This window comes from Oncorhynchus masou, chromosome 22 (assembly GCF_036934945.1).
Source record: "Oncorhynchus masou masou isolate Uvic2021 chromosome 22, UVic_Omas_1.1, whole genome shotgun sequence".
NCBI classification, from domain to species: Eukaryota; Metazoa; Chordata; class Actinopteri; order Salmoniformes; family Salmonidae; genus Oncorhynchus; species Oncorhynchus masou.
In genome coordinates, this window is record NC_088233.1 from 3,989,043 (window position 1) to 4,060,242 (window position 71,200).

The 71,200-nt window shown below is 42.1% G+C and overlaps 2 protein-coding genes and 6 non-coding genes across 9 annotated transcripts in view; 1 reads left to right on the top strand and 7 right to left on the bottom strand.

Moving 5' to 3' along the window:
* LOC135508901 (ras-related protein Rab-11A) overlaps positions 1-4,055 on the top strand; it is a 20,194-nt gene extending 16,139 nt beyond the window's left edge. Inside the window, exons 3-5 of the mRNA XM_064929121.1 lie at positions 771-964; positions 1,444-1,524; positions 3,708-4,055. Of these exons, the coding sequence (XP_064785193.1) occupies positions 771-964; positions 1,444-1,524; positions 3,708-3,844 (412 nt within the window). The 3' untranslated portion in view covers positions 3,845-4,055. The remainder of the gene's footprint in view (positions 1-770; positions 965-1,443; positions 1,525-3,707) is intronic.
* A 27,663-nt stretch (positions 4,056-31,718) lies between these two features.
* Positions 31,719-37,075, bottom strand: LOC135508895 (large ribosomal subunit protein uL4A). 2 transcript variants are annotated; one of them, XM_064929114.1, is made up of 10 exons: positions 36,966-37,075; positions 36,153-36,324; positions 35,834-35,940; positions 35,209-35,347; positions 34,736-34,860; positions 34,401-34,530; positions 33,857-34,013; positions 32,797-32,880; positions 32,347-32,467; positions 31,719-31,865 (listed from the first exon to the last, which is right to left on the bottom strand). In XM_064929114.1, the coding sequence occupies exons 1-10, from the start codon at positions 36,966-36,968 to the stop codon at positions 31,788-31,790; spliced, it is 1,116 nt and encodes a 371-aa protein (XP_064785186.1). In that variant the 5' UTR covers positions 36,969-37,075; the 3' UTR covers positions 31,719-31,787. The 2 variants fall into 2 exon arrangements, with proteins under 2 accessions (XP_064785186.1, XP_064785187.1); XM_064929115.1 differs by lacking the exon at positions 36,966-37,075 and adding an exon at positions 36,725-36,951.
* LOC135509810 (small nucleolar RNA SNORD18) lies at positions 32,649-32,716 on the bottom strand. Its single transcript, XR_010450979.1, has one exon. It is a non-coding gene; the product is annotated as a small nucleolar RNA SNORD18 (small nucleolar RNA).
* On the bottom strand, positions 32,998-33,065 carry LOC135509813 (small nucleolar RNA SNORD18). The gene has a single exon (XR_010450982.1). It is a non-coding gene; the product is annotated as a small nucleolar RNA SNORD18 (small nucleolar RNA).
* On the bottom strand, positions 34,603-34,670 carry LOC135509811 (small nucleolar RNA SNORD18). The gene has a single exon (XR_010450980.1). It is a non-coding gene; the product is annotated as a small nucleolar RNA SNORD18 (small nucleolar RNA).
* LOC135509815 (small nucleolar RNA SNORD16) lies at positions 35,508-35,606 on the bottom strand. The gene has a single exon (XR_010450984.1). It is a non-coding gene; the product is annotated as a small nucleolar RNA SNORD16 (small nucleolar RNA).
* LOC135509812 (small nucleolar RNA SNORD18) lies at positions 36,019-36,087 on the bottom strand. Its single transcript, XR_010450981.1, has one exon. It is a non-coding gene; the product is annotated as a small nucleolar RNA SNORD18 (small nucleolar RNA).
* Positions 36,461-36,557, bottom strand: LOC135509814 (small nucleolar RNA SNORD16). Its single transcript, XR_010450983.1, has one exon. It is a non-coding gene; the product is annotated as a small nucleolar RNA SNORD16 (small nucleolar RNA).
* Positions 37,076-71,200: the final 34,125 nt, after the last annotated feature.

Here is a 71,200-nt window from a genome sequence, read left to right on the forward strand (position 1 = left end):
ATTTAGTTGGGGAGTCAGTTCAACACATGGACCTAATGCATTTAGTTGGGGAGTCAGTTCAACACATAGACCTAATGCATTTAGTTGGGGAGTCAGTTCAACACATGGACCTAATGCATTTAGTTGGGGAGTCAGTTCAACACATAGACCTAATGCATTTAGTTGGGGAGTCAGTTCAACACATGGACCTAATGCATTTAGTTGGGGAGTCAGTTCAACACATGGACCAATGCATTTAGTTGGGGAGTCAGTTCAACACATGGACCTAATGCATTTAGTTGGGGAGTCAGTTTAACACAGATCTAATGCATTTAGTTGGGGAGTCAGTTCAACACATGGACCTAATGCATTTAGTTGGGGAGTCAGTTCAACACATGGACCTAATGCATTTAGTTGGGGAGTCAGTTCAACACATGGACCTAATGCATTTAGTTGGGGAGTCAGTTCAACACATGGACCTAATGCATTTAGTTGGGGAGTCAGTTCAACACATGGACCTAATGCATTTAGTTGGGGAGTCAGTTCAACACATGGACCTAATGCATTTAGTTGGGGAGTCAGTTCAACACATGGACCAATGCATTTAGTTGGGGAGTCAGTTCAACACATGGACCAATGCATTTAGTTGGGGAGTCAGTTCAACACATGGACCAATGTATTTAGGCAATTTGAAAGCCTGTTACAAGGTTTACTTTAAGTTTCTAACAACACTATATAGGCCATCTCTGCTTGTCACCTTTAATCCTAACTCTGCTTCCTCTGGTCCGCAGGTATTACCGTGGGGCAGTGGGGGCCTTGTTGGTCTATGACATCGCCAAGCACCTGACCTATGAAAACGTGGAGCGTTGGCTGAAGGAGCTGAGAGACCATGCAGACAGCAACATCGTCATTATGCTGGTCGGCAACAAGAGTGACCTGCGCCACCTCAGGGCCGTGCCCACAGACGAGGCACGGACATTCGCAGGTCAGTGTGTATTTTTTTACATTTCATTTTATTTCACCTTTATTTAACCTGGTAGGCCAGTTGAGAACCAGTTCTCATTTGCAACTGCGACCTGGCCAAGATAAAGCAAAGCAGTGCGACAAAAACAACAACACAGAGTTACACATGGAATAAACAAACATACAGTCAATAACAAGATAGAAAATTGTCTGTATACAGTGTGTGGCATGGGGCAGGTAATAAGAGTGATCTGCGCCAGCTAAGGGCCGTGCCCACCGACAATGCAGGTCAGTGCAGTACCAACTCACACAGGAAGAGGTCTAGGAGTAGTGGGGTGAACAGTTTCATTATTTTCCTTACCCATGAGTGGCTGTTGGTTTTCAGGGTTTTACTTATTCAAATAGGAAGACGTCTCTGTAATGTCATAGAGATTTGCATAATGGCAGAGACCTTAACACAGTGGTGATTAACATGGTTTACTGTTTCCCTCTGTTCCTCAGAGAAGAACGGGTTGTCTTTCCTGGAGACCTCAGCCCTGGACTCTACTAACGTGGAGACATCCTTCCAGACCATTCTGACTGGTGAGAGGCTGTCTCTCTATGCTCTCTACAGATCTGTATCTGAAGAGAACTTCATTTGTATGTATGATAAGCTGGAACGATTGATACGGTGTCATGTTATAGACTTGTGGTGGTAGAGATGTGTGTGTGACAGAGACGAGACCAGTCATTGTGTGTTGGAGTGATAAAATCCACTGGGCCGAGGGATCTGCCTGAAGACCTAATCACAGCTGAGACATGACTAGCCACGATGAGGACTAATGTGTGGTTTCTCCTGAAGTCCAGCTCTTCTAACAGGATATGACCACCACAATGCTTTGCAGCCGTGTCCTAATTCTGCTCTAGCCTGGTCCCAGATCTGTTTTATAATGCTGGGTGTAATCATTAGGCACCAAACTGAAGAAGACAACTGACAAATAGGAAGGGACGAGGCTACCTGAACTTGTCCAATAACAAATGCTTATTTTCCACTGTGTGCCCTAATGAATATAACCTCTGGACCTTTCCTGCTCTGCCCTGTCCTACCCTTTCCTGCTCTGCACTGTCTTACCCTGTCCTGCTCTGCCCTGTCTTACCCTTTCCTGCTCTGCCCTGTCCTACCCTTTCCTGCTCTGCCCTGTCTTACCCTTTCCTGCTCTGCCCTGTCTTACCCAGTCCTGCTCTGCCCTGTCTTACCCTTTCCTGCTCTGCCCTGTCTTACCCTTTCCTGCTCTGCCCTGTCTTACCCTGTCCTGCTCTGCCCTGTCTTACCCAGTCCTGCTCTGCCCTGTCTTACCCTTTCCTGCTCTGCCCTGTCTTACCCTTTCCTGCTCTGCCCTGTCCTACCCTTTCCTGCTCTGCCCTGTCTTACCCAGTCCTGCTCTGCCCTGTCTTACCCTTTCCTGCTCTGCCCTGTCTTACCCTTTCCTGCTCTGCCCTGTCTTACCCTTTCCTGCTCTGCCCTGTCTTACCCTTTCCTGCTCTGCCCTGTCTTACCCTGTCCTGCTCTGCCCTGTCCTACCCTTTCCTGCTCTGCCCTGTCCTACCCTGTCCTGCTCTGCCCTGTCCTACCCAGTCCTGCTCTGCCCTGTCTTACCCTTTCCTGCTCTGCCCTGTCTTACCCTGTCCTGCTCTGCCCTGTCTTACCCTGTCCTGCTCTGCCCTGTCTTACCCTTTCCTGCTCTGCCCTGTCTTACCCTTTCCTGCTCTGCCCTGTCTTACCCTTTCCTGCTCTGCCCTGTCTTACCCTTTCCTGCTCTGCCCTGTCTTACCCTGTCCTGCTCTGCCCTGTCTTACCCTTTCCTGCTCTGCCCTGTCTTACCCTTTCCTGCTCTGCCCTGTCTTACCCTTTCCTGCTCTGCCCTGTCTTACCCTTCCTGCTCTGCCCTGTCTTACCCTTTCCTGCTCTGCCCTGTCTTACCCTGTCCTGCTCTGCCCTGTCCTACCCTTTCCTGGTCTGCCCTCTCCTACCCAGTCCTGCTCTGCCCTGTCTTACCCTGTCCTGCTCTGCCCTGTCTTACCCTGTCCTGCTCTGCCCTGTCTTACCCTTTCCTGCCCAGTCCTGTTCTGCACTAACATGTCAAACCAATGTTTTATAGGGAGTGCTAGCTGGTGATTGTGTTAGATAGCTCCTGTTTAAGCTGTGAGTAAAGTACTTTAGCAACATGCTACTTAAAAACCATTCGAAACTGGGTGGTTCCAGGCCTGAATGCTGATTGGCTGACAGCCGTGGTATATCAGACCGTATACCACAGGTATGACAAAACATGTAATTTTACTGCTCCAGTTTAAAATAGGGCACCTCAGGGGTTTGTGGTATATGGCCAATATACTCTGTGATGTGTCTAAGAACAGGCCTTAGCCGTGGTATATTGGCCGTATACCACACCTCCTTGGTCCTTATTGATAAAGCCTAACACTCACCTACACCGAGGGTACTTAACACTAGCTGTGAACAGCTTTTGGAACTAGGCTTGTCCTCAACTATATATCCCCATCTCCTCACCACCTCCTCAAAAGGCAGAGGGGAGTAACCTTCTCCTCCAATGGGTTGTGAGAAAGCAGTGTGGAGATGGGACGGGAGGAATTGAGGAAAGATGAATTGAGACAGAGCCCTAGTGTTCTGTCTTTCTGTGTGAGTGATGTTAATGCCCTGTCTCTCTCTTCTCCCCCTTGCTCACTCTCCCCCACCTCTCCTCCCCTCCCTATCCCCCCCCCCACTGCAGAAATCTATCGCATCGTGTCTCAGAAACAGATGTCGGACCGACGAGACAACGACATGTCGCCTAGCAACAACGTGGTCAACATCCAGGTGCAGCCGACGGAGAACAAACCAAAGATGCAGTGTTGTCAGAGCATCTAACAGCCTCACCAGTAGCACCTGATCCCCTCCCCTAAAAGACTGCTTGGTCCTGTCTGACTGAGACACAGCTGCATGGCCAGGCTCTAGACTGAGACACAGCTGTGTTGCCAGGCTCTAGACTGAGACACAGCTGTGTTGCCAGGCTCTAGACTGAGACACAGCTGTGTTGCCAGGCTCTAGACTGAGACACAGCTGTGTTGCCAGGCTCTAGACTGAGACACAGGCTGACTGAGACACAGCTGCATGGCCAGGCTCTAGACTGAGACACAGCTGTGTTGCCAGGCTCTAGACTGAGACACAGCTGTGTTGCCAGGCTCTAGACTGAGACACAGCTGTGTGGCCAGGCTCTAGACTGAGACACAGCTGCATGGCCAGGCTCTAGACTGAGACACAGCTGTGTTGCCAGGAGACTGAGACACAGCTGTGTTGCCAGGCTCTAGACTGAGACACAGCTGTGTTGCCAGGCTCTAGACTGAGACACAGCTGTGTTGCCAGGCTCTAGACTGAGACACAGCTGTGTTGCCAGGCTCTAGACTGAGACACAGCTGTGTTGCCAGGCTCTAGACTGAGACACAGCTGTGTTGCCAGGCTCTAGACTGAGACACAGCTGTGTTGCCAGGCTCTAGACTGAGACACAGCTGCATGGCCAGGCTCTAGACTGAGACAGGCTCAGCTGAGACACAGCTGTGTTGCCAGGCTCTAGACTGAGACACAGCTGTGTTGCCAGGCTCTAGACTGAGACACAGCTGTGTTGCCAGGCTCTAGACTGAGACACAGCTGCATGGCCAGGCTCTAGACTGAGACACAGCTGTGTTGCCAGGCTCTAGACTGAGACACAGCTGTGTTGCCAGGCTCTAGACTGAGACACAGCTGCGTTGCCAGGCTCTAGACTGAGACATAGCTGCGTGCCCAGGCTCTAGACTGAGACACAGCTGCGTGGCCAGGCTCTAGACTGAGACACAGCTGCATGGCCAGGCTCTAGACTCTATGCTTCCATGTAGAGGGTGAGGCTGTGTCCAGATTCTCCACCCTTCCTCCCAAAGTGTGGCACACTCCATGTCATGGATTTAAAGGCATTAGATTGTAATCATTGGCTGAAGGGAGTTTATTTTCACCATTGTTAAATGTATGATGGGAAGTGTTCAAGTGAACACTTTGAGAAAAGGGTGGATAATTAGGGTGCAGCTGTGAGCCCGCTGGTTCCTTAAGGATCCCCAGTCAGGACTATACAGCTGTGTCTGAGCCCGCTGGTTCCTTAAGGATCCCCAGTCAGGACTATACAGCTGTGTCTGATCCCGTTGGTTCCTTAAGGATCCCCAGTCAGGACTATACAGCTGTCTGAGCCCGTTGGTTCCTTACGGATCCCCAGTCAGGACTATACAGCTGTGTCTGATCCCGTTGGTTCTATACAGCTGTGTCTGAGCCCGTTGGTTCCTTAAGGATCCCCAGTCAGGACTATACAGCTGTGTCTGATCCCGTTGGTTCCTTAAGGATCCCCAGTCAGGACTATACAGCTGTCTGAGCCCGTTGGTTCCTTACGGATCCCCAGTCAGGACTATACAGCTGTCTGAGCCCGTTGGTTCCTTACGGATCCCCAGTCAGGACTATACAGCTGTGTCTGATCCCATTGGTTCCTTAAGGATCCCCAGTCGGGACTATACAGCTGTGTCTAATCCCGTTGGTTCCTTACGGATCCCCAGTCAGGACTATACAGCTGTGTCTGATCCCGTTGGTTCCTTAAGGATCCCCAGTCAGGACTATACAGCTGTGTCTAATCCCGTTGGTTCCTTAAGGATCCCCAGTCAGGACTATACAGCTGTGTCTAATCCCGTTGGTTCCTTAAGGATCCCCAGTCAGGACTATACAGCTGTGTCTGATCCCGTTGGTTCCTTAAGGATCCCCAGTCAGGACTATACAGCTGTGTCTGATCCCGTTGGTTCCTTAAGGATCCCCAGTCAGGACTATACAGCTGTGTCTAATCCCGTTGGTTCCTTACGGATCCCCAGTCAGGACTATACAGCTGTGTCTGATCCCGTTGGTTCTATACAGCTGTGTCTGATCCCGTTGGTTCCTTAAGGATCCCCAGTCAGGACTATACAGCTGTGTCTAATCCCATTGGTTCCTTACGGATCCCCAGTCAGGACTATACAGCTGTCTGATCCCGTTGGTTCCTTCAGGATCCCCAGTCAGGACTATACAGCTGTATCTGATCCCGTTGGTTCTATACAGCTGTGTCTGATCCCGTTGGTTCCTTAAGGATCCCCAGTCAGGACTATACAGCTGTGTCTGATCCCGTTGGTTCTATACAGCTGTGTCTAAGGATCCCAGGACTATACAGCTGGTGATCCCGTTGGTTCCTTAAGGATCCCCAGTCAGGACTATACAGCTGTGTCTGATCCCGTTGGTTCTATACAGGACTATACAGCTGTGTCTGATCCCGTTGGTTCCTTAAGGATCCCCGGTCAGGACTATACAGCTGTGTCTGATCCTTAAGGATTATTTCTATACAGCTGTGTCTGATCCCGTTGGTTCCTTAAGGATCCCCAGTCAGGACTATACAGCTGTCTGATCCCGTTGGTTCCTTAAGGATCCCCAGTCAGGACTATACAGCTGTCTGAGCCCGTTGGTTCCTTAAGGATCCCCAGTCAGGACTATACAGCTGTGTCTGATCCCGTTGGTTCCTTAAGGATCCCCAGTCAGGACTATACAGCTGTGTCTGATCCCGTTGGTTCCTTCAGGATCCCCAGTCAGGACTATACAGCTGTGTCTGATCCCGTTGGTTCCTTAAGGATCCCCAGTCAGGACTATACAGCTGTGTCTGATCCCGTTGGTTCCTTAAGGATCCCCAGTCAGGACTATACAGCTGTGTCTGATCCCGTTGGTTCCTTACGGATCCCCAGTCAGGACTATACAGCTGTGTCTGATCCCGTTGGTTCCTTAAGGATCCCCAGTCAGGACTATACAGCTGTGTCTGATCCCGTTGGTTCCTTACGGATCCACAGCTTTTTATTTTTGCCGTCTTTTATATTATTATATAGCTGTTTTAATAACCAGACAGACGCTGGAAGGATCTGCACAGAAATGTATTCATATATGATGGACTAGTTTTATTGGTGATAACGCAGACCTGCCAACATGCATTGTACCTACCATAGGCTTCTATTTGGCACATTGTGGTTTTTGACTCAACCGGCTGAAGTTGGAGCTGAGCCAATCAGAGGACTTGGCTGAGGAGAAAACATCTCCAGCTCTCCTCCCCCCCTGTGTTCATAGTAGTGTTTTCCTCACTCCATCTTGATAGCAGCTCTTCACTCTGTCTGTTCATACCACTGATGTGTGAGGGGGGAAATGGAGAAACAACTGTTTGGCAAATACATTTTCCATAATTGTAAGTGTTAGTCAAGCACATAACCACTATTTAGCAGTTAGCTCCTTAGCTAAGGCGTCATTACGACTAAGGTAGTTAGCTACAGTGTTTAGTCAACTAAGCGAGAACAATTTCTCTGCAATGGTAGTAGGCACAAGCACATTGACGAGCAACATGTGCTGTGTTGCAGTAGTTCAATGTTACTGAGTGTTATGCTAGTTCAGTGCTGCGCTAGTTCAGTGCTGCGCTAGTTCAGTGCGCGTCACTGTGAGGATGGAAACAGACATGGCAGAGAGCTGTTCTGCTAATACTGTCCTTCATTGAAAGTTATGTTAAAGTGTTAAAGATTAGCAGGCCTATATTATTGAATCATTTGTGGATCTGTCCTCTTCAAATACCTGGTGGATGAGGTCAGGGCCGGTGGATGAGGTCAGGGATAGAGATCTGGAACCAGCTCCTATAGGCCTAGCTCAATTTTTGTCATATTCCATATATCCTACAGTCAACTAGACTACTACATTGCATCCATTAATTTAATTATTTAGAATTTTCTCCTCAAACAAATTTAAGAAGAAGCTAGTTTGCATTTTCACTAGACGATCCACCTTCATTACCCCTCAATTTAACCTAGAAAAAAAACACCTCAATTTAATTTAACATCAAACACAATACTTCTGTGTTTACTAGAATGTTTGATTTAACTTACAGCTCTAGCCTGAGGGGAAGGCCAACTGACCCAATCCGGGCCTTCCCCTACACAACCTCAGTCCTACATCCGCACCACCTTGGCAGAAGATCACAGGGAGAGCCCTGATTGAACATCTGACCGTATTTCTAGTTAGCTACTGAAGACCAGCAGTCTATAGACTACCATGCCTACTGAGGCAGTCTTCTACCAACATCATGTGGATAAAAAAGGTGCCTATGACCTGAGCAGTGTGGGTGTCGTTGCGCTGAATTGGTACTCGTAAAACTTATTCAAGGAAAATGTGAGGATTGTTTTTGTTCATTTGAAAATGAACCTGGTTAAAGGAGTGTGAAGGGAATAGGGGGCCATGTGGGACTCGGGCAGTGGGGAGCCTGGTGATGCTACTGTATAGATGATGGCTTCTCTCTTGTAGTAATGCTAATGATAGGCTAGGGATCAGTGGTAGTAATGCTGTAATGCTAATGATAGGCCAGGGATCAGTGGTAGTAATGCTATAATGCTAATGATAGTCCAGGGATCAGTGGTAGTAATGCTATAATGCTAATGATAGGCCAGGGATCAGTGGTAGTAATGCTATAATGCTAATGATAGGCCAGGGATCAGTGGTAGTAATGCTAATGGTGATAGGCTAGGGATCAGTGGTAGTAATGCTAATGATGATAGGCCAGGGATCAGTGGTAGTAATGCTAATGGTGATCGGCTAGGGATCAGTGGTAGTAATGCTGTAATGCTAATGATAGGCCAGGGACCAGTGGTAGTAATGCTAATGATAGGCCAGGGATCAGTGGTAGTAATGCTGTAATGCTAATGATAGGCCAGGGATCAGTGGTAGTAATGCTATAATGCTAATGATAGTCCAGGGATCAGTGGTAGTAATGCTATAATGCTAATGATAGGCCAGGGATCAGTGGTAGTAATGCTGTAATGCTAATGATAGGCCAGGGATCAGTGGTAGTAATGCTATAATGCTAATGATAGTCCAGGGATCAGTGGTAGTAATGCTATAATGCTAATGATAGGCCAGGGATCAGTGGTAGTAATGCTGTAATGCTAATGATAGGCTAGGGATCAGTGGTAGTAATGCTAATGGTGATAGGCTAGGGATCAGTGGTAGTAATGCTGTAATGCTAATGATAGGCCAGGGATCAGTGGTAGTAATGCTAATGATGATAGGCTAGGGATCAGTGGTAGTAATGCTAATGGTGATAGGCTAGGGATCAGTGGTAGTAATGCTGTAATGCTAATGATAGGCCAGGAATCAGTGGTAGTAATGCTGTAATGCTAATGATAGGCTAGGGATCAGTGGTAGTAATGCTGTAATGCTAATGATAGGCTAGGGATCAGTGGTAGTAATGCTGTAATGCTAATGATAGGCCAGGAATCAGTGGTAGTAATGCTAATGATAGGCCAGGGATCAGTGGTAGTAATGCTAATGATAGGCCAGGGATCAGTGGTAGTAATGCTAATGATAGGCCAGGGATCAGTGGTAGTAATGCTAATGATAGGCCAGGAATCAGTGGTAGTAATGCTAATGATAGGCCAGGGATCAGTGGTAGTAATGCTGTAATGCTAATGATAGGCCAGGGATCAGTGGTAGTAATGCTAATGATAGGCCAGGGATCAGTGGTAGTAATGCTAATGATAGGCCAGGAATCAGTGGTAGTAATGCTAATGATAGGCCAGGGATCAGTGGTAGTAATGCTAATGATAGGCCAGGGATCAGTGGTAGTAATGCTGTAATGCTAATGATAGGCCAGGGATCAGTGGTAGTAATGCTATAATGCTAATGATAGGCCAGGGATCAGTGGTAGTAATGCTGTAATGCTAATGATAGGCCAGGGATCAGTGGTAGTAATGCTAATGGTGATCGGCTAGGGATCAGTGGTAGTAATGCTGTAATGCTAATGATAGGCCAGGGATCAGTGGTAGTAATGCTAATGATGATAGGCTAGGGATCAGTGGTAGTAATGCTGTAATGCTAATGATAGGCCAGGGATCAGTGGTAGTAATGCTAATGGTGATAGGCTAGGTATCAGTGGTAGTAATGCTAATGATAGGCTAGGGATCAGTGGTAGTAATGCTATAATGCTAATGATAGGCTAGGGATCAGTGGTAGTAATGCTCATGGTGATAGGCCAGGGATCAGTGGTAGTAATGCTATAATGCTAATGATAGGCCAGGGATCAGTGGTAGTAATGCTATAATGCTAATGATAGGCCAGGGATCAGTGGTAGTAATGCTATAATGCTAATGATAGGCCAGGGATCAGTGGTAGTAATGCTATAATGCTAATGATAGGCCAGGGATCAGTGGTAGTAATGCTATAATGCTAATGATAGGCCAGGGATCAGTGGTAGTAATGCTATAATGCTAATGATAGGCTAGGGATCAGTGGTGGTAATGCTATAATGCTAATGATAGGCCAGGGATCAGTGGTAGTAATGCTATAATGCTAATGATAGGCCAGGGATCAGTGGTAGTAATGCTATAATGCTAATGATAGGCCAGGGACCAGTGGTGGTAATGCTATAATGCTAATGATAGGCCAGGGACCAGTGGTAGTAATGCTATAATGCTAATGATAGGCTAGGGATCAGTGGTAGTAATGCTATAATGCTAATGATAGGCTAGGGATCAGTGGTAGTAATGCTATAATGCTAATGATAGGCCAGGGATCAGTGGTAGTAATGCTATAATGCTAATGATAGGCCAGGGATCAGTGGTAGTAATGCTATAATGCTAATGATAGGCCAGGGATCAGTGGTAGTAATGCTATAATGCTAATGATAGGCCAGGGATCAGTGGTAGTAATGCTATAATGCTAATGATAGGCTAGGGATCAGTGGTGGTAATGCTATAATGCTAATGATAGGCCAGGGATCAGTGGTAGTAATGCTATAATGCTAATGATAGGCCAGGGACCAGTGGTGGTAATGCTATAATGCTAATGATAGGCCAGGGACCAGTGGTAGTAATGCTATAATGCTAATGATAGGCTAGGGATCAGTGGTAGTAATGCTATAATGCTAATGATAGGCCAGGGATCAGTGGTGGTAATGCTATAATGCTAATGATAGGCCAGGGACCAGTGGTAGTAATGCTATAATGCTAATGATAGGCTAGGGATCAGTGGTAGTAATGCTATAATGCTAATGATAGGCTAGGGATCAGTGGTAGTAATGCTATAATGCTAATGATAGGCCAGGGATCAGTGGTAGTAATGCTATAATGCTAATGATAGGCCAGGGATCAGTGGTAGTAATGCTATAATGCTAATGATAGGCTAGGGATCAGTGGTAGTAATGCTGTAATGCTAATGATAGGCCAGGGACCAGTGGTAGTAATGCTATAACGCTAATGATAGGCCAGGGATCAGTGGTAGTAATGCTATAATGCTAATGATGATAGGCCAGGGATCAGTGGTAGTAATGCTATAATGCTAATGATAGGCCAGGGATCAGTGGTAGTAATGCTATAATGCTAATGATAGGCCAGGGATCAGTGGTAGTAATGCTATAATGCTAATGATAGGCCAGGGATCAGTGGTAGTAATGCTATAATGCTAATGATAGGCCAGGGATCAGTGGTAGTAATGCTATAATGCTAATGATGATAGGCCAGGGATCAGTGGTGGTAATGCTATAATGCTAATGCTATAATGCTAATGATAGGCCAGGGACCAGTGGTAGTAATGCTATAATGCTAATGATAGGCTAGGGATCAGTGGTAGTAATGCTATAATGCTAATGATAGGCTAGGGATCAGTGGTAGTAATGCTATAATGCTAATGATAGGCCAGGGATCAGTGGTAGTAATGCTATAATGCTAATGATAGGCCAGGGATCAGTGGTAGTAATGCTATAATGCTAATGATAGGCTAGGGATCAGTGGTAGTAATGCTGTAATGCTAATGATAGGCCAGGGACCAGTGGTAGTAATGCTATAACGCTAATGATAGGCCAGGGATCAGTGGTAGTAATGCTGTAATGCTAATGATAGGCCAGGGACCAGTGGTAGTAATGCTGTAATGCTAATGATAGGCCAGGGACCAGTGGTAGTAATGCTGTAATGCTAATGATAGGCCAGGGACCAGTGGTAGTAATGCTATAACGCTAATGATAGGCCAGGGATCAGTGGTAGTAATGCTATAATGCTAATGATAGGCCAGGGATCAGTGGTAGTAATGCTATAATGCTAATGATAGGCCAGGGATCAGTGCTCCTTCTGAGCTTCCTGCCTTCAAGTCGTCTATTTATTCACAATTGAAGGGGTTGCAAAATGTCCCTACATTTTCCAGGTTTTTCAGAAATCCCTGGGAGCCAGGTGGAGCTTGTTGTCATGGTGAAGGATGGTAGCATAAAGTCTAGTGATGCCACTGCTCATGAGTCCGGATTCCCAGCTCTGTTTATGTGGTCTTGCCAACTCTGTCATTATCATAAGACGGGTTATTACCCTCCGAGGTCCGGACTACTGCTGCTTTTCTGTTCTACCTGTTTGGCGGAATGAATACACCCTTGGTGTCCCAGGTCGAAATGAGTCCCGAACTAGAGGGGAAGAATGATACATAGCAGTTCAACTGGCTTTGAGGTCCAGATTTCAATTTGAGGGACATGGGCGTTATGACAAGACGGCACAAACAGATCTGGGATTCAGGCTAACCATGGTTTACCTTGGTGTCAATGGGAACAAGTAATCGCACATACATAAGCACTATCTGGAGAGACCAGACTACAGTTAGACTGCCTAACAGACTGTCTTATAAGACTGATTCATTCATACATTTCTGCTTTTGTTTTTAAACATGCTCTATGCCAGGATTAGGATCACTTCCAGTCAATTCAGGAAGTAATAATAATAATAATAATATATCCCATTTAGCAGACGCTTTTGTCCAAAGCGACTTACAAGTCGGCTGGGACCACTACTGCATATGGGTACATATGGGTACCCTGAGACATGGCTGTAGGCTCCTTTTATGTTGCAAGTTGTGAGTGAGTAGTGTTTCAGTGCCTTTATGGTAGAATGTCATGTTGGTTGGGAGTTTTCAGAAACCACCTCCCCTTCTCTTCAAGCCTGGCCGGCTCACCAAGCTCTCTGGATTAGTGGACCCAAGGATCTAAACAGGATCCTTGGGACGTCCAACTCTGTCAGCCCTTTGAAGGGGACATTTCCAACAGTTAAGGATAAGGGTTAACTGTTAGTGGACAGGACTGGTTCCTGGCCTTAGAAGTTGATCAGGCTGGTTGGCAGGTTCCCTCCAAGTGACTCAACACACCACAGTCTGCAGACTTAGATCAGCTGCAGGTGTGGATAAGAGGGAGCCACTATCTATTTACTTAATAAAGCCTAGTATCCCACTTCAAATAAAGTGTGTCTCATTGAGCTTAAAGCATGCCCCCTATCAAATTGAGAGCACTACAAATAAGTCTCTGCTACTTACATGTATTAAAAGGGATTCTTCTGGATGTTGGCAACAAGTCCCTTTAACTACTGACCCAGAGTCAGATGAGGCCCTTTATCTACTGACCCAGAGTCAGATGAGGCCCTTTATCTACTGACCCAGAGTCAGATGAGGCCCTTTATCTACTGACCCAGAGTCAGATGAGGCCCTTTATCTACTGACCCAGAGTCAGATGAGGCCCTTTATCTACTGACCCAGAGTCAGATGAGGCCCTTTATCTACTGACCCAGAGTCAGATGAGTCCCTTTATCTACTGACCCAGAGTCAGATGAGTCCCTTTATCTACTGACCCAGAGATGAACTTGTGGATAAACATTTTATGTCTCTGTGTCCAGTATGACGGAAGTTAGCCAATGCAAAGTCGCGTTAGTGCAATGACTGGAAGTCCACAGGAACAACTAGCATGCTAGCCCTGCTGAACACAGCCCTGCTGAACACAGCCCTGCTTTAGGTTGTAGTCCCTGGGTGCATCTCAAATGGCACCCTATTCCTTATATGGAGCACTACTTTGGACCTGGGCCCGTAGTGGAATAGAGTGACCCTGGGCCCGTAGGGGAATAGAGAGACCCTGGGCCCGTAGGGGAATAGAGAGACCCTGGGCCCGTAGGGGAATAGAGAGACCCTGGGCCCGTAGGGGAATAGAGTGACCCTGGGCCCATAGTAGTGCACTATATAGAGAAAGGATGACCCAGTCTGTGTCTGTCAGGCTTGCAGTGCCAATGGGGAGGTTACAGAGGTCATCATCTCCAATTAGCCTTGTCTGCTCTGTCTGTATCCCCTTACTATTACTGTCATGTAATTAGTTACGTCAACGATCACTTTATGCCTCGGCTCCACTGTTTTATTTTTCATTCGCGCTGTACTGTGATTTGTATTTTTTTAATAATTAAACTGTTATCTCTGTCCACTACTTACAATTGAAAAGTGCAAATAAATACAATTAACTATTACAACTGAGGTAGTGTGTGTGTGTGTGTGTATGGGGGGGGGGGATCTGTCTAAGCATGTCTTGTATGGTTTCAGGAACTCTGTCCAAGATGGACATTTTCTGATGGCAGCATAGACTTGACATGTTTTATTGAAATACCGAAACAGGAAATGGAGATGCTTCTTTAGAGGAACAACAGACATAATCAGGTTTGAAACCGGTTCTGGGAACATAACCGGAAAATAACACATTTTTTCAAGGAACTGAATCAGAACTGTTTCGGAACAGAACCGTTATTTTGAAGCATGGGAACCGGTTCATAATGTTATTTTACGTTCTGGGCATCTTTTTTCAGTTCCACAAAAACCACAACAAAGTGTCCATGCAAAGTCCTCCCTCTGTCACTCAAGAACTTGTTCCAGTGTCTGCCTATACAGTATCCCATAGTGCACTAGGATGTAGCCCTATATAATATACAGTATCCCATAGTGCACTAGGATGTAGTCCTATATAATATACAGTATCCCATAGTGCACTAGGATGTAGCCCTATATAATATACAGTATCCCATAGTGCACTAGGATGTAGTCCTATATAATATACAGTATCCCATTATGCACTAGGATGTAGCCCTATATAATATACAGTATCCCATAGTGCACTAGGATGTAGCCCTATATAATATAATATACAGTATCCCATAGTGCACTAGGATGTAGTCCTATATAATATACAGTATCCCATAGTGCACTAGGATGTAGCCCTATATAATATACATTATCCCATTATGCACTAGGATGTAGTCCTATATAATATACAATATCCCATAGTGCACTGGGATGTAGCCCTATATAATATACAGTATCCCATAGTGCACTAGGATGTAGCCCTATATAATATACAGTATCCCATAGTGCACTAGGATGTAGCCCTATATAATATAATATACAGTATCCCATAGTGCACTAGGATGTAGTCCTATATAATATACAGTATCCCATAGTGCACTAGGATGTAGCCCTATATAATATACAGTATCCCATAGTGCACTAGGATGTAGCCCTATATAATATACATTATCCCATTATGCACTAGGATGTAGTCCTATATAATATACAATATCCCATAGTGCACTGGGATGTAGCCCTATATAATATAATATACAGTATCCCATAGTGCACTAGGATGTAGTCCTGTATAATATACAGTATCCCATAGTGCACTAGGATGTAGTCCTGTATAATATACAGTATTCCATAGTGCACTAGGATGTAGTCCTGTATAATATACAGTATCCCATAGTGCACTAGGATGTAGTCCTGTATAATATACAGTATCCCATAGTGCACTAGGATGTAGTCCTGTATAATATACAGTATCCCATAGTGCACTAGGATGTAGCCCTATATAATATACAGTATCCCATAGTGCACTAGGATGTAGCCCTATATAATATACAGTATCCCATAGTGCACTAGGATGTAGTCCTATATAATATACAGTATCCCATAGTGCACTAGGATGTAGCCCTATATAATATACTGTATCCCATAGTGCACTAGGATGTAGTCCTATATAATATACAGTATCCCATTATGCACTAGGATGTAGCCCTATATAATATACAGTATCCCATAGTGCACTAGGATGTAGCCCTATATAATATACAGTATCCCATAGTACCCTAGGATGTAGTCCTATATAATATACAGTATCCCATAGTGCACTAGGATGTAGCCCTATATAATATACAGTATCCCATAGTGCACTAGGATGTAGCCCTATATAATATACAGTATCCCATAGTGCACTAGGATGTAGTCCTATATAATATACAGTATCCCATTATGCACTAGGATGTAGCCCTATATAATATACAGTATCCCATAGTGCACTAGGACGTAGCCTTATATAATATACAGTATCCCATAGTGCACTAGGATGTAGCCCTATATAATATACAGTATCCCATAGTACACTAGGATGTAGTCCTATATAATATACAGTATCCCATAGTACCCTAGGATGTAGTCCTATATAATTTACAGTATCCCATAGTGCACTAGGATGGAGCCCTATATAATACACAGTATCCCATAGTGCACTAGGATGTAGCCCTATATAATATACGGTATCCCATAGTGCACTAGGATGTAGCCCTATATAATATACAGTATCCCATAGTGCACTAGAATGTAGTCCTATATAATATTCCATAGTGCACTAGGATGTAGCCCTATATAATATATAATATCCCATAGTGCACTAGGATGTAGCCCTATATAATATATAATATCCCATAGTACACTAGGATGTAGTCCTATATAATATACAGTATCCCATAGTGCACTAGGATGTAGTCCTATATAATATACAGTATCCCATAGTACACTAGGATGTAGCCCTATATAATATACAGTATCCCATAGTGCACTAGGATGTAGCCCTATATAATATACATTATCCCATTATGCACTAGGATGTAGTCCTATATAATATACAATATCCCGTAGTGCACTGGGATGTAGCCCTATATAATATAATATACAGTATCCCATAGTGCACTAGGATGTAGTCCTGTATAATATACAGTATCCCATAGTGCACTAGGATGTAGTCCTGTATAATATACAGTATTCCATAGTGCACTAGGATGTAGTCCTGTATAATATACAGTATCCCATAGTGCACTAGGATGTAGTCCTGTATAATATACAGTATCCCATAGTGCACTAGGATGTAGTCCTGTATAATATACAGTATCCCATAGTGCACTAGGATGTAGCCCTATATAATATACAGTATCCCATAGTGCACTAGGATGTAGCCCTATATAATATACAGTATCCCATAGTGCACTAGGATGTAGTCCTATATAATATACAGTATCCCATAGTGCACTAGGATGTAGCCCTATATAATATACTGTATCCCATAGTGCACTAGGATGTAGTCCTATATAATATACAGTATCCCATTGTGCACTAGGATGTAGCCCTATATAATATACAGTATCCCATAGTGCACTAGGATGTAGCCCTATATAATATACAGTATCCCATAGTACCCTAGGATGTAGTCCTATATAATATACAGTATCCCATAGTGCACTAGGATGTAGCCCTATATAATATACAGTATCCCATAGTGCACTAGGATGTAGCCCTATATAATATACAGTATCCCATAGTGCACTAGGATGTAGTCCTATATAATATTCCATAGTGCACTAGGATGTAGCCCTATATAATATATAATATCCCATAGTGCACTAGGATGTAGCCCTATATAATATATAATATCCCATAGTACACTAGGATGTAGTCCTATATAATATACAGTATCCCATAGTGCACTAGGATGTAGTCCTATATAATATACAGTATCCCATAGTACACTAGGATGTAGCCCTATATAATATACAGTATCCCATAGTGCACTAGGATGTAGTCCTATATAATATACAGTATCCCATAGTACACTAGGATGTAGCCCTATATAATATACAGTATCCCATAGTGCACTAGGATGTAGTCCTATATAATATACAGTATCCCATAGTACACTAGGATGTAGCCCTATATAATATACAGTATCCCATAGTGCACTAGGATGTAGTCCTATATAATATACAGTATCCCATAGTACACTAGGATGTAGCCCTATATAATATACAGTATCCCATAGTGCACTAGGATGTAGTCCTATATAATATACAGTATCCCATAGTGCACTAGGATGGAGCCCTATATAATATACAGTATCCCATAGTGCACTAGGATGTAGCCCTATATAATATACGGTATCCCATAGTGCACTAGGATGTAGCCCTATATAATATACAGTATCCCATAGTGCACTAGAATGTAGTCCTATATAATATTCCATAGTGCACTAGGATGTAGCCCTATATAATATATAATATCCCATAGTGCACTAGGATGTAGCCCTATATAATATATAATATCCCATAGTACACTAGGATGTAGTCCTATATAATATACAGTATCCCATAGTGCACTAGGATGTAGTCCTATATAATATACAGTATCCCATAGTACACTAGGATGTAGCCCTATATAATATACAGTATCCCATAGTGCACTAGGATGTAGTCCTATATAATATACAGTATCCCATAGTACACTAGGATGTAGCCCTATATAATATACAGTATCCCATAGTGCACTAGGATGTAGTCCTATATAATATACAGTATCCCATAGTGCACTAGGATGTAGTCCTATATAATATACAGTATCCCATTATGCACTAGGATGGAGCCCTATATAATATACAGTATCCCATAGTGCACTAGGATGTAGCCCTACATAATATACGGTATCCCATTGTGCACTAGGATGTAGTCCTATATAATATACAGTATCCCATAGTGCACTAGGATGTAGTCCTGTATAATATACAGTATCCCATAGTGCACTAGGATGTAGTCCTATATAATATACAGTATCCCATAGTGCACTAGGATGTAGCCCTATATAATATACAGTATCCCATAGTGCACTAGGATGTAGTCCTATATAATATACAGTATCCCATACTGCACTAGGATGTAGTCCTGTATAATATACAGTATCCCATAGTGCACTAGGATGTAGTCCTATATAATATACAGTATCCCATAGTGCACTAGGATGTAGCCCTATATAATATACAGTATCCCATAGTGCACTAGGATGTAGTCCTATATAATATACAGTATCCCATTATGCACTAGGATGTAGCCCTATATAATATACAGTATCCCATAGTGCACTAGGATGTAGCCCTATATAATATACAGTATCCCATAGTGCACTAGGATGTAGCCCTATATAATATACAGTATCCCATAGTACACTAGGATGTAGTCCTATATAATATACAGTATCCCATAGTACCCTAGGATGTAGTCCTATATAATATACAGTATCCCATAGTGCACTAGGATGTAGCCCTATATAATATACAGTATCCCATAGTGCACTAGGATGTAGCCCTATATAATATACAGTATCCCATAGTGCACTAGGATGTAGCCCTATATAATATACAGTATCCCATAGTGCACTAGGATGTAGCCCTATATAATATACAGCATCCCATAGTGCAATAGGATGTAGCCCTATATAATATACAGTATCCCATAGTGCACTAGGATGTAGCCCTATATAATATACATTATCCCATTATGCACTAGGATGTAGTCCTATATAATATACAATATCCCATAGTGCACTAGGATGTAGCCCTATATAATATAATATACAGTATCCCATAGTGCACTAGGATGTAGTCCTATATAATATACAGTATCCCATAGTGCACTAGGATGTAGCCCTATATAATATACATTATCCCATTATGCACTAGGATGTAGTCCTATATAATATACAATATCCCATAGTGCACTGGGATGTAGCCCTATATAATATACAGTATCCCATAGTGCACTAGGATGTAGCCCTATATAATATACAGTATCCCATAGTGCACTAGGATGTAGCCCTATATAATATAATATACAGTATCCCATAGTGCACTAGGATGTAGTCCTATATAATATACAGTATCCCATAGTGCACTAGGATGTAGCCCTATATAATATACAGTATCCCATAGTGCACTAGGATGTAGCCCTATATAATATACATTATCCCATTATGCACTAGGATGTAGTCCTATATAATATACAATATCCCATAGTGCACTGGGATGTAGCCCTATATAATATACAGTATCCCATAGTGCACTAGGATGTAGCCCTATATAATATACAGTATCCCATAGTGCACTAGGATGTAGCCCTATATAATATAATATACAGTATCCCATAGTGCACTAGGATGTAGTCCTATATAATATACAGTATCCCATAGTGCACTAGGATGTAGCCCTATATAATATACAGTATCCCATAGTGCACTAGGATGTAGCCCTATATAATATACATTATCCCATTATGCACTAGGATGTAGTCCTATATAATATACAATATCCCATAGTGCACTGGGATGTAGCCCTATATAATATAATATACAGTATCCCATAGTGCACTAGGATGTAGTCCTGTATAATATACAGTATCCCATAGTGCACTAGGATGTAGTCCTGTATAATATACAGTATCCCATACTGCACTAGGATGTAGTCCTGTATAATATACAGTATCCCATAGTGCACTAGGATGTAGTCCTGTATAATATACAGTATCCCATAGTGCACTAGGATGTAGTCCTGTATAATATACAGTATCCCATAGTGCACTAGGATGTAGTCCTGTATAATATACAGTATCCCATAGTGCACTAGGATGTAGCCCTATATAATATACAGTATCCCATAGTGCACTAGGATGTAGCCCTATATAATATACAGTATCCCATAGTGCACTAGGATGTAGTCCTATATAATATACAGTATCCCATAGTGCACTAGGATGTAGCCCTATATAATATACTGTATCCCATAGTGCACTAGGATGTAGTCCTATATAATATACAGTATCCCATTATGCACTAGGATGTAGCCCTATATAATATACAGTATCCCATAGTGCACTAGGATGTAGCCCTATATAATATACAGAATCCCATAGTGCACTAGGATGTAGCCCTATATAATATACAGTATCCCATAGTACACTAGGATGTAGTCCTATATAATATACAGTATCCCATAGTACCCTAGGATGTAGTCCTATATAATATACAGTATCCCATAGTGCACTAGGATGTAGCCCTATATAATATACAGTATCCCATAGTGCACTAGGATGTAGCCCTATATAATATACAGTATCCCATAGTGCACTAGGATGTAGTCCTATATAATATACAGTATCCCATTATGCACTAGGATGTAGCCCTATATAATATACAGTATCCCATAGTGCACTAGGACGTAGCCCTATATAATATACAGTATCCCATAGTGCACTAGGATGTAGCCCTATATAATATACAGTATCCCATAGTACACTAGGATGTAGTCCTATATAATATACAGTATCCCATAGTACCCTAGGATGTAGTCCTATATAATATACAGTATCCCATAGTGCACTAGGATGGAGCCCTATATAATATACAGTATCCCATAGTGCACTAGGATGTAGCCCTATATAATATACGGTATCCCATAGTGCACTAGGATGTAGCCCTATATAATATACAGTATCCCATAGTGCACTAGAATGTAGTCCTATATAATATTCCATAGTGCACTAGGATGTAGCCCTATATAATATATAATATTCCATAGTGCACTAGGATGTAGCCCTATATAATATACGGTATCCCATTGTGCACTAGGATGTAGTCCTATATAATATATAATATCCCATAGTGCACTAGGACGTAGCCCTATATAATATACAGTATCCCATTGTGCACTAGGATGTAGCCCTATATAATATACGGTATCCCATAGTGCACTAGGATGTAGCCCTATATAATATACGGTATCCCATTGTGCACTAGGATGTAGCCCTATATAATATATAATATTCCATAGTGCATTAGGATGGAGCCCTATATAATATACAGTATCCCATTGTGCACTAGGATGTAGCCCTATATAATATACGGTATCCCATAGTGCACTAGGATGTAGCCCTATATAATATACGGTATCCCATTGTGCACTGGGATGTAGCCCTATATAATATACAGTATCCCATAGTGCACTAGGATGTAGCCCTATATAATATACAGTATCCCATAGTGCACTAGGATGTAGTCCTACATAATATACGGTATCCCATTGTGCACTAGGATGTAGTCCTATATAATATAATATACGGTATCCCATAGTGCACTAGGATGTAGACCTATATAATATAATATACGGTATCCCATAGTGCACTAGGATGTAGACCTATATAATATAATATACGGTACACCACCTATCCACATCGATGGAACAGTAGTGGAGAGAGTAGCAAGTTTTAAGTTCCTCGGCATACACATCACAGACAAACTGAATTGGTCCACTCACACAGACAGCATCGTGAAGAAGGCGCAGCAGCGCCTCTTCAACCTCAGGAGGCTGAAGAAATTCGGCTTGTCACCAAAAGCACTTACAAACTTCTAGAGAGCATCCTGGCGGGCTGTATCACCGCCTGGTACGGCAACTGCTCCGCCCTCAACCGTAAGGCTCTCCAGAGGGTAGTGAGGTCTGCACAACGCATCACCGGGGGCAAACTACCTGCCCTCCAGGACACCTACACCACCCAATGTTACAGGAAGGCCATAAAGATCATCAAGGACATCAACCACCCGAGCCACTGCCTGTTCACCCCGCTATCATCCAGAAGGCGAGGTCAGTACAGGTGCATCAAAGCTGGGACCGAGAGACTGAAAAACAGCTTCTATCTCAAGGCCATCAGACTGTTAAACAGCCACCACTAACATTGAGTGGCTGCTGCCAACACACTGACACTGACTCAACTCCAGCCACTTTAATAATAGGAATTGATGGGAAATGATGTAAATATATCACTAGCCACTTTAAACAATGCTACCTTATATAATGTTACTTACCCTACATTATTCTTCTCATATGCATACGTATATACTGTACTCTATATCATCGACTGCATCCTTATGTAATACATGTATCACTAGCCACTTTAACTATGCCACTTTGTTTACATACTCATCTCATATGTATATACTGTACTCGATACCATCTACTGTATCTTGCCTATGCTGCTCTGTACCATCACTCATTCATATATCCTTATGTACATATTCTTTATCCCCTTACACTGTGTATAAGACAGTAGTTTAGGAATTGTTAGTTAGATTACTTGTTGGTTATTACTGCATTGTCTGAACTAGAAGCACAAGCATTTCGCTACACTCGCATTAACATCTGCTAACCATGTGTATGTGACAAATAAATTTGATTTGATATTTGATCCCATTGTGCACTAGGATGTAGTCCTATATAATATAATATACGGTATCCCATAGTGCACTAGGATGTAGGCCTATATAATATACGGTATCCTATAGTGCACTAGGATGTAGACCTATGGGCCCTTGTCAAGATGGTGCACCATCAGGTCATCTGGAATCCACTGGATGAAAAGCAGAGATTTCTATGATTCGACCCATGATTTTACCAATCAGATTGACAGGGTTTGATTCTCTAAATCCCTTCAGTAGATCAAAATGAAAAGTTGGTCCTCCGGAGCTTCCATCTCCTCCTCCAGTTGCTCCTTAGCTGGTCCACATAGAAGATCTCTGCGCTCACAAAGCCTCTCAGAGTAGGAGAGCTGATCTTCGATCATCATCAGTGGTGTAAAGTACTTAAGTAAAAACACTAAAGTTGAACTTAAATCGTTATTTGGGGTATCTGTACTCTACTATTTATACTTTACTATTTATAACTTTTACTTCACTACATTCCAAAAGAAAATAATTTACTTTACTCCATAAATTTTTCCTGACACCCAAAAGATACATTTTGAATGCTTAACAGGACAGGAAAAAGGTCCAATTCACTCCCTTATCAAGAGAACATCCCTGGTCATCCCTACTGCCTCTGATCTGGAGGACTCACTAAACAGAGAACATCCCTGGTCATCCCTACTGTCTCTGATCTGGAGGACTCACTAAACAGAGAACATCCCTGGTCATCCCTACTGCCTCTGATCTGGAGGACTCACTAAACAGAGAACATCCCTGGTCATCCCTACTGTCTCTGATCTGGAGGACTCACTAAACAGAGAACATCCCTGGTCATCCCTACTGCCTCTGATCGAGGACTCACTAAACAGAGAACATCCCTGGTCATCCCTACTGTCTCTGATCTGGAGGACTCACTAAACAGAGAACATCCCTGGTCATCCCTACTGTCTCTGATCTGATGGACTCACTAAACAGAGAACATCCCTGGTCATCCCTACTGTCTCTGATCTGGAGGACTCACTAAACAGAGAACATCCCTGGTCATCCCTACTGTCTCTGATCTGGAGGACTCACTAAACAGAGAACACCCTGGTCATCCCTACTGTCTCTGATCTGGAGGACTCACTAAACAGAGAACATCCCTGGTCATCCCTACTGTCTCTGATCTGGAGGACTCACTAAACAGAGAACATCCCTGGTCATCCCTACTGTCTCTGATCTGAAGGACTCACTAAACAGAGAACATCCCTGGTCATCCCTACTGTCTCTGATCTGGAGGATTCACTAAACAGAGAACATCCCTGGTCATCCCTACTGCCTCTGATCTGGAGGACTCACTAAACAGAGAACATCCCTGGTCATCCCTACTGCCTCTGATCTGGAGGACTCACTAAACAGAGAACATCCCTGGTCATCCCTACTGTCTCTGATCTGAAGGACTCACTAAACAGAGAACATCCCTGGTCATCCCTACTGCCTCTGATCTGGAGGACTCACTAAACAGAGAACATCCCTGGTCATCCCTACTGTCTCTGATCTGAAGGACTCACTAAACAGAGAACATCCCTGGTCATCCCTACTGCCTCTGATCTGGAGGATTCACTAAACAGAGAACATCCCTGGTCATCCCTACTGTCTCTGATCTGGAGGACTCACTAAACCGAGAACATCCCTGGTCATCCCTACTGTCTCTGATCTGGAGGACTCACTAAACAGAGAACATCCCTGGTCATCTACTGCCTCTGATCTGGAGGACTCACTAAACACACATGCTTCGTTTGCAAATTGTCTGAGTGTGCCTCTGGCTTTCTATAAATTAAAAAAACAATATTATGGAGCCATCTGTTTTTGTTTAAAATAAGCTATTTGTTATTTTACTTTTACAATTAGACTGAACATAAACCCAACACGTACATTTTGGTCCCATGTTTCATGAGCTGAAATAAATATTTGTATAAAAAGCTTCTTTCTCTCAAATTGTGTGCAATAATTAGTTGACATCCCTGTTAGTAATCATTTCTCCTTGACAAGTTAATCCATCCACCTGACAGGTGTGTCATAGCAAGAAGCTGATTAAACAGCATGATCATTACACAGGTGCACCTTCTGCTGGGGTCACTCTAAAATGTGCAGTTTTGTCACACAACACAATGCCACTCATGTCTCAAGTTGAGTGAGCGTGCAATTGGAATGTTGACTGCCAGAATGTCCACCAAATCAAAAGTTTGTCACGTGCGCCGAAGACAACAGGTGTAGATCTTAGTGAAATGCTTACTTACAGGCCCAATTCCATGTAGATACCATTGCCCTATAGTACACAAAAAAACTATACATACCTCGGCCTAAATATCAGTGCCACAGGTAACTTCCACAAAGCTGTGAGCGATCTGAGAGACAAGGCAAGAAGGGCCTTATGGGCCTTAACCAATTAGGATCTGGCTAAAAATACTTGGATCAATTATAGAACCATTGCCCTTTATGGTTGTGAGGTCTGGGGTTCGCTCACCAAACACAAATTCATAAAAAATGTAACACACCAAATAAAGATGTTCAATTCTACAATCACCTAAAAGGAAGCGATTCCAAACCTTCCATAACAAATCCATCACCAACAGAGAGATGAACCTGGAGAAGAGTCCCCTAAGCAAGCTGGTCCTCTGTTCACAAACACAAACAGACCCCACAGGGCCCCAGGACAGCAGCACAATTAGACCCAACCAAATCATGAGAAAACAAAAATATAATTACTTGACACATTGGAAAGAATCAACAAAAAAACAGCGAACGAGAAGGCGATATTTGCCTCTATAGAACAGAATAGGGGACTGAGTCACTGGCTTAATGGTGCTCTTCCATGCCATCCAAAGGAGGGGTGAGTCACTTGAGTGGGATCTTCCTGTCTGGGTTGGCGACCCCCCCTCCCCCTCCTCCTCCTTGGGTTGTACCGTGGCGGAGATCTTTGTGGGCTATACTCAGCCTTGTCTCAGGATGGTAAGTTGGTGGTTGAAAATATCCCTCTAGTGGTGTGGGGGCTGTGCTTTGGTAAAGTGGGTGGGGTTATATCCTGCCTGTTTGGCCCTGTCTGGGTGTATCGTCGGACGGAGCCACAGTGTCTCCTGACCCCTCCTGTCTCAGCCTCCAGTATTTATGCTGCAATAGTTTATGTGCCGGGGGCTAGGGTCAGTTTGTTATATCTGGAGTACTTCTCCTGTCTTATCCGGTGTCCTATGTGAATTTAAGTATGCTCCCTCTAACTCTCTATCTTTTCACCCTTTTCTTGGAGGACCTAAGCCCTCGGACCATGCCTCAGGACTACCTGGCCTGATGACTCCTTGCTGTCCCCAGTCCACCTGAGCCCTAGGACCATGCCTCAGGACTACCTGACATGATGACTCCTTGCTGTCCCCAGTCCACCTGAGCCCTAGGACCATGCCTCAGGACTACCTGGCCTGATGACTCCTTGCTGTCCCCAGTCCACCTGAGCCCTAGGACCATGCCTCAGGACTACCTGGCCTGATGACTCCTTGCTGTCCCCAGTCCACCTGAGCCCTAGGTCCATGCCTCAGGACTACCTGGCCTGATGACTCCTTGCTGTCCCCAGTCCACCTGGCCCTAGGACCATGCCTCAAGACTACCTGGCCTGATGACTCCTTGCTGTCCCCAGTCCACCTGGCCCTAGGACCATGCCTCAGGACTACCTGGCCTGATGACTCCTTGATGTCCCCAGTCCACCTGGCCCTAGGTCCATGCCTCAGGACTACCTGGCCTGATGACTCCTTGCTGTCCCCAGTCCACCTGGCCCTAGGACCATGCCTCAGGACTACCTGGCCCTAGGACCATGCCTCAGGACTACCTGGCCCTAGGACCATGCCTCAGGACTACCTGGCCCTAGGACCATGCCTCAGGACTACCTGGCCTGATGACTCCTTGCTGTTCCCAGTCCACCTGGTTGTTCTGCTGCTCCAGCCACAACCGGTGACCCAGAACAGAAGTGTAAATAGAATTAGAACCGAAGTGTAAATAGAACCGAAGTGTAAATAGAAAGATGATCATAGAATGCCTTTCAGATGCTATATTTTTAACCGGGTCAAGTTGACCAATTGAACCGTAATATGATAGTGTTTGGAGACCTGCGATCTCAAAGTGGTTGTTCTTCCTTCATTAGGTACATAAATACCACATATCAGCCGCACGGGTCAACGACTGCATAATGTCGCCTACACACATACTGTACGTTCACATCTATCAACTAAGAATACATGTTTCCAGAGTGGAAGTAAACAAACGCTTCAACTTTTATTTCTGAACCACTGTGTGAAAGAGATGCCATATTGCTGAGTGTACCACTGGAACAGGAAGTACTGGTGAACACCAGTATCACTGTCTGTGGTGTCATGGACAACAGTACACTGTTCAGTACACTGAACAAACAATCTACATGAGTCTATGTAGGATTCGTACCAACAACCCCTTCGGCCCACAGTGCAGTGCCTTAACCATTGAGCCATCTTAGTTAACATTTCAAAGAAACACCTATTCCTGCAAGAAACTAACAAAAATAGAAAATAATAAATGCCTCCTACTATTATCAAGGATAATAGAGCCACAAGATCAGAGGCTACTGACTTAAAACAAGTCTGGAAAAAAATGTAACAATGAACACATGATTTTCAATGAAAGGAACACAGCCGTGGTGAAGAGGTTATTGGTTGGAATAGGCCTAATATTCATGTACCGTATAATAATATAACCTCAAATATTTGAGTGACGGTATAGTGAGTTTGTCATTGATGTGTATAATTTTGTGTCTACTGGTCTCTGTCACCAACTCAACCCATAACGCACATTAGGGCAGTACCACCATAGTCCACTAGGTGTCTGGCTTCTCCACACTCGACCATTCTGTCCGGAAGCTCGGTGTAAATAACAGAAGACAATGTATTTCACTGTCATCTAGTCTGCACAGTGTTCTTATATCTGATTATCTTACGCAAAGCCAGAGAAAATGATTCAGTGTTATTTAATCAAAATGAGCTGGATCGAATTGTTCTTGACAGACAGCTTTAGGAAACCCTGGATAATTAATTAGGTTTCTTTTTTTATTTAACCAGGCAAGTCAGTTAAAAGAAATATTTATTATTTACACTGATGGCCTACCGGGGAACGGTGGGTTAACTGCATTGTTCAGGGGCAGAACGACAGATTTTTACCTTGCCAGCTCGGGGATTCAAGCTAGCAACCTTTTTGGTTACTGGCCCAATACTACCTGCCGCCCCAGGTAGCCTAGTGGATTGATTAAACAAGTGGAAGACTGACCGACAGGACGCAGAACAGAAGGAAGCCCAAATTAATTAAACTCAACCCGGTCCCCGATGGGAACACGGTCAACAGTACCTTTGCCACAGAGTGAGTATCTAGAAACTTACCCAGCAGAATCATGGTTACATTGACAACATGGAGATATTGGTCAGAAAATGTACCTCAATGTAGGGATGGGGTTTGCTACTGTACTCTACATTTTTGCAGTATTTCAATCTTCTCGATATATCAGTGTGGATAAAGGTCAAGAGTACGGTTGCATATCACATCTCTGCATCGAAGTACGTTTACCAAACAATTTGTTGGGCCAGCAACCGAAGAATGTCATTCTGCCCGAGCAAGGCAGTTAACCCATTGTTCCCCAGAAGACCTGGGTGTCATTAAGGCAGTCTGGCTCCATGGTGTCTCAATGAAACTATGATTGTGTTCAGACTCCAGTACAGCTCAGTGTAAAGAAGCGTAATGGTAGGGTTGGAATCTGCTGGCTACTATGAACTAAATCTACAGATTTCTATGGATGTGGGTAATGTATATAGTGAACAACAATATTAACACAACATGTAAAGTGTTGTTCCCATGTTCATGAGCTGAAATAAAAGATCCCAGACATGTTCCTTAAGTACAAAAAGCTTATTTCTCTAAAATGTTGAGCACCAATTTGTTTACATTGCTGTTAGTATTTCTCCTTTGCCAAAATAATCCATCCACCTAGATTAGGGCCCAATGGATTTGAAATTATTTATGTCCTTTAATTGTAACTTGGTAGAAGTTTAGAAATTGTTTATTTGTGTGTGTAATATCTACACTTTAGTTGTTTAACGCTATAGATAAGATTTTCAAGCAGGAAATAACGTTTTGCATTTTTTTTATACAAATAAATAAGTTTTAAAAAATTAGTCCTTTGTTATGTGAACTAAAACTTCTAATGGTAGATTAAAATAATCAGTCGAATCTTCATAGCAGTTGAATCAAAGCTGAGCTATCTATGGCAGACGCTCCCTAAACATGACATCAACTCGCGACCATCTGACCCCCCCCCGCATTTAACAACACCATTCTGCCAGCCACATTCTGTTAAAGGTCCCCAAAGCACACGTCCCTGGGTCGCTCCTTTTCAGTTCGCTGCAGCTGGCGACTGGAACGAGCTGCAACAAACACTCAAACTGGACAGTTCTCAATTTCTTCATTCAAAGACTCAATCATGGACACTCACTGACAGTTGTGGCTGCTTTGTGTGATGTTTTGTTGCCTCTACCTTCTTGCCCTTTGTGCTGTTATCTGTGCCCAATGTTTGTACCGTTATGTAAGGCTGCTGTGTTGCTACCATTCTGTTGTCTTAGGTTTCTCTTTATGTAGTGGTCTTTTGTGGTGAGTTTTGTACAAAAAATATATATTTTTAATCCCAGCCCCCGTAGCCGCAGGAGGCCTTTTGCCTTTCAGTAGGCCGTCATTTTAAATAAGAATGTTCTCAACTGACTTGCCTAGTTATATAAAATAAACCATCCATACCAGACAGTACCACACACAGGGATGACCTCTGACATACTGACCATGTCACTGCATTCTTATAGTTTATTTTATTTAACCTTTAACTAGGCAAGTCAGTTAAGAACAAATTCTTATTTTCAATGACGGCCTAGGAACAGTGGGTTAACTGCCTGTTCAGGGGCAGAACGACAGATTTGTACCTTATCAGCTTGGGGGTTTGAACTTGCAACCTTCCGGTTACTAGTCTAACGCTCTAATCACTAGGCTACGCTGCCGCCCCGTTTAGTAACTTGAATGAGTTAAAAATATCTTAAACGCCAATGAAAACGAAACTGCAGCCGTATTCATTGACCTGGCCAAGGCTTTCGACTGTCAACCACCACAACCTCATCGGCAGACTCGACAGCCTTGGTTTCTCATATGATTGCCTCGCCTGGTTTACCAACTACTTACCTGATAAGAGTTCAGTGTGTCAAATCGGAGGGCCTGCTGTCCGGTCCTCTGGCAGTCTCTATGGGGGTGCCACAGGGCTCAACAGGCTGACCCTTTTCTCTGTATATATCAATGATGTCGCTCTTGCTGCTGGTGATTCACTGATCCACCTCTACACAGACCACACCATTCTGTATACTTCTGGCCCTTCTTTGGACACTGTGCTAACAAACCTCCAAATGAGCTTCAATGCCCTACAACACTCCTTCCGTGGCCTCCAACTACTATTGAACCGATCATTGCCCGCACATCCAGCATCACTACTCTGGACAGTTCTGACTTAGAATACGTGGATAACTACAAATACCTAGGTGTCTGGCTAGACTAAACGGTCCATCCAGACTCACATTAAGCATCTCAAATCAAAATTAATATAGAAATCGGCTTCCTATTTCGCAACAAAGCCTCCTTCACTCATACTGCCAAACATACCCTCATATCCAACCAATCCTTGACTTTGGCCATGTAATTTACAAAATAGCCCCCAACACTCTAATCAACAAATTGGATGCAGTCTATCACAGTGCCATCCATTTTGTCACCAAAGCCCCATACCCTACCCACCACTGCGATCTGTATGCTCTCGTTGGCTGGTCCTCACAACATATTCGTCGCCAAACCCACTGGCTCCAGGCCATCAGTAAGTCTCTGCAAGGTAAAGCTCCGCCTTATCTCAGCTCACCGGTCATGATAACACCCACCCACAGCACGCGTTCCAGCAGGTATATCTCACTGGTCATCCCCAAAGCCAACACCTTTGGCCACCTTTCCTTATATTTCTCTGGTGCCAATGGCTGGAACTGCAAAAAAAATGCATGTAAACGTCTGACACACTGGGATGAAAGAAATTAAAGCTGAAATAATTCTCTACTATTATTGACATTTCACATTTTTATAATAAAGTGGTGATCCTAACTGACACAAGAGAGGAAATCTTTACTAGAATTTAATGTCAGGAATTGTGAAAAACAGAATTTAAATGTATTTGGCTAATTTGTATGTAAGCTTCCCACTTCAACTGTAGCTAGGTGTACAGGTGCTTTAATACGCCTATGTAAAATAATGTTAATAAATTAGGTATTTCAACTGAAAGCATTGCATGGTCGCTTTCAATTAACAGCAGAAGGCACTCATTCATTTTAAGGGTCCCTGACGGGTCAAATCCAGGAGTTACCAAGACTGCAGAAATAAATATTTTTTCTACATATTTTATTTGAAACCATCTCTGAACCCCACAGTCTGTTAGAAGAGACGAGCTGCTCTATGCTTTGGACGGGGCCGCTTTGGACGGGGCCGCCTTGGACAGCTTCTTCTTAGGCTTCAGCATCTTGGCCTTGATCTGGGAAGAGCAGGAAGGTAATGTTTGGTGTTAATGTATACTGTGTTTATCATCTACTTCACTTCCTTTGGCAAATTTAAAACATGTTTCCTATGCCAATAAAGCTCTTAAATCGAATTGAGAGCGCGGGGGCCGCGGGAGAGAGACTTGTCATCAGGACAATATAGGATATTGATGTAGGTCAATTTCAATGTATGAATAGAGGTGATCGAATTGTATTTATTTAACTAGGCAAATCAGAAGCAGAGATTTGATGATACGGAAGGTTGTTCTACTAGTACTCCTATGTCACATTGTGTAGGTGCAATGGGGAGTATTTCACAGGCTTTATTCAGAACTTCAGCTAGATATCAGGATTCAGAAACACGGACAAAATGTGGAAGCTCCGTGTAGAATTAAATAGCTCATTCTGTTACTCACCACACTACAAACATTGATAATTTGGAGTTGTTTCACCACAGATTAAGCCTAGTCTACTCACAGCCGGGTCATGCAGCAGGATGGCTTGACGTCTGGCGGTCTTGGCGTAGGGGTTCAGCTTCATCATTATTCTCAGGTTCTTCAGGGGGTTCTTCTTCAGGACTCTGCGTCTGATCTTCTTGCTGTGAGGAGGCCAGACAAGTTCAGGAGGGGATCAAACCTGGCAGCATTGAGTGAACCTTCATGTTGTTGATGGTAACATTAACAAACACTGTTACACTACTTTAGACCTGAGCCCAATTGGCCCTGATCAACAGCAGTGCATTATGGGGAACGGGTCATTCGGGATTCAACCTATCGGAATAGCTCAGGACTTCCATTCAAATCAGGATTCAGAAACACGGACCTGAAGTGGAACCTCATCAAGGCTTCATGTCACAATGGAGGATAACGCAACATCATACTACAGTACCCACAATTCTCTGCACAATAGAAAGTGAGCAGGGCTTACTTTGGTGCACGAAGTGCTTTCTGGATCTCCTCACTCTTCAGAATCCTGCTCAGATCTGTGTTGGTCATCTTGTGCATGGGCAGACTGGAGGTGGGAGACAGACAGAGACATGACAGAGGTCAGTATACAACTGGCAGTACCTCTAAGGTTGTTGGGGGGGGAGCATGTGGTTTAGCAACAGACCATTAGAGCATTTCATTAAAACTCAGAACTTCTGGTAGATATCAGGATTCAGAAACACGGACCGAAGTGGAAGCTCATCACTGTAGAAATTAAATAGCTCTCAAATCTGTTACTAACCAACACACTAAAGAAACGTCCTTGAGCACCTCCAACACATTGCTGTTGACCCAGACAAGCACACCTGATTCAGCTGGTCAAGTAACCAAGCCCTCAGAGTGGAATCAGGCAAGTTTTTTCAGGGCTACACACTAAAAGAGTAGTTTGTTGGGGGTTCTGGAGGACTGAGCTGGGGTAACACTACAACATGATGCCCAACTGGTAAACTAACTAGTTGAAACAAACTTCAATTTTCAACCAACTGGTAAATTAAGGCCCAATAGCAAGTACACCCCATACACCGGGAGATCTTAGGACATATACAAAATGTAATTAAAATGACTGAATTGGGTTGGCTAAATGAGAAGGAGTAGGCTACAATGACCCAACCAACAGGTCAGCTGTTTCATACTTAGTTGTTAGAGACAAGGACGGAGAGCACAGTAAAACAGCCTCAATTAGCCTTGATACTGTAGCTAGCTTTAGAACGACTTGATTCAGTCAAGACAACCACCCACCTAGCCTGACCGACACGCCGCCCCACCCCACCCACCTAGCCTGACCGACACGCACCACCCCATTTAGCAAAATATTTGTTTAGTGTGTTCCTGTAGAATTCTGGCCTAGTGGACATTGTCGCGTCACCGAACGCTAGTAGTAGCTCAACCTTGATAGGCTAGATTGGTTTAAGTAACCTGGTCAAATTTCTGTCAAACCAACAGAACTCCACAAGAGCAGAGTCTGTTTAGGATTAGGCCCACGTAACCCTTGTTCTACTCACTTGTAGTCCACCTTGAGAGAGGCAGATTTGCGCCAGGTCCCGTAGAGCTGGTCCAGCTTGCGGAAGGCGGATTCGGTCCAGATACAGAAGCGGCCGACATGACCACCGGGGGCGAGCCTCAGCAGGTTCAGCTTGTTCACGTTCTGTAGGGTGATACCTGGTAGAGGGATGGGAGGACAGTTAAATTTTAGTATTGAGAAGAGGCACTTATATATTTTCTAATGCTTCTATTTTTTAAAAAGAGACAAACTCCATTTTCTACACAGTGGCATCCACAGCGAGACAGTTTCCTTTGAAAAGAAGAGGGTCTACATTGGTCATTTAGAGTGGCAGATGCTCTTTAGTACAGAACGACATTCGCCATTATCCTTTTACAGAAAACCCCTATCCATTATTCATGTTTTGTTGTAATGCAAAACGTTTTTTCAAATCATGGCAAAAAAAGGACAACTGATAATGAGGTTTCAGAACACTGAAATCATTGTGTTCAGAAACACGGACCAGAAGTCGCCCCCCCCCAGGGTCACCTCTAGCCAGTACATACCAGGGATGTTTCTGAAGGCCTTGGTGACACCTTGGTCCTGGTTGTAGATGATGCACGGTCCTTTGCGCTGGATGCGCCTGCGATTCCTCATCTTACCTTTACCAGCTCGCATGCGTTGTGACGCGTACACCTGCACACACACCCAGGGGACACGTTAATCTCATCCACTCATCCAAGGACACTCAATTTCACCATCACACCATGGCTCAGGACTCCCATTCAAATCAGGATTCAGAAACACGGACCTGAAGTGGAACCTCATCATTGCCTCATTGTCATAAGAAGAGGAAAAATGAACACTGACCAGTGAGACAGTATTAACTAGCTATATTGACCTTTTTGATGTCGTTCCAGGCTTTGAGTTTCTTCAGCAGCAGCACGGCCTCTTTAGTCTTCTTGTAACCCTCCACTTTATCATCAACTACCAGGGGAACCTCTGGGATCTCCTCAATGCGGTGTCCTGGAGGAGGGGAGGCCCTGTAGTTAGAGATTTACAGCCATCTAGTCCCACAAGTATCATCTTGTGAAGGGAGCGAGACACACCGAAGTTGGGGGATCAAAAGTGCCAGCGTCGTCGCGTCACCCTACACCTCCAGTGCCATTAAATAAGAAAATGTTCTTAACTGACTTGCCTAGTTAAATAAATCCTGAACTCTTTAAGAACCTGTGATTTCTTAAATACACAACAGGTGTCTAGCAACAAGAGTCTTACCTAAAAATGAGACCTTGTATAAAGGTTAAATAGATATATACACTGGTAAGAAGACTAAGCTATGCAGTGAGTACAAGAACACGGTGGGCGGCATACCTTTGGACATGACAAGTGCGGGCAGGGCGGAAGCGGCCAGGGCAGAGCATATGGCGTAACGCTTCTGGGTGGTGTTGATCCTGCGGTGCCAGCGGCGCCACGTCTTGGTGGGGGCGAACATGCGTCCTCCACGACACATCTACAGTCACAGGGGTCAAGGAACGGCTAAACAAAGCATTAAGAGCGTTATCTTCTTGGCCAGTTTTTCAAACATTAAGGCGCAGGAAATCAACAGTAAGTGGTCATTATTCTAGGACTAGTCTGTGTCGGAAACGGGCCTTAAATTAATTTAGGTGCTTTGCTCAGACTCAATATTCGTCAGCCACTTGTGCCAGCATACGACATCAGGCATAATGTCACTGTTCACAGCGTAGGACGCAAATTACACCATCACTGCAAGGCCCTTGAATGTCTCGTCCACCTCAGCATGCATTACCACCAGGGCTTTGTTCTTTAGGCAACAAACGGATGAGCACTAAAACAGAGAGGTGCCACCTATACTTGTACAATCAGAAACAAAGTCACAATGAGCCATAATGAACAGAACCCCGGTAGCCCATTTGTACCCAATGGATGTGGCAAGATTAATAGGAAATGTTTACTTTAGTCTGCCAGAGAAGGATACATTTCCGAAGGCTCCCTGGCCGGAGCGGTGGGTACCACCTCCCCTCACGCGAGGAATACGAGCCACGGCTCGGCCTGTACCCCAGGACTCCGCGCTCGTCTGATGACCTGGAAGCCAGAGTGCATTAGAACCCGTCCTCTATACATACCTAATAGGCTGCTATTGGTTTTATGGTACAGACAAAGCCCTTCAGAACTTCTAGTACAATCACGGCTTTCAGAAACACGGACCGAAGTGGAAACTAATCATTAAAGCTTGCAACCTGTCTCCAAAAAGCAATGTTTATTTGATTGAATACATGCTTAAAACAGTCACTCACCAGCCAGTTTGCTGACAGCATAGGGCTGACGGTTGTTCTTGCGCATGTTGGTGTGTACAAAGTTGACAATGTCCGGGCGGATGGGAGCCTTGAACACCGCAGGCATAACGACATTTTTGCCTGAACTCTCTCCTTTCTCGGAGTAGATAGAGATTAAAGGCCGGGCACAAGCCTGAGGAAGACAAAGGTCAGGGAAATCTGATAAATCTTGCAGTAGGTTACAATGTAGCCAATCGCATGTTGATAGTTAAACATTTTAGATGGGACTCTATTGGTTAACTTTAGCTAATATAGCTAGTTTGCAATCTTGCTCAGATTCAGCTGTCGTCATTCACTTGCGCCAGCATGACAGTAGGCATCTGTCGACTGATCGCAAAGTAGGACGCAAATTACACCATCATAGCAAGTAAATGTAGTTAAGTACTGCAATATATTAAAAGTAAAATCAGGACATACTGGAATGTTTGCACACCTGGTAGCACACCTGGCAAATGTCTAACTGAGCTATGGTTTACTAAGTACATATTCAAAACATTTTAATGAAGAAAGGTATACTGGTTTACGAATCTCACCTATAATTGAGCAAACCCGGCCTGTGGTTGCAAGGAAAGTACATGTGACTTGGCTAGAACCGTGCCCATCCAAAATGTCGCCTCGTGTCAGCTTCGTTCAGACTCGACATGAAATGAGTTAAATGGCATTGCCTTGTAAAGATTGTAGCGAGACAAGTGTTCGGTTTTCGACTATACCTTGCTCACTAACGCTGACGCCAAATGGTATATAGAATTGAAACAAATTAGCTAGGATTCTCACCATTTTTATATTTGTGTTTCGGCTCCCCGAGAACCAGGCTCCTCACTCAATGGAAGATACAGTAGAAAAGGAAGTTGGCAATGCAACTCACACGATATATGCTTCCGACGTCGTCACACTTCCGGCAATTTAAACGTTAAATAAATGCAATACTATAGAGGCAAATGTTTACATTCTAAGTCAATATACATTTCTCCAGTTAAATATTGATATTGAAATACTATACAACGGCGAAAACAACTTTCATAAATGGGACAATCTAGGTCTCTACTGTGCAATACGGCGGAGGAAACAAGGGTGGTGACCGGACTACTTTCGTGATAATTATTTCTTTTTCATAATTAAATGTAGTTACCACATGTTCCAAAATACTTATTTTGTCTTACAAGTAAAATAGTTATTGATACAAAAAATAAATTGTGTTTGTTGTGCTGACCGATATCATGACGTTAAGAATTCACTGGCTGTTTTCGCGCCAACGTCAAGTGAAACCGTCAACTGCCGTCACCGTTTTCCAATTTGTATTTAGGATTTTCAGACTTAAAAAAATATATTTATGTATTTAACTATGCTAACTATCTACCTAATGAAATGTGCTCCAGGATAATCAACAATGCTTTACAGTTAAAAAAAATATATTCTTCGGTGAGGTAATGTTTTCAAATGTTTGTCTTGCTTGTTAACATAAGTAATCTATCTGTCTCTTTTCAATCTTTGTCTGTTATTGTTTTGTAACTAACTAGCTTATTTACTTAACGTTTACTAACTAAAGACATATGTATCTAGTTTGCAAGAAAATCTTCAAGATGAATGCAAATAATCCAGTATTTATGAGGAAGATATCCAGATACTGAGAGGGAATCCTTCAACCTTACCTGACATCTACAGTGGCAACAGACCAGTCTTCCTCTGTGAGAAAACTACGTTGGTTTTTTTTTGTTGCTAGCTTTACTGAAGAGTTGCAATCAATCAATCCACCCTATTTATACAGATATTTCCAGAATTAGTTTACATGTATATATCCAGCCAAGCATCACCATGTCCTGAGACGTCTTAGTGTCCAGTTCAAGATAACTTGCAACTCAGAAATCTCCAACTTCAGTGCGTTCAAGACAACTGGCAACTCAGAAAAAACGAGCTCCCTTTGGGAAAAATCGTTTTGAACGGTCATCCAACTCGGAATTCCAAATCGGGAACTCGGCCTCTTTCTAGAGCTGTGAAACCCCATTTTCCAACCCAGGTTGGGCTGGCCTTGGGCTGCAGATTATGCGTGTTGAAGCTATGTGGTCTGCAAGTCTCGTGGTATGTCCGCGCTACCTGTAGACGTTTGTTGGTCTCATGTATTGAGTGAGTCAGTAGCTCTGGTCCATGGCGTCAGTATGCTATGCACATATACGTTGGCACACTATCTCTGGTCCAATGCGTTATGTTAACCACTGTTGTTTGTGCAGCTAGCTAGTCATCGTTCCACATCCTGTCTGATCTCATGTCTTGCAGCATCTGTGGCTTGAGAAGGTATCTGCTAGAGCCTATTGCCCCTGTCTTCTCTCCAGCCCCCCTCCGTGTAGGCTGTGTTATTATGTCTCTAGGAGAGGACAGTAGATAGTTATGGTAGTAGGCTGTGTTATTATGTCTCCAGGAGAGGACAGTAGATAGTTATGTTAGTAGGCTGTGGTATTATGTCTCTAGGAGAGGACAGTAGATATGTTAGTAGGCTGTGTTATTATGTCTCTAGGAGGACAGTAGATATGTTAGTAGGCTGTGTTATCATGAATTTCCAAACAAACATGGGTGCAGGTTTGGGATCAATTCCTCTTCAATTTAGAGAAAAGAGGAATAGTTAAAACACAGATAACCAGATAGACTGGAGTAGATTGGACTGGGGATGCTACATTTAGTTTTGTGGGAGAAAAGTAAAATGAGAAGCATCATCTACCATCTTGGCATAAAGTTCTTTACTTAGAGAATCCTCATTACGTGTAGTGCTGCAGTTATCACAGTCACATTACAGACTACTGCAGCCTCCCCCACTGTGAGAAGCATCATCTACCATCTTGGCATAAAGTTCTTTATTTAGAGAATCCTCATTACGTGTAGTGCTGCAGTTATCACAGTCACATTACAGACTACTGCAGCCTCCCCTCACTGTCGTTATCACGGTCACATTACAGACTACTGCAGCCTCCCCTCACTGTCGTTATCACGGTCACATTACAGACTACTGCAGCCTCCCCTCACTGTCGTTATCACGGTCACATTACAGACTCCTGCAGCCTCCCCTCACTGTCGTTATCACGGTCACATTACAGACTCCTGCAGCCTCCCCTCACTGTCGTTATCACGGTCACATTACAGACTACTGCAGCCTCCCCTCACTGTCGTTATCACGGTCACATTACAGACTACTGCAGCCTCCCCTCACTGTCGTTATCACGGTCACATTACAGACTACTGCAGCCTCCCCTCACTGTCGTTATCACGGTCACATTACAGACTACTGCAGCCTCCCCTCACTGTCGTTATCACGGTCACATTACAGACTCCTGCAGCCTCCCTCACTGTCGTCATCACGGTCACATTACAGACTCCTGCAGCCTCCCCTCACTGTCGTTATCACGGTCACATTACAGACTACTGCAGCCTCCCCTCACTGTCGTTATCACGGTCACATTACAGACTACTGCAGCCTCCCCTCACTGTCGTTATCACGGTCACATTACAGACTACTGCAGCCTCCCCTCACTGTCGTTATCACGGTCACATTACAGACTACTGCAGCCTCCCCTCACTGTCGTTATCACGGTCACATTACAGACTACTGCAGCCTCCCCTCACTGTCGTTATCACGGTCACATTACAGACTCCTGCAGCCTCCCCTCACTGTCGTTATCACGGTCACATTACAGAATACTGCAGCCTCCCCTCACTGTCGTTATCACGGTCACATTACAGACTCCTGCAGCCTCCCCTCACTGTCGTTATCACGGTCACATTACAGACTACTGCAGCCTCCCCTCACTGTCGTTATCACGGTCACATTACAGACTCCTGCAGCCTCCCCTCACTGTCGTTATCACGGTCACATTACAGAATACTGCAGCCTCCCCTCACTGTCGTTATCACGGTCACATTACAGACTACTGCAGCCTCCCCTCACTGTCGTTATCACGGTCACATTACAGACTACTGCAGCCTCCCCTCACTGTCGTTATCACGGTCACATTACAGACTACTGCACATTAATACACTGAACACTATATACTAACCCTAATACATTGAACAGACCACATTAATACACTGAACACTACATACTAACCCTAATACATTGAACATACCACATTAATACACTGAACACTACATACTAACCCTAATACATTGAACATACCACATTAATACACTGAACACTACATACTAACCCTAATACAGTGAACACTATATACTAACCCTAATACACAGAACAGACCACATTAATACACAGAACAGACCACATTAATACACTGAACACTATATACTAACCCTAATACATTGAACATACCACATTAATACACTGAACACTACATACTAACCCTAATACATTGAACATACCACATTAATACACTGAACAGAACACATTAATACACTGACCAGACCACATTAATACACAGAACACTATATACTAACCCTAATACACAGAACAGACCACATTAATACACTGAACAGACCACATTAATACACTGACCAGACCACATTAATACACAGAACACTATATACTAACCCTAATACACAGAACATACCACATTAATACACAGAACACTATATACTAACCCTAATACACAGAACAGACCACATTAATACACTGAACACTATATACTAACCCTAATACACAGAACAGACCACATTAATACACAGAACAGACCACATTAATACACGGAACAGACCACAATAATACACAGAACACTATATACTAACCCTAATACACAGAACAGACCACATTAATACACAGAACAGACCACATTAAAACACGGAACAGACCACAATAATACACTGAACACTACATACTAACCCTAATACACTGACCAGACCACATTAATACACTGAACACTATATACTAACCCTAATACACAGAACAGACCACATTAATACACGGAACAGACCACAATAATACACTGAACACTATATACTAACCCTAATACACTGACCAGACCACATTAATACAGTGAACACTATATACTAACCCTAATACACAGAACAGACCACATTAATACACAGAACAGACCACATTAATACACTGAACACTATATACTAACCCTAATACACTGACCAGACCACATTAATACACTGAACACTATATACTAACCCTAATACACAGAACAGACCACATTAATACACGGAACAGACCACAATAATACACTGAACACTATATACTAACCCTAATACACTGACCAGACCACATTAATACACTGAACACTATATACTAACCCTAATACACAGAACAGACCACATTAATACACGGAACAGACCACAATAATACACTGAACACTACATACTAACCCTAATACACAGAACAGACCACATTAATACACTGAACACTACATACTAACCCTAATACACAGAACAGACCACATGAATTCACTGTTCAGACCACATTAATACCCAGAACAGACCACATTAATACCCAGAACAGACCACATTAATACCCAGAACAGACCACATTAATACCCAGAACAGACCACATTAATACCCAGAACAGACCACATTAATGCCCAGAACAGACCACATTAATGCCCAGAACAGACCACATTAATACCCAGAACAGACCACATTAATACCCAGAACAGACCACATTAATACCCAGAACAGACCACATTAATACCCAGAAAAGACCACATTAATACCCAGAACAGACCACATTAATACCCAGAACAGACCACATTAATACCCAGAACAGACCACATTAATACACAGAACAGACCACATTAATACCCAGAACAGACCACATTAATACACTGAACATTACAGTTGAAGTGGGAAGTTTACATACACACAACCAATTTTTTTTCACAGTTTCTGACATTTAATCCTAGTAAAAATTCCCTGTCTTAGGTCAGTTAGGATCACCACTTTATTTTAAGAATGTGACATGTCAGAATAATAGTAGAGGTTTATTTCATCACATTCCCAGTCGGTCAGGAGTTTACATACACTCAATTAGTATTTGGTAGCATTGCCTTTAAATTGTTTAACTTGGGTCAAAAGTTTCGGTGCGCCTTCCACAAGCTTCCCACAATAAGTTGGGTGAATTTTGGCCCATTCCTCCTGACAGCTGGTGTAACTCAGTCAGGTTTGTAGGCCTCCTTGCTCGCACATGCTTTTTCAGTTTTGCCCACACATTTTCTATACGATTGAGGTCAGGGTTTGTGATGGACACTCCAATAGCTTGAATTTGTGGCTCTTAAGCCATTTTGCCACAATTTTGGAAGTATGCTTGGGGTCATTGTCCATTTGGAAGACCCATTTTAACCTTTAACTTCCTGACTGATGTCTTGAGATGTTGTTTCAATATATTCACATAATTTCCCTCCTCATGATGCCATCTATTTTGTGAAGTGCACCAGTCCCTCCTGCAGCAAAGCACCCCCACAACATGATGCTGCCACCCCGTGCTTCACGGTTGGGATGGTGTTCTTCGGCTTGCAAGCCTCCCCCTTTTTCCTCCAAACATAATGATGGCCATTTTGGCCAAACAGTTTTATTTTTGTTTCATCAGACCAGAGGACATTTCTCCAAAAAGTACGATCTTTGTCCCCATGTGCAGTATAGAACTCGTTTTAATCCCACGCTTGGATTGCGTCCTACCTGACAGGTCGCTCCTACCAGGTGGCGTGGCGAGAATCTGTCTCCTCGCCACGCGCTCTCACCACTGGTGTCCCCCAGGGCTCTGTTCTAGGCCCTCTCCTATTCTCGCTATACACCAAGTCACTTGGCTCTGTCATAACCTCACATGGTCTCTCCTATCATTGCTATGCAGACGACACACAATTAATCTTCTCCTTTCCCCCTTCTGATGACCAGGTGGCGAATCGCATCTCTGCATGTCTGGCAGACATATCAGTGTGGATGACGGATCACCACCTCAAGCTGAACCTCGGCAAGACGGAGCTGCTCTTCCTCCCGGGGAAGGACTGCCCGTTCCATGATCTCGCCATCACGGTTGACAACTCCATTGTGTCCTCCTCCCAGAGCGCTAAGAACCTTGGCGTGATCCTGGACAACACCCTGTCGTTTCTCAACCAACATCATGGCGGTGGCCCGTTCCTGTAGGTTCATGCTCTACAACATCCGCAGAGTACGACCCTGCCTCACACAGGCAGCGGCGCAGGTCCTAATCCAGGCACTTGTCATCTCCCATCTGGATTACTGCAACTCGCTGTTGGCTGGGCTCCTGCCTGTGCCATTAAACCCCTACAACTCATCCAGAACGCCGCAGCCCGTCTGGTGTTCAACCTTCCCAAGTTCTCTCACGTCACCCCGCTCCTCCGCTCTCTCCACTGGCTTCCAGTTGAAGCTCGCATCCGCTACAAGACCATGATGCTTGCCTACGGAGCTGTGAGGGGAACGGCACCGCAGTACCTCCAGGCTCTGATCAGGCCCTACACCCAAACAAGGGCACTGCGTTCATCCACCTCTGGCCTGCTCGCCTCCCTACCACTGAGGAAGTACAGTTCCCGCTCAGCCCAGTCAAAACTGTTCGCTGCTCTGGCCCCCAATGGTGGAACAAACTCCCTCACGACGCCAGGACAGCGGAGTCAATCACCACCTTCCGGAGACACCTGAAACCCCACCTCTTCAAGGAATACCTAGGATAGGATAAGTAATCCTTCTCACCCCCCCTTAAATGATTTAGATGCGCTATTGTAAAGTGGCTGTTCCACTGGATGTCAGAAGGTGAATTCACCAATTTGTAAGTCGCTCTGGATAAGAGCGTCTGCTAAATGACTTAAATGTAAATGTAAATGTTAAATGTTTTACTTTGGATATAGATACTTTTGTACCGGTTTCCTCCAGCATCTTCACAAGGTCCTTTGCTGTTGTTCTGGGATTGATTTGCACTTTTCGCACCAAAGTACGTTCATCTCTAGGAGACAGAACGCGTCTCCTTCCTGAGCGGGATGACGGCTGCATGGTCCCATGGTGTTTATACTTGCGTACTATTGTTTGTACAGATGAACGTGGTACCTTCAGTCATTTGGAAATTGCTCCCAAGGATGAATCAGACTTGTAGAGGTCTAGAATTTAATTTCTGAGGTCTTGGCTGATTTCTTTTGATTTTCCCATGATGTCAAGCAAAGAGGCACTGAGTTTGAAGGTAGGCCTTGAAATACATCCACAGGTACACCTCCAATTGACTCAAATGATGTCAGAAGCTTCTAAAGCCATGACATCATTTTCTGGAATTTTCCAAGCTGTTTAAAGGCATAGTCAACTTAGTGTAGGTAAACTTCTGACCCACTGAAATTGTGATACAGTGAATTATAAGTGAAATAATCTGTCTGTAAACAATTGTTGGAAAAATTACTTGTGTCATGCACAAAGGAGATGTCCTAACCGACTTGCCAAAACTATAGTTTGTTAACAAGAGATTTGTGGAATGGTTGAACAACGAGTTTTAATGACTCCAACCTAAGTGTATGTAAACTTCCGACTTCAACTGTATATCCTACATATTAACCCTACTACACTGAACAACAATATATACTACATACTAACCCTACTACACTAAACAACAATATATACTACATACTAACCCTACTACACTGAACAATACATACTACATATTAACCCTACTACACTGAACAACAGTATATACTACATGCTAACCCTGATACACTGAACAATACATATACTAACCCTACTACATTAAACAACAATATATACTACATACTAAACCTACTATACTGAACAACAATATATACTACATACTAACCCTACTATACTGAACAACAATATATACTACATACTAACCCTACTATACATATATACTACATACTAACGCTACTATACTGAACAATATATACTACATACTAACCCTACTATACTGAACAACAATATATACTACATACTAACCCTACTATACTGAACAACAATATATACTACATACTAACCCTACTACATTAAACAATAATATATACTACATACTAACCCGACTATACTGAATAACAATATATACTACATACTAACCCTACTATACTGAACCTACTACATTAAACAATAATATATACTACATACTAACCCTACTACATTAAACAATAATATATACTACATATTAACCCGACTATACTGAATAACAATATATACTACATACTAACCCTACTATACTGAACCTACTACATTAAACAATAATATATACTACATACTAACCCGACTATAATGAATAACAATATATACTACATACTAACCCTACTATACTGAACAATATATACTACATACTAACCCGACTATACTGAATAACAATATATACTACATACTAACCCTACTATACTGAACAACAATATATACTACATACTAACCTTACTATACTGAACAACAATATATACTACATACTAACCCTACTACATTAAACAATAATATATACTACATATTAACCCTACTATACTGAACAACAATATATACTACATATTAACCCTACTATACTGAATAACAATATATACTACATATTAACCCTACTACATTAAACAATAATATATACTACATATTAACCCTACTATACTAAACAACAATATATACTACATACTAAACGTTCTATACTGAACAACAATATATACTACATACGAACCCTACTATACTGAACAATATATACTACATACTAACCCTACTATACTGAATAACAATATATACTACATACTAACCCTACTATACTGAACAATATATACTACATACAAACCCTACTATACTGAACAACAATATATACTACATACTAACCCTACTATACTAAACAACAATATATACTACATACTAACCCTACTATACTGAACAACAATATATACTACATACTAACCCTACTATACTGAACAACAATATATACTACATACTAACCCTACTATACTGAACAACAATATATACTCCATATTAACCCTACTATACTGAACAATATATACTACATACTAACCTTTACTATACAATATATACTACATACTAACCCTACTATACTGAACAACAATATATACTACATACTAACCCTACTATACTGAACAACAATATATACTACATACTAACCCTACTATACTGAACAACAATATATACTACATACTAACCCTACTACATTAAACAACAATATATACTCCATATTAACCCTACTATACTGAACAATATATACTACATACTAACCCTACTATACAATATATACTACATACTAACCCTACTATACTGAACAACAATATATACTACACACTAACCCTACTATATTGAACAACAATATATACTGCATACTAACCCTACTACATTAAACAACAATATATACTACATATTAACCCTACTATACTGAACAACAATATATACTACATACTAAACGTTCTATACTGAACAACAATATATACTACATACTAACGCTACTATACTGAACAATATATACTACATACTAACCCTACTATACTGAACAACAATATATACTACATACTAACCCTACTATACTGAACAACAATATATACTACATACTAACCCTACTACATTAAACAATAATATATACTACATACTAACCCGACTATACTGAATAACAATATATACTACATACTAACCCTACTATACTGAACCTACTACATTAAACAATAATATATACTACATACTAACCCTACTACATCAAACAATAATATATACTACATATTAACCCGACTATACTGAATAACAATATATACTACATACTAACCCTACTATACTGAACCTACTACATTAAACAATAATATATACTACATACTAACCCTACTATACTGAATAACAATATATACTACATACTAACCCTACTATACTGAATAACAATATATACTACATACTAACCCGACTATACTGAATAACAATATATACTACATACTAACCCTACTATACTGAACAATATATACTACATACTAACCCTACTATACTGAACAATATATACTACATACTAACCCGACTATACTGAATAACAATATATACTACATACAAACCCTACTATACTGAATAACAATATATACTACATATTAACCCTACTACATTAAACAATAATATACACTACATATTAACCCTACTATACTGAATAACAATATATACTACATATTAACCCTACTACATTAAACAATAATATATACTACATATTAACCCTACTATACTAAACAACAATATATACTACATACTAAACGTTCTATACTGAACAACAATATATACTACATACGAACCCTACTATACTGAACAATATATACTACATACTAACCCTACTATACTGAATAACAATATATACTACATACTAACCCTACTATACTGAACAATATATACTACATACAAACCCTACTATACTGAACAACAATATATACTACATACTAACCCGACTATACTAAACAACAATATATACTACATACTAACCCTACTATACTGAACAACAATATATACTACATACTAACCCTACTATACTGAACAACAATATATACTACATACTAACCCTACTATACTGAACAACAATATATACTCCATATTAACCCTACTATACTGAACAATATATACTACATACTAACCCTACTATACAATATATACTACATACTAACCCTACTATACTGAACAACAATATATACTGCATACTAACCCTACTATACTGAACAACAATATATACCACATACTAACCCTACTATACAATATATACTACATACTAACGCTACTATACTGAACAACAATATATACTACATACTAACCCTACTATACTGAACAATATAATCTACATACTAACCCTACTACACTAAACAACAATATAAATATATACTACATACTAACCCTACTATACTAAACAACAATATATACTACATACTAACCCTACTATACTGAACAGCAATATATACTACATACTAACCTTACTATACTGAACAACAATATATACTACATACGAACCCTACTATACTGAACAATATATACTACATACTAACCCTACTATACTGAACAACAATATATACTACATACTAACCCTACTATACTGAACAACAATATATACTGCATACTAACCCTACTATACTGAACAACAATATATACTACATACTAACCCTACTACACTGAACAACAATATATACTACATACTAACCCTACTATACTGAACAATATATACTACATACAAACCCTACTATACTGAACAACAATATATACTACATACTAAACCTTCTATACTGAACAACAATATATACTACATATTAACCCTACTATACTGAACAACAATATATACTACATACTAACCCTACTATACTGAACAACAATATATACTACATACTAACCCTACTATACTGAACAACAATATATACTACATACTAACCCTACTATACTGAACAACAATATATACTACATACTAACCCTACTACATTAAACAACAATATATACTACATATTAACCCTACTATACTGAACAACAATATATACTACATACTAAACGTTCTATACTGAACAACAATATATACTACATACTAACCCTACTATACTGAACAATATATACTACATACTAACCCTACTATACTGAACAACAATATATACTACATACTAACCCTACTATACTGAACAATATAATCTACATACTAACCCTACTACACTAAACAACAATATAAATATATACTACATACTAACCCTACTATACTGAACAATATATACTACATACTAACCCTACTATACTGAACAACAATATATACTACATACTAACCTTACTATACTGAACAACAATATATACTACATACTAACCCTACTATACTGAACAACAATATATACTACATACTAACCTTACTATACTGAACAACAATATATACTACATACTAACCCTACTACATTAAACAATAATATATACTAGATACAATTTTGAACAGATTTTCTTCATTTTGGGCAGAAAGAACCCAAGTTGTCTGTTAATATGCCAGTGTTTAAAAAATAATAATAAAAAAATAAAGTGTTTTTGTTGTTTTGGAATGTCGATTTCTTGTCAAATGAATAATTTTCAAAGATTTGGTGCTGCCATTGTAATATAATAAAACAGACAGTTAATGAGATGACTGATCATTTATTTAGCTCTTTAACAAACAGAGAAGTTGAAAAGACGGAATGTAATTGTAATGTCTTACAAATTATTTGAAAAAGGCACTTCCCAGCTTACAATAAACGTTCCCACAACTTTAGAGAATGTTCCCTTAAGAGTCTCATAAGGTCGTTGATAGGAATGTTCCCGCGATGTGCAAGGAATGCTTCAAGAGACCATTCACTTAATGTCAAATATAACTTACCCAGAAAGTGGTTACCATGTTCTCAGAACTTGTTAATGTTCTAGTATGGTGACTCATATTCCGAAATTGAATTTCAGCCTAAAATACATTTCTATAGTTTTTCCCTATTTTTACACTTTTCTTGACAAACATATACAATGTTGCTGAAGTTATCTAGCCAACAACCACAGATGGGGAGAGGGAGAGAGAAAGAGAATATGACCATAACAGAACCCAGCTAACAACAAACATTCCCACAATGTGAGAAAGTTCCCTTAAGAGTTTAGTTCATTAACTAACGGTTTCATAAGAATGTTCTCGTTATGTGCAAGGAATGTTTCCAAGAGACCATTCACTTAATGTCACATAGAACTTACCCAGAACATGGTTACAATGTTCTCAGAACTTAAAATAATAATGTTCTAGACACACTTCATGGGAACATTGCAAAGAAATTAATGTGTCCAGTTTCTGTGAGAATATTCCATCAACATTCACCAAACAACCTGGTGGGTTCGAGACCCTACTCTCACATTCACCAAACATTCTGGTGGGTTCGAGACCCTACTCTCACATTCACCAAACATTCTGGTGGGTTCGAGACCCTACTCTCACATTCACCAAACATTCTGGTGGGTTCGAGACCCTACTCTCACATTCACCAAACATTCTGGTGGGTTTGAGACCCTACTCTCACATTCACCAAACATTCTGGTGGGTTCGAGACCCTACTCTCACATTCACCAAACATTCTAGTGGGTTCGAGACCCTACTCGAGACCCTACTCTCACATTCACCAAACATTCTGGTGGGTTCGAGACTATACTCTCACATTCTTAGCATGTTAATGTCGTTATTTCTGTTTTCAACTGGATTTCAGACTTTTCAATTGTTAACTTGGAAATTTTGTTAGACATAATATTTATGCATCTTTGTTTATTATAGCCTGTATAGATTCTCCTCTTTCACGCTTTGTGCACAAACTCCAGATGCTTCTTCAGGCTTGATGTGGTTTCTGGACCAAGAGATCAATGCTGCCTTTGCGTAGTTTGGATTTGACTGAAATGTTGTTCTCTTTCTCCTCGAATAACACAAAAATAATGGGAGCATTTCTCTGAGAAAAATATTATAAGCGGGTTAAAAACCCAGCTGCCATCTTTCTCAGCTTTACGATAGCCTGCAGCATAAATCCCATTAGCACGTGAGACAAGGCTTTAAACAAAATACACAACACGCTGGTAGAGATATGCTTCTGAAAGTCATATACAGGCTATCAAAAAGAAAGGAGCACCAAGTTACTCGCCTTGTTCATGTTCAATGGTGGTGGATAGAGCCTCCACATCCATGGAGACTGATAATGAACATGTAGCTATACAGGCTACATATATTACAACACTGGTCCCAAGATATTCTGGTCATTATTATTATTATTATTATTATTCTGTTGCCATTTGTCCATTGGTTCACATTAAAACATTAAAACAGTAAAGCTGTTTTGGTATAACTGGCATCATCATTGGTTAAATGACAAATGTAAGAAAGTACAGACATGCTACTGAAAATATACACCGTTCTGATATTCTGAGACTGTGTTTCTATAAGCAGCAACCCTGACATGTTTGTTTTAAATGGTCTACTGTATGTGGTGTGGATTTCAAAACCAGGGTAGAGTTCTCCTTCAGATGCTCAGCTAGAATTCTACCAATTCCCATCTTTCAATGAGAAATTCATTTGAATTATATCAGATAAGTGTAACTGTTGCCTGAAATAATTACATTAACAGATATTGTTTAGAATGTGAGAGAAGGGTGTCTTTCCTACCGGGTCTCAAACCCAGGCCACGAGCACCATTGACAAATACCCTACACACTGTCCCAATAAGGTATATCTCTATGACATGTGCGTATTGGGCCAGTATAGTTAGGGCCTGTCCTGAATGACCCCTAACCCCTCCTCCCCAGTATAGTTAGCGCCGGTCCTGAATAACCCCTAACCCCTCCTCCACAGTATAGTTAGGCCCTGTCCTGAATAACCCCTAACCACTCCTCCACAGTATAGTTAGGCCCTGTCCTGAATAACCCCTAACCCCTCCTCTCCAGTATAGTTAGGTCCTGTCCTGAATAACCCCTAACCACTCCTCCACAGTATAGTTAGGTCCTGTCCTGTCCTGTCCTGAATAACCCCTCCTGAATAACCCCTATTGTTGGTCTGGTAGGTGAGCTGTGTGGGGAGGTCCATAGCCTGGTATACCCCAACCTGATATTGTTGGTCTATTGTTGGTCTGGTAGGTGAGCTGTGTGGGGAGGTCCATAGCCTCTGCAGTTTCCTGAAGTCCACAATCACCTCCTTTGTTTTGTTGACGTTGAGTGTGAGGTTGTTTTTTTTGATGATTGAGTTGGAGGCGTGCATGGCCACGCAGTTGTGGGTGCACAGGGAGTACAGGAGAGGGCTCAGAACGCACCCTTGTGGGGCCCCAGTGTTGAGGATCAGCGGTGTGGAGATGTTGTTACCTACCCTCACCACCTAGGGTCGGCCCGTCAGGAAGTCCAGTACCCAGTTGCACAGGGCAGGGTCGAGACCCAGGGTCTCGAGCTTGATGACGAGTTTGGAGGGTACTATGGTGTTAAATGCTGAGCTGTCGTCGATGAACATCATTCTCATATAGGTATTCCTCTTGTCCAGATGGGTTAGGGCAGTGTGGTTGCGATTGCATCATCTGTGGACCTATTGGGGCGGTAAGCAAATTGGAGTGGGTCTAGGGTGTCAGTTAGGGTGGAGGTGATATGGTCCTTGACTAGTCTCTCAAAGCACTTCATGATGACGGAATTGAGTGCTACGGGGCGGTAGTCGTTTAGCTCAGTTACCTTAGCTTTCTTGGGAACAGGAACAATGGTGGCCCTCTTGAAGCGTGTGGGAACAGCAGACTGGGATTAGGATTGATTGAATGTTTTAATCGTTGCTGTGGGTATAACGTTGCCGGTGCACGTTCTAATGAACTCGCTCACCGAATCAGCGTATTCGTCAATGTTGTTGTTGGACGCAAAGCGGAACATATCCCAATCCACGTGATCGAAGCAGCCTTGAAGCGTGGAATCAGATTGGTCGGACCAGCTTTGAACAGACCTGAGCGCGGGAGCTTCTTGTTTTTAGTTTCTGTCTGTAGGCTGGAAGCAACAAAATGGAGTCGTGGTCAGCTTTTCAGAAAGGAGGGCGGGGGAGGGCCTTATATGCGTCGCGGAAGTTAGAATAACAATGATCCAGGGTTTTACCAGCCCTGGTAGCACAATCGATATGCTGATAAAATTTAGGGAGTCTTGATTAGCCTTGTTAAAATCCCCAGCTACATTGAATGCAGACTCAGGATATGTGGTTTCCAGTTTACATTGTCAAATAAAGTTTGTTCAGGGCCATCGATGTGTCTGCTTGGGGGGAATATATACGGCTGTGATTATAATCGAAGAGAATCACCTTGGTAGATAATGCGGTCGACATTTGATTGTGAGGAAGTCAGGTGAACAGAAGGACCTGAGTTCCTGTATGTTATGATCACAAGAAACCAGCTGGCTGCACCGACTCCGTTAGCGTCTCTCGAATGAGCCATGTTTCCGTGAAGCAAAGAACGCTACAGTCTCTGATGTCTCTCTGGAATGCTACCCTTGCTCGGGTTTCATCAACCTTGTTGTCAAGAGACTGGACATTGGCGATTAGTATGCTTGGGAGTGGTGCGCGATGTGCCCGTCTCCGGAGCCTGACCAGAAGACCGCTTCTTTTGCCCCTTTTACGGCCACGTTGTTTAGGGTCGCCGGCTGGGATCCGATCCATTGTCCTGGGTGGAAGGCAAAACACAGGGTCCGCTTCGGGAGACGTTGCTCTTATATTCAGTAGTTCCTCCCGACTGTATGTAATGAAACGCAAGATTCCCTGGGGTACCAATGTAAGAAATGACACTTAAAAAACAAACAAAATACTGCATAGTTTCCTAGGAACGCAAAGCGAGGCGGCCATCTCTGTCGGCGCCGGAAATATAGATTACATTGTTATGTATATCATTAACTTTTTTATGGCTGCAGGGGCAGTATTGAGTAGCTTGGATGAAAGGTGCCCATATCAAAACTATCTGCTCCTCAGTCATAGTTGCTAATATTTGCATATTATTATTAGTATTGGATATCAAACACTCTGAAGTTTCTAAAACTGTTTGAATGATGTCTGAGTATAACAGAACTCATATTGGCAGGCAAAATCCTGAGTTGAAATCAAAACAGGAAGTCAGAAATCTGAGCTTGTTTATATTCACCAGAGTCTCCAATGAAATCCCTTTGAGATATGAATAATGCTGCACTGCCTAGGGGTTCCACTAGATGTCAACCATCAATATAAATTATAATGAGGCTTCTATGTTGTGGGAGTGAATGAGAGAAAAATATATCAGATGTCCATCAAGCAGCCATTTTGTGATAGCACTTTTTCCTCATGGTAGTCACTTCATTACACACGCAGACAAGAAGGAATACTCCGGTTGGAACTTTATTGAAGCGATATGTTAAAAACATCCTAATGATTCTGTACTTAGTTTGAAATGTTTCTTCCACCGGTAATATCACTTTTTGAGGTTTTTGTCCGATATAACGCTGATCAGAATTAGCGTTTGGATATGTATACCAAACACGCTAACAAAAGAAGGTATTTGGACATAAATAACGCACATTTTCGAACATAACAAACATGTATTGTGTACCTGGGATTCCTGGAGTGCTTTCTGATGTAGATCATCAAAGGTAAGGGAATATTTATCATGTAATTTCTTGTTTATGGTGACGCCATCTTTGCGGCTGTGGTGTTTTTCCTTTGAGCGCCGTCTCAGATTATTGCATGCGTTTCTTTTTCCGTAAAGTTTTTCTGAAATCTGACACAGCGGTTGCATTAAGGAGAGGTATATCTATAATTCCATGTGTATAACTTGTATCATCTACATTTAGGATGAGTATTTCTGTTGAATGATGTAGCTATGCAAAATCACTTGATGTTTTTGGAACAAGTGAATCTAACGCGCCAATGTAAACTCATGTTTTAATATAAATATGAACTTAGACAATACATGCATGTTTTGTTTGATAAACATGAAGTCCTATGAGTGTCATCTGATGAAGATAATTCAATGTTAGTGATTTCATTTTATCTTTATTTCTGGTTTTTGTGAATGCTATATTTTGCTGGAAAATGACTGTGCTTATTGTGGTGACTGAAAAGCCTATTTGAAATCGGACACTTTGTTGGGATTAACAACAAGAATAGCTTTAACATGATATAAGACACATGTATGTTTTAGGAATTGTAATTATGAGATTTCTGTGGTTTGAATCTGGCGCCCTCTATTTTCACTGATAGTTGTCAAATCAATCCCGGTATCGGGATTGCAGCCATAATAGGTTAAACCCAACTGTTGACCAGGCTATGTTAGAGCTGTCATCTGACCTTGTTACTTACAGAAAGCCCTGGTTGGTTTACAACTTGTACTTAATGTTGGCAAGACCTAAATACATGTTGTTCTCTAGTTCTAGCAAGAATGTTTCAGATGAACTACATATTTATTCTCCCATTGATCAGGTTCCCGCCTATAAATGTCTGGGCATTTGGATTGACAAAGAGTTATTGTTTAAAAAACGTACAGTATGTACTAGCTAGTTAAAAAGCAAAGATTTTTCTTATGTACAGTACCAGTCAAATGTTTAGACACACATACTCATTCAAGGGGTTTTCTTTATTTAAAATAATGTCTACATTGTAGACTAATAGTGAAGACATCAAAACTATTAAATAAAACATATGGAATCCTGTAGTAACCAAAAAAGTGTTTAACAAATTAAAATATATTTTAGATTCTTAAAAGTAGCCACCCTTTTCCTTGATGACAGCTTTGCACACTCTCAACCAACTTCCCCTGGATTGCTTTTCCAACAGTCTTGAAGGAGTTCCCACATATGCTGAGCACTTGTTGGCTGCCTTTCCGTCACTCTGCGGTCCAACTCATCCCAAACCATCTCAATTGGGTTGAGGTCGGGTGATTGTGAAGGTCAGGTGATTGTGGAGGCCAGGTCATCTGATGCATCACTCTCCTTCTTGATTGTGTCTTGAATTCTAAATCAATCACAGACAGTGTCGCAAGCAAAGAACCCTGACACATCACACCTTCTCCGTGCTTCACGGTGGGAACCACACATGCAGAGATCATCCGTTCAACTACTATGCATCTCACAAAGACAAGGCGGTTGTAACCAAAAATCTAATCAGACCAAAGGACAGCTTTCCAGCGGTCTAATGTCCATTGCTTGTGTTTCTTGTCCCAAGCAAGTCTCTTCTTATTATTGGTGTCCTTTAGTAGTGGTTCCTTTGCAGCAATTTAACCATGAAGGCCTGATTCACGCAGTCTCCTCTGAACAGTTGATGTTGAGATGTGTCTGTTACTTGAACTCTGAAGGATTTATTTGGGCTGTAATCTCAAGCTGGAAACTCCAATGAACTTATCCTCTGCAGCAGAGGTAAATTTGTGTCTTCCTTTCCTGTGGCGGTCCTCATGAGAGCTAGTTTCATCAGTGTTTGATGGTTTTTGTGACTGAAGAAACTTTCAAAGTTGTTGATAAAGATTCATGTTAATAAAGATTCACCTAGGAAACAAGACAGAAGAGGGCACCAAAAGTATCAAACTGTAGTACATGTCTGAAATACCAAGCAAGCAATCCTGCAGAGCCAATAATAAAACCCCACCCTGCACCTGAGAGACCAGACCAAAAGCTAGGAGCTGACCTTTTCATATGTAATGTCACAGGCTCCTACTCCCTGTATCCAGAGGTTTGTAGGCTGAGCATCACCACCTCAGATGCTGTGATAACCTGTATGAAATCCATGTAAGGGACAAGAAACCTAATTGAACTCCAACCTGGGGACAACGCGAGGAACAAGAAACCTACCTGACCTCCAACCTGGGCACAACGTGAGGAACAAGAAACAACCTGAACTCCAACCTGGGGACAACGTAAGGGACAAAGACAAACAAACACATGGACAGAGAAAGCAACAGTGATCGTTGAAGTACAGTCAAGATCATACAACATACAAACAGAAGATGCCACTGTTCTAAGGAGAAATTGTTGTGTTCTTCTTCTAAGCAACCAACCATCATGACACCGACACTGTTGAAGAGGCTCTGGCAGTCCAGCATAAAGAACAAACCAGCAGACGATCACCAGCAGTGAAATACTTATTAAGTGTTGTGAAGGACTCTAAGGACAATTCAAATAATAACCCTAACAACGCTACATTACGGTGTATCCATTGAACCCTAACAATGCTACATTACGGTGTATTCATTGAACCCTAAATTACGATGTATTCATTGAACCCGAACAACGCTACATTACGGTGTATCCATTGAACCTTGACAACGCTACATTACGGTGTATCCATTGAACCCTGACAACGCTACATTACGGTGTATCCATTGAACCCTGACAACGCTACATTACGGTGTATCCATTGAACCCTGACAATGCTACATTACGGTGTATTCATTGAACCCTGACAACGCTACATTACGGTGTATCCATTGAACCCTGACAACGCTACATTACGGTGTATCCATTGAACCCTGACAACGCTACATTACGGTGTATCCATTGAACCCTAACACTTCTACAAGTGGAGCTCTGTACACATACACCAACAGAGACTAGACTGCATACATGTATTATTAGGCACAAGGGTGTTTAATAGCATCGACAGATGGAGTCTTTTGTCTTTCTGTTGTGTTGTCTGCAAACAGAGCTAAATGGCAAGATTATTCAAGGACACGGGTCACGGGGAGCCTGTCAAGGACACGGGTCACGGGGAGCCTGTCAAGGACACGGGTCACGGCCTCCCGAGTGGCGTGGTGGTCTAAGGCACTACTGTCATGACTCTCCTGTGGGGATCCAAAGGATCAGGTTACAGTGGATCAGCTCTACAGAGCTCTCTCTCTCCCGCAAGTGGGGGAGAGGGATGGATGTGGGAGTTTTATGACACCTCACGCAATCGTAAACCATAGGCAGCAGATGATTCTCTTTGTGGCCTAGTTTGGGTGATCGGAATGTCTGTGTGTCTTATGAAGAGTGTACCGCCCAAGAACTTCAACATCAAATAATGGACACCGGGACAATATATTTCATCCTCCGAATGTTGGTAATGATGAGAAATGGAATATGGGAAATTGTTGTCTATTTTGTGATGTCATTAAAAGTTGCATGAAGATGTTAAAACAAAAACATTGTAAAGAGTTTTCATACGGTGTATATCATGTAAACCTCACTATGGGGTGTGGTTAACGTCCCACCTGGCCAACATCCAGTGAAATTGCAGAGCGTCAAATTCAAAAATAGAAATACTCATTATACAAATTCATGAAACATACAAGTGTTAAACATGGGTTTAAAAAATTTACTTCTTGTTAATCCAACCAAGGTGTCAGATTTCAAAAGGGCTTTACGGCGAAAGCATACCGATTGTCTGCTGGGCGCTTTTCTCAGATAAATCATTACAAACAGTAACAAGCCAAGTAGAGGAGTTACACAAGTCTGAATTAGTGATAAAAGTAATCACTTACCTTTGATGATCTTCATATGTTTGCACTCACAAGACTCCCATTTACTCAATAAATGTTAATTTTGTTCAATATAACTGCACATGGGGACAAAGATCGTACTTTTTGGAGAAATGTCCTCTGGTCTGATGAAACAAAAATAGAACTGTTTGGCCATAATGACCACTGTTATGTTTGGAGGAAAAAGGGGGAGGCTTGCAAGCCGAAGAACACCATCCAAACCGTGAAGCATGGGGGTGGCAGCACATGTTGTGGAGGTGCTTTGCTGCTGGAGGGACTGGTGCACTTACCAAAATAGATGGCATCATGAGGCAGGAAAATTATGTGGATATATTGAAGCACCATTTCAAGACATCAGTCATCAGGAAGTTAAAGCTTGGTCACAAATGGGTCTTCCAAATGGACAATGACCCCAAGCATACTTCCAAATTTGTGGCAAAATGGCTTATGGACAACAAAGTCAAGGTATTTGAGTGGCCATCACAAAGCCCTGACCTCAATCCTACAGAAAATGTGTGGGCAGAAATGAAAAAGCTTGTACGAGCAAGGAGGCCTACAAACCTGACTCAGTTACACCAGCTCTGTCAGGAGGAATGGTCCAAAATTCACCCAACTTATTGTGGGAAGCTTGTGGAAGGCTACCTGAAACGTTTGACCCAAGTTAAACAATTTAAAAGGCAATTCTACCAAATACTAATTGAGTGTATGTAAACTGCTGACCCACTGGGAATGTGATGAAAGAAATTAAAGCAGAAATAAATAATTCTCTCTACTATTATTCTGACATTTCACATTCTTGAAATAAAGTGGGGTTACTAACTGACCTAAGACAGTTGCTAGGATTAAATATCAGGAATTGTGAAATCTTGAGTTTAAGTGTATTTGGCTCCGGTGTATGTAAACTTCCCACTTCAACTGTAATTATGCGATTAAATAGCAGTCATCACATTAATGATGGTCATGTCACGACATAGTGCACGACCCAGAAGACCCTGTTCAAAAGACATGCACTCGGGTTCCATTTGAGACGTAACCTGAGACTCCTCAGTGTCTAGCGTCAGACATAACCTGAGGCTGGGACATGAGGCGTCCCTCAGCTGTCTTAGTGCCTAATGGTCCGATCAAACATCAATCAAACAGCTGAAGCACAGCCATACACAGATTTACATTCATGTCTCTGAGCTGAAGTAGCAGCTATCTGTTTTTATTTTTGGCCAGATATCCCCTCTTTATGTGGACACACAACCAAACAAAGGCCCTCACAGAGTGTTGCTCGCAGCTCCCTGTCCCTCTGTCCCTTTGTGAAGTACATCTATAGTCAAAGTCTCAAGATGAGGTTGCTCTTCCGTTGAACTAACGACAAGCTTCCCTTCCTTACATATTTTTGCAGCACCATTGTGTGCTTTATGGTGTGCGTGGTTGGGCGGAATCACCATGGCAGCCTGTTGTTGACCCTGGGATCTTAGTGTACACACACACACACACACACAGTTCTGGAATATGATGATGATGACTGGTGCATGATAGAAATATCAACATCAGAACTGTGTTGAAAACTATAAATAATTTAAGGTCAGGCTGGAGCAAACTAACGAGCAGGTCTGATATCCTAGTCTCTCTGCTCCTGTCTGATGTCTCATGTCCACTCACAGTGGAACAGCGCTGGCCCTGGTCTCCCCTGGCTTCCCCCGGCTGGCCCTGGTTTCCTCCCGCTGGCCCCGGCTGGCCCTGGCTTCCCCCGGCTGGCCCTGGTTGGCCCTGGTCTCCCCTGGCTTCCCCTGGTCGGCCCTGGTCTCCCCTGGCTTCCCCAGGCTGGCCCTGGCTGTTTGGTTGGAGTTAATAAAATAACCCTTTGATAAATGTACAAGCATAGAAAACAAAACACTTGTATTCTAGCCATAATGTTCTCCCATTAACTATAAACATTTTTATAGTGCACTTTTAATGTTTATTATAAATATGTGTATTGTACTGGGAGACTATACAATTAAAAGAACAATGAAGCTCTTTCTCATTCAAATACGTTTTATAACCCTGTTTACATGAGCATGAAATATACCTATAAACATTTTTATTTTCTTGTGACCAAGTCAATTAAATTGCATATCAATGTGAAGGTATAAGCAGTTATGTAGCAGTTAAGCATTTAGGCAGTTATTATTGCAGCTGTTAATAACTACATTAGCACGGTGGGCAGGTGGGACAATCAGAATACAATCATTTGCTAAACTGTTTTAAGGGGATACATTCACTGAAAGTGAAACGTGGCAATTACCATTATAATGAAGTCACAGGAGGTTGGGGAGGACAGGCTCGTGGTAATGTCTGGAGTGGAATTCTGGAATGGGATTCCATTTGCTCGGTTCCAGACATTATTATGAGCCCTCCTCCCCTCAGCAGCCTCCTGTGAGTGAAGTGTCAGAGTCATCATGATGGCTTCTCCTAGTTACAGAAACTAGCCTGATTGATCTCCTGATATAAACTACAGGAGGTATTGATTAGAAACTAGCCTGATTGATCTCCTGATATAAACTACAGGAGGTATTGATTAGAAACTAGCCTGATTGATCTCCTGATATAAACTACAGGAGGTATTGATTAGAAACTAGCCTGATTGATCTCCTGATATAAACTACAGGAGGTATTGATTAGAAACAGCCTGATAGATGGTGGAGGGCTGGCCAACGGACACAGAGACTCACACGGACACAGGGAGGTTGTTATTGAGGGAAGGTGCTGTCCTGGTGATTAAGAATTAAAACCATTAGACTGGCCTGTCAGGCCCTCTGATCATAAACTACCGCTCACATAGAAAGCCCATTTAAATGTGGCTGACACAGGGACTGTCAAAGTAAGAGAATGTGAAAACATTACAAAACGGTGGATCTAATCCAACTGTAATCTATACCAGTTATAGAAATGGGAGATAATGCGTACTTCTGTTTCTTTATCAGACATTACTGATACAGTAACCTCTCTTAGCCTTCGATTCACAGACATACAAATGAAAGACCATGGATATGTCTTATCTAATTAAGACAAACTGTATGGTAGTTGCAGAAGACAGCCTCTCCCTCAGTCTCCTCCTCCGAAAGATAGAAAACAGTAGCAGAAGCGTATGTGATGAGACAAAGTTAGTGCAAAAAGGGGTCAATGCAGCTAGCTATTAGCAGTCTTAAGGCATTGGGTAGAAGCTGTTCCAGAATTGCTGCATCAGTACCGCTTGCAGTGCAGTAGCAGAGAGAACAGTCTATGACTTGATTGGCTGGAGTATTTGACCATTTTTAGGGCCTCCCTCTGACACCGCCTGGTATAGAGGTCCTGGATGGCAGGGAGCTCGGCCCAAGTGATGTACTGGGCCATACTCACCACCCTCTGTATCGCCTTGCTGTTGGGTGCCTTTTTTTTTCTTCTTTAAAAAAAAACCTCTTCATGACTGTGTTGGTGTGTGTGGACCATGATAGATCCTTAGTGATGTGGACACCAAGGAACTTGAAACTCTCGTCCCACTCGACTACAGCCCCGTTGTTGTGAATGGGGGCATACTCGGCCCTCCGTTTCTTGTAGTCCACGATCAGCTCCTTTGTCTTGCTGACGCTGAGAGAGAGGTTGTTGTCCTGGCACAACACTGCTGCCTCATCGTTGTCAGTGATCAGTCCTATCACCGTTGTATCATCAGCAGACTTAATGGTGTTTGAGACGTGGCCACACAGTGGAGAACAGGGAGGAACCCCCCCCCCCCCATGTTGATGGTCAGCATGGCGGACGTGTTGTTGCCTACCCTCACTGCCTGGGGGTGGTCTGTCAGGAAGTCCAGGATCCAGTTGCAGAGGGAGGTGTTCAGTCCTAGGGTCCTAAACTTGGTGATGAGCTTGGAGGGGACTATGGTGTTGAATGCTGAGCTGTAGTCATTCTTACATGGGTGTTCCTTTTGTCCAGGTTGGTGAGGGCATTGTGGAGTGCAATAGAGGGAGCGTTATCTGTGGATCTGTTGGGGCGGTACTGTATGTGAATTTGAGTGTGTCTGGGATGATGGTGAGCATTTTATGGCTATAGATGTGAGTGTTACACGGCAATAGTCATTTAGGCAGGTTTCCTTGCAGTTCTTGAGCACAGGGACTATGGTGGTCTGCTTGAAATATGTAGGTATTACAGACTGGGTCAGGGAGAGGTTGAAAATGTCAGTGAAGACACTTGTCAGCTCATGCTCTGAGTAAGTATACTAGTATTCAGTGTGACCCCCGTGGCCTTTCGAATGTTAACCTGTTTGAAGGTCTTACTCACATCAGCTGTAGAGAGCGAGATCACACAATCATCTGGAACAGCTGGTGCTCTAATGCATGGTTCATTGTTGCTGCCTCGAAGCGAGCATAGAACGCATTTATTTTGTCTGGTAGGCTTGCGTCGCAGGGAAGTTCGGTTTTGGGTTTCCCTTTGTAATTTGTGATAGTTTGCAAGCTGCTCATCAACTGTTGGGTTGTAAAACAGGAGAAGGTGGTCCACCCACATGTCCCACATGGACCTGATTGCAGCTTGTCTCTCTGCCGCGGATAATCCTGGAAATAATGTGGAAGTTTTCCAGAGACATTGTTTCACTGAAAAGTTCTCTGCCAGTTTCTGCATCCCACAGGGATTCTGTGGATTCCCCATTGGATCTGAAAACACCAGCAAGGATAAGAACCCCAAAGTATGCATGTAAATGAGTTTGGTCCATCTCTCTCCAAAAACACTCCTTCCCTCCAAATTAGTGTAGTCCAGAATGATTTTCTGGATGGTGTCTGGGATGAACAGTTCAGAAGAAGACTATGTCCTGTTCATGAGTAACCACCATCCGTGTTAGCCCTCAGAAGTCTTGGTGGTTCCAAAATTATTCTATTTTAAAATGATGGAGGCCATTGTGTTCTTGGTGACCTTCAATGCTCCAGACATCAAGTTGCAGAAACATCTCAAGGATGATCAATGGGAAACAGGATGCACCGGAGCTCAATTTCGAGTCAAAGGGTCTGAATACTTATGTAAATAAGGTATTATGTTATATTTAAAAAAAAAAGTATTTTCTTTGTCATTATGGGCTGGTGTGTGTAGATCGATGAGGATTTAAATAATTAAAAATATTAGAATAAGGCTTTAATGCAACAAAATGTAGAAAAATAGGAAGGGGTCTGAATACTTGCCAAATCACTGTACAAGTATAAAAAATAACATGATATCTCTCAGATATAGGACTGACACTTCAGAACAAAGTTCATTTTGATAATTATTTTTATACTTCAAGGGGTCTTAAATTCAATGTCAAATAGCAATCCTTGGTATGACCTTCTTAAAATAACTCCATATAGTTTAGTAGAATCCCCGGCTTAGACAGGGTTCAGACCGTTATGGGTTAAATATATATCATGGAATATTATCCATCTGTCTCAATGAGGTCCACCCACGTTGGTCCATGCAGACAGACAGTGTATATTTATGAACACAACTGGGCCCTGTTTCAGAAAGCGGGCTTAATGAAAACTCATAGCTCTGAGTTGAAGGAAACTCAGGGTTTTCGGGTTTCACAAAGCCAGTTCAGCTTAACTGTTACAACTGTATGGCGACATACTCTGTGAAGCTAGCCTGCTTGCTGGCAGGTTTTCTTCAACTAACTAACTCTGAGTTTCTCCTCTTTAGCTGAAGCCTGCATACTGAAGGAGGTGTCAGAGATGGCGTGTCCTTTTCTTGAAGAGCCAGTTGATATTGAAGGATGAATACTCAGGTCGGGAAGAGGGTGATCAGACCCCACTTGGATGTTTTATCCCTGATGATTGTGTTTGAGCGTTTCTGAACAATCTTCTCAGCCCTCATATCGTTCATATGACACATCGTGGACATGCTCTCATTTACCATTTCTGATTGACCATCACCTCCCCAGTGTCAAATAAAGACAATATGCTCCCATCATTTCTGATAGACCCATCACCTCCCCAGTGTCAAATAAAGACAATGCTACTATCATTTCTGATTGACCATCACCTCCCCAGTGTCAAATAAAGACAATATGCTACCATCATTTCTGATTGACCATCACCTCCCCACTGTCAAATAAAGACAATATGCTCCCATCATTTCTGATAGACCCATCACCTCCCCAGTGTCAAATAAAGACAATATGCTACCATCATTTCTGATTGACCATCACCTCCCCAGTGTTAAATAAAGACAATATGCTACTATCATTTCTGATTGACCATCACCTCCCCAGTGTCAAATAAAGACAATATGCTACCATCATTTCTGATTGACCCATCACCTCCCCAGTGTCAAATAAAGACAATATGCTGCCATCATTTCTGATAGACCCATCACCTCCCCAGTGTCAAATAAAGACAATATGCTACCATCATTTCTGATTGACCATCACCTCCCCAGTGTCAAATAAACACAATATTGTCACGCCCGCTCCCCCTCCCGGGCACTCGAAGGCGCCAGGTTCCCAGCATTACGTACAGTACTCCTGCCACCATCATTACGCACACCTGCCTTTCCCCGTTACGCACATCAGCGATTATTGGACTCACCTGGACTCAATCACCTCTGTCATTACCTCCCCTATATCTCTCTGCTCCCCAAACTCTGGTCCCCGCTTCAGGATGAATGTACACCCGGTTCTGACACTGTCCTGTTTGATGTCTGTTCCATATTAAATGCACCTGCTTCTCTTCTCCAGCATCGGTCCTTACAAATAGGTCTTTCTTTTTATGAAGTCTTCTTTATTTCCTGCAAGTACAGATGCAGTACAGTAGGTCATATTTTTGATGCTGTTCAAACAAGTAAAATCACCCACCTGTGGTCACCTCACCGACCTTTTAAACAAACTCTGAATTTAAATCTGAACTCTGGTTTAACTAACTCTGAGCTGTCAAACTCTGAGTTTTCGGTTTCAGAACAGGTGATAAATTAGTTCAATCAACTCTGAGTTAAGTTAACCACTTGCATGAGGAGATAAAAAGCCCTCATCAATGGAACACAGATAACATGATCCATCATGGCAACAGGAGAAAAGGGCTTGAACCTCCGACTCCTCCCCATTGGAGTTAGAAATATGAATGAATGTGTATGTAGAATATGAGTATATATTTATGAAAAAAAGCAATATAGTAGCAGCAGCAAAGGAACGTGAGCTGGCGTGGCAGAGAATTGCTGACCGAGACAATGAGTGAGTATTAATTGTTTTATCTCAAGTGTTCAACTTATTCAACATTTGTGTTTGTGTGTGTGTTATATTTATGCAGGTGCAATCCAACAGGCACAAAACATTGTTGGCAGCAACTGAAGATGAAATATAAAAAATATACTTCAAAACAAGGTATAATTTCATTACAAGCTATTGTGATGTTGTTTAGCTTACCCTACCTAATTAAACAACATTCAGTGGCTACATTCAACATGTGATATATTTAAGTAGTTTGTGGAAATTTGAGGCAAAAAAAAAAGTAAATTTTTCAGCCATCCCAACACTGGCATTATATAATATTGTCTATTTGAAAGTAACACCTAAATGCCTTTATACAGTGGCTTTATATAGTGGCTTGCAAAAGTATTTTTCCGATTTTGTTGCCTTACAACCTGGAATTATAATAGATTTTTCATTGGGGGGGTGTGTGTGTCATTTGATTTACACACTATACCTACCACTTTGAATATGCAAAATATGTTTTATTGTGAAACAAACAAGAAACTTGAGCGTGCATAATTATCAACCTCCCCCCAAAGTCAATACTTTGTTGAGCCGCCTTTTGCAACAATTACAGCTGCAAGTCTCTTGGGGTATGTCTCTATAAGCTTGGCACATCTAGCCACTGGGATCTTTTCCCATTCTTCAAGGCAAAACTTCTCCAGCTCCTTGAAGTTGGATTGGTTCCTCTGGTGTACAGCAATCTTTAAGTCATACCACAGATTCTCAATTTGATTGAGGTCTGGGCTTTGACTATGACATTTAAATGTTCCCCTTAAACCACTCTAGTGTTGCTTTAGCAGTATGCTTAGGGTCATTGTCCTGCAGTAAAGTGGACCTCTGTCCCAGTCTCAAATATCCGGAAGGCTGAAACAGGTTTCCCTCAATAATTTCCCTGTATTCAGTGCCATCCATCTTTCCTTCAATTCTGATCAGTTTCCCAGTCCCTGCCGATGGAAAAACATCTCCATAGCAGGATGCTGCCACCACCATGCTTCACTGTGGGGATGGTGGTCTCAGGGTGATGTGAGGTGTTGGGTTTGCGCCAGACATAGCGTCAATTTTAGTCTAATCTGACCAGAGTACCTTCCATATGTTTGGGGAGTCTCCCTTTTGGCGAACACCTTTAACTTCCCTTCAACTTTAACTTCTTTCGGATCAGTGGGACGCTAGCGTCCGCTACTATAAATATTTAACTTCTTATGGCTGGGGGCAGTATTGAGTGGCTTGGATGAATAAGGTACCCAGAGTAAACTGCCTGCTCCTCAGTCCCAATTGCTAATATAAGCACAGTATTAGTATATTTGGATAGAAAACACTCTGAGGTTTCTAAAACTGTTTGAATGATGTCTGTGAGTATAACAGAAATCATATATGGCAGGCAAAAACCTGAGAAAAAAATCCAACCAGGAAGTGGGAAATCTGAGGTTGGTCGATTTTCAACTCAGCCCCTATTGAAGATAGTGGGATAATGGTCATGTTGCACTTCCTAAGGCTTCCACTAGATGTCAACCGCCTTTAGAAACTTGTTTGAGGCTTCCACTGTGAAGGGGGCTGAATGAGAGGGGAATGAGTCAGAGGTCTGCCAGCAGCCACGAGCTGGTCACGCGCATTCACATGAGGTAGCTCCCGTTCCATTGCTTTTCTGAAGACAAAGGAATTCATTTGACATGTTTCTACGGACTGTAACGGAACGTTTTGTCATTTTGTCTACAACTAGGGAACGCGCTTCGTAAGTTGATTTGTTTACCAAACGCGCTAACAAAAGTAGCTAAATGGACATTATTGAACAAATCAAACATTTATTGTGGAACTGGGATTCCTGGGAGTGCATTCTGATGATCATCAAAGGTAAGTGAATATTTATAATGTTATTTCTGACTTCTGTTGACTGCACAATATGATGGATATCTTTTTGGCTTGTTGGGTCTCAGAGCGCCGTACTCAGATTATTGCATTTTTTGCTTTTTCCGTAAAGCTTTTATGAAATCTGATACAGCGGTTGCATTAAGGAGAAGTGTGTCTATATTTCCATGTATAACACTTGTATTTTCATCAACATTTATAATGAGTATTTCTGTAAATTGATGTGGCTCTCTGCAAAATCACTCGATGTTTTTGTAACTACTGAACATAACGCAAACTTTATCGAACAAAACATACATGTGTTGTGTAACATGAAGTCCTATGAGTGTCATCTGATGAAGATCATCAAAGGTTAGTGATTAATTCTCTCTCTATTTCTGATTTTTGTGACTCCACTCTTTGGCTGGAAAAATGGCTGGGTTTTTCTGTGACTTGGCTCTGACCTAACAATTGTTTGTGGTGCTTTCGCTGTAAAGCCTATTTGAAATCGGACACTGTGGTGGGATTAACAACAAGACTACCTTTAAAATGTTATAAGATACTTGTATGCTTGAGGAATTTTAATTGAGATTTCTGTTGTTTTGAATTTGGCGCCCTGGACTTTCACTGGCTGTCATATTGATCCCGTTAATGGGATTTCAGCCCGAAGAAAATACTATAAATATTTAACTTTCATAAAATCACAAGTGCAATACATCAAAATAAAGTTTAACTTCTTGTTAATCCAGCCGCCAGATTTCAAAAAGGCTTTACGGCGAAAGCAAACCATGCGATTATCTGAGGCCCCGCATACCAACACACAAAAAGCATTTCAACCAGGTAGGTGCGGCACAAAAGTCAGAAATAGTGATATAACGGACGTCTGAAGAAGTGGACCAAAGCGCAGCGTGGTGAGCGTACATTTTATTTTATTTAGTAAAATGTCGCCAACAAAACAAGAAACGACCGTGAAGCTTACGAGGGCTATAGTGCCACTAACAAAAATAATTACCCACAAATACCAAAAGGAAAAAAGTCTGCCCCATCAGAGACAATGATAGACAGCTGTCCCTGATTTGAGAACCATACCCGGCCAAAACATAGAAACACAAAACATAGAAATCAGAACATAGATTGTGCGCCACACAGAAGAGTCCACTTGGCTTGACACTTAGTCTGAACAGCCCTACTTCTTCATTTCTCAAAGGGAAAAACATCAACCAATTTCTAAAGACTGTTGACATCTAGTGGAAGCCATAGGAACTGCAACCAGGTGCCTCATAAATCTAGTTTCCCATAGAAACTAATAGAAAACACAGTGAACTGAAATTTATTTTTTCCTGGATGTTTTGTCTTCGGAGTTTCGCCTGCCAAATAAGTTCTGTTACACTCAAAGACATCATCTTAGAAACTTTAGAGTGTTCTAAAACTGTTATCTAAATCTACCAATTATATGCATATCCTAGCTTCTGGGCCTGAGAAACAGGCAGTTTACTTTGTGCATGCTTTTCATCCGGAATTAAAATACTGCCCCCTATCCTAATGATGTTAAGCAATGGCTTTTTTCTGGCCACACTTCCCTAAATCCCAGCTCTGTGGAGTGTACGGCTTAAAGTGGTCCTATGGACAGATACTCCCATCTCCTCTGTGGAGCTTTGCGGCTCCATTAGGGTTATCTGTGGTCTCTTTGTTGCCTCTGTGATTAATGCCCTCCTTGCCTGGTCTGTGAGTTTTGGTGGGCGTCCCTCTCTTGGCAGGTTTTTTTTGTTTAATTTAATTTTAAAAAATTATAATATGTTTATTTTACAATAAATCAAATGAAAAGACAGCAATACAAACAATGACATTCATTGTACTGTTGAATGGGATGCCCAATTTAGAGGACAAAACTAAACTTAACTCACACATACACAAAATAAAACAAAATCCTATTAGGTGGTACATGTATAAGACAGCATATAGTCATTACAAACAGTGTAGTTAAGCCAAAAATAATTATTGAGTGGAGTACAACACAGAGTAGCAGCAGATCGTGGAAAAGATTCGATACAATACCTCCAATAGAAGTTCAATGTTTTTAAAAAATTTGGCAGGTTTGTTGTGGTGCCATATTCTTTCCATTTTTTAATAATGGATTTAATGGTGCTCTGTGGGTTGTTCAAAGTTTCTGATATTTTTCTTTAAACCAACCATGATCTATACTTCTCCACAACTTTATCCCTGACCTGTTTGGAGAGCTCCTTGGTCTTCATGGTGCCGCTTGGTGGTGTCGCAGACCCTGGGTTCTTTCAGAACGTATGTGTGTGTATATATATATGTGTGTGTATATGTGTGTATGTATGTATATGAGGTCATGTGACGCTTAGATTGCACACAGGTGGACTTTATTTAACTAATTATGTGACTTCTGAAGGTAATTGGTTGCACCAGATATTATTTAGGGGCTTCATAGCAAAGGGGTGGGGCTTCATAGCAAAGGGGGTGAATACATATGCAAGCACCACTTTTCCGTTAACTTGTTTAAAATAATGTAATTGTTTTTAATTTCATCAATTTGGACTATTTTGTGTATGTCCATTACGTGAAATACAAATACAAATCCATTTCAATTACATGTTGTAATGCAACAAAATAGGAAAAACGCCAAGGGGGATGAATACTTCTGTAAGGCACTGTACATACAAGTTTCCAAATTTGACCTCCATTATAGCGAATAGAAAAAAAATCTGAGGACCACAGAGGTTGAAGAGATGGCCCTCAGTCAAAACACTTGGGGGTCCACCACAACTCACAGATGCTGAAGAGATGTCCCTCAGTCAAAACACGTGGGGGTCCACCACAACTCACAGATGCTGAAGAGATGTCCCTCAGTCAAAACACGTGGGGGTCCACCACAACTCACAGATGCTGAAGAGATGTCCCTCAGTCAAAACACGTGGGGGTCCACCACAACCACCACAACTCACAGATGCTGAAGAGATGGCCCTCAGTCAAAACACGTGAGGGTCCACCACAACTCACAGATGCTGAAGAGATGTCCCTCAGTCAAAACACATGGGGGTCCACCACAACCACCACAACCCCCTTAGGCTGAAGAGATGGCCCTCATTCAAAACACGTGGGGGTCCACCACAACTCACAGAAGAGATGGCCCTCAGTCAAAACACGTGGGGGTCCACCACAACCACCACAACTCACAGATGCTGAAGAGATGGCCCTCAGTCAAAACACGTGGGAGTCCACCACAACCACCACAACTCACAGAGGCTGAAGAGATGGCCCTCAGTCAAAACAGGTGGTCAACCTGTTGCTGAAGGCATCTCTTTTGCCAGTGGTACCTCAGTGACGCCCCCACCCATCCATCTTAGACACCGCTTGGCACACTGATTTTCAGATTCTTAGTTGTCTTTCAGACATCATAATCTGTTTGTTTTTTTGATTTGTCCTGCACACTGTTGTAAAAACAAAATTCAAATGAGGTGGGGCACTTTTCTGGGTAAAGTTATGATTTAACTGTCTAATCTTCTTCCTCTTCTGCCAGTTACTGATGGTGTCATCTGTCTGGTGGAGCCTTCTGCCATAAGACCTCCATGCAGTTTTAAGTACTCTTAATACTCCACAGATGTTTCATAATGGGTTTAGAGTAGAACACTATATACAGATGGTGGGTTTAGAGTAGAACACTATATACAGATGTTTCATAATGGGTTGGAGTACAACACCAACATTGTTAATTTTCATTACTGGAGGATGAAGACAGTCAGCTGCCACAAAGAGGGAAGCTGCAGAGAGGGAAGATGCAGAGAGGCCTATTGAGGTTTACACCTTAAAAATTACATCTGACTGTTAATGATAGTGTTGTACCATAATAAAACGTGCACCTTCCTTTTCTCTAACAGAGCAATGCTGGAATTTACAATGAGGAAGAAGGGTCCATCCACCTCCACGGCACAACTTACCTCAGTAAGATGTTGTTCAGCGTTGGCCCATGACTTACAATGAAACTAAGTAGACCTGGCACTGTGAAATTCAATGTCATTTTGTGTTCCTATAGCTCCCTGTGAAACAGCTGTACAAGGTGTACTTAGAGAAACAAATTGAAAATGCAA

Bases quoted from the DNA above. Each gene is read 5' to 3' on its own strand.
- LOC135508895 (XM_064929114.1), bottom strand. The intron at 35,941-36,152 runs GTGAGTGACTGT...TCTGGCTTCCAG, and splicing joins TGCTGTCAGCAAACTGGCTG to GTCATCAGACGAGCGCGGAG. The intron at 32,468-32,796 runs GTAAGCCCTGCT...GCCTCCTCACAG, and splicing joins AAAGCACTTCGTGCACCAAA to CAAGAAGATCAGACGCAGAG.